Source organism: Trifolium pratense, linkage group LG5 (genome assembly GCF_020283565.1).
Source record: "Trifolium pratense cultivar HEN17-A07 linkage group LG5, ARS_RC_1.1, whole genome shotgun sequence".
Taxonomy (NCBI): Eukaryota; Viridiplantae; Streptophyta; class Magnoliopsida; order Fabales; family Fabaceae; genus Trifolium; species Trifolium pratense.
In genome coordinates, this window is record NC_060063.1 from 7,068,636 (window position 1) to 7,140,724 (window position 72,089).

General features: G+C 32.1%; 6 protein-coding genes and 3 non-coding genes across 12 annotated transcripts in view; 3 read left to right on the plus strand and 6 right to left on the minus strand.

The window, feature by feature from the left end:
* The first annotated feature begins 805 nt into the window (after positions 1-805).
* LOC123885253 (5'-adenylylsulfate reductase-like 5) lies at positions 806-7,859 on the plus strand. Of its 4 annotated transcripts, XR_006801113.1 has the most exons (5): positions 806-1,289; positions 6,107-6,288; positions 6,839-6,966; positions 7,111-7,612; positions 7,669-7,859. XR_006801113.1 is itself a non-coding variant. In XM_045934526.1 (4 exons), exons 1-4 carry the CDS (start codon positions 1,146-1,148, stop codon positions 7,524-7,526), a joined length of 870 nt encoding a protein of 289 aa, XP_045790482.1. In that variant the 5' UTR covers positions 807-1,145; the 3' UTR covers positions 7,527-7,859. The 4 variants fall into 4 exon arrangements, 3 of the variants coding, with proteins under 3 accessions (XP_045790482.1, XP_045790484.1, XP_045790483.1); XM_045934526.1 differs by having other exon boundaries at positions 807-1,289; positions 7,111-7,859; XM_045934528.1 differs by having other exon boundaries at positions 814-1,289; positions 6,842-6,966; positions 7,111-7,859.
* A 2,611-nt stretch (positions 7,860-10,470) lies between these two features.
* LOC123885772 lies at positions 10,471-12,584 on the plus strand. The gene is made up of 2 exons (XM_045935091.1): positions 10,471-11,297; positions 12,139-12,584. Exons 1-2 carry the CDS (start codon positions 10,707-10,709, stop codon positions 12,256-12,258), a joined length of 711 nt encoding a protein of 236 aa, XP_045791047.1. The 5' UTR covers positions 10,471-10,706; the 3' UTR covers positions 12,259-12,584.
* A 4,439-nt stretch (positions 12,585-17,023) lies between these two features.
* Positions 17,024-17,107, minus strand: LOC123887878. The gene has a single exon (XR_006801867.1). It is a non-coding gene; the product is annotated as a small nucleolar RNA snoR138 (small nucleolar RNA).
* Positions 17,108-17,161: 54 nt separating this feature from the next.
* Positions 17,162-17,293, minus strand: LOC123887839. The gene has a single exon (XR_006801830.1). It is a non-coding gene; the product is annotated as a small nucleolar RNA U19 (small nucleolar RNA).
* A 157-nt stretch (positions 17,294-17,450) lies between these two features.
* On the minus strand, positions 17,451-17,525 carry LOC123887764. Its single transcript, XR_006801762.1, has one exon. It is a non-coding gene; the product is annotated as a small nucleolar RNA SNORD18 (small nucleolar RNA).
* Positions 17,526-26,396: 8,871 nt separating this feature from the next.
* On the minus strand, positions 26,397-26,884 carry LOC123885621 (arabinogalactan protein 13-like). The gene has a single exon (XM_045934912.1). It carries the CDS (start codon positions 26,806-26,808, stop codon positions 26,626-26,628), a length of 183 nt encoding a protein of 60 aa, XP_045790868.1. The 5' UTR covers positions 26,809-26,884; the 3' UTR covers positions 26,397-26,625.
* Positions 26,885-31,698: 4,814 nt separating this feature from the next.
* On the minus strand, positions 31,699-32,155 carry LOC123885472 (arabinogalactan protein 13-like). Its single transcript, XM_045934756.1, has one exon. It carries the CDS (start codon positions 32,037-32,039, stop codon positions 31,857-31,859), a length of 183 nt encoding a protein of 60 aa, XP_045790712.1. The 5' UTR covers positions 32,040-32,155; the 3' UTR covers positions 31,699-31,856.
* Positions 32,156-46,704: 14,549 nt separating this feature from the next.
* On the minus strand, positions 46,705-47,951 carry LOC123884737. Its single transcript, XM_045933911.1, has 2 exons — positions 47,474-47,951; positions 46,705-47,012 (listed from the first exon to the last, which is right to left on the minus strand). The coding sequence occupies exons 1-2, from the start codon at positions 47,633-47,635 to the stop codon at positions 46,908-46,910; spliced, it is 267 nt and encodes an 88-aa protein (XP_045789867.1). The 5' UTR covers positions 47,636-47,951; the 3' UTR covers positions 46,705-46,907.
* Positions 47,952-69,364: 21,413 nt separating this feature from the next.
* The window catches only part of LOC123885959, a 5,399-nt gene continuing 2,674 nt past the window's right edge, over positions 69,365-72,089 (plus strand). The window contains exon 1 of the mRNA XM_045935297.1: positions 69,365-72,089. This exon is cut by the window's right edge and continues 2,674 nt beyond it. Within this exon, the coding sequence (XP_045791253.1) occupies positions 69,544-72,089 (2,546 nt within the window). The 5' untranslated portion in view covers positions 69,365-69,543.

The following is a 72,089-nucleotide window of genomic DNA, read 5'->3' on the forward strand; positions in this document are numbered from 1 at the left end:
ATTAGAATTTGCTACACATTTATATCTTCTCATCATAAGGACAACTGCGTCTGGGATGAGGAAAACCAATTAATCTTCTATATAGTTGATCTGAAGCTTTACTTGACGATGATTTTGTAGAAATATCTGTTTTATTTCCTTTAATATACTCTGCTTTACATTAGCCGTGAATGTCATACTATTTCCTTCAAATTTAGAATCACAAACCTCAATAAAATCACATTCTCAATTTTTTTTATGTAATGCTAAAATTTTCACATGATTTGAGGATATAGTTGTATCTCTAAAATATAAATTATATATTTGACATTGTTCTAATATCTTTGAGTTTATTGATATATATTGACAAAATACCACAACATGCATAATTGACAAAATGCAATAATATCCTCAATTGAACTAAAATATAACAGTGTCCTCAATTTTTAACTTCCTTAAGGTCTGTTTGGTTCGAAGTAGATGGAGGGGAAAAAAAATGAGAAAATATTTTTAATAAAAGATAATTTTGGTCTCAAATATCTCATATATTATATTTTTTAGAAACTCTCAAATAATTTTTTTTAGACCCTTAGAGTTTGAGAAAGTTTCTACAAAAAAAAATAAATAAATAATATTTGAGATATTTGAGAGTTTGTACCAAAATTACCCTTTATTAAAAATATATCCTCACCTCTCTTTCTTCTCATCTACTTCGAAACAAATGGACCCTTAATGTTCCGGAATACTACTCCGGTTGGCAAGAAAAAAGAAACCAAAGAAAAATAAAAATAAAAAAATCCAACCTCCACACAAGACACAGTCTTTGAGAGAGAAAGAGATATTTAAGTATTTGAATGTAAGAGAGAGATTCATACATAAACATAACAATATAACCACATAAACACAACACATACATGCATACATTACATACCATAGATTTTGTTTTTGTGTATTATCATTGTTTTTGACATAACTCCCCCAATTCCAAAATCTGGCTGGAAACTCCTTTTTCTTTATCACCAAATCAAAATTTCACCAACCAACTCACCGCCACCGCCACAACACACACAAAAAAAAAACATTTCCCCTTTATTTCCCGTTTTACCCTTCCCCTTCTTCTCCTATTTACCTTCCTTACCCTTCTTCTTCTTCTCAATCTATCATCTATGGCTGTTTCGCTTCTTCTTCTCTCCATAACCGTTTTCTCTATTCTTCAATCCGCTTCCTCATGCATCCCCGAACCTCCTTCCTTTCTCTTTAATCTTCAATCTCAATGTCCAATCTTCGTCCAATCCAATCCACCTCTTCAGGTTCCAAATCCTTTCCCTAATTTTTCTTAATTTTTCTATTATTTTATATGTAATTTTCATGATTTCGATCAATTTGTGTGATTACTTTTTACTTAATTTATTATTTCTCTTACTAGATTAATTTCTGGATATTTAGAATTTTTGTTTTGATTGCGGCTTGATTTTTTAGATTTTGTTCCAATTTTTATTATTTTTCTTATATTATATGAAAATGGATAATAGTTAGCCTAGTAATAGAATTATATGTTAGGATGATGTCCCGTGAGAGCTTAGCTAAGTTGGCAGGGCATCACAATTTATTTGCAGGGGCTGGGGCACCAAGGTGGAATTTCTAGTTACTAGGCTATCTGACAAAAATAAAATAAAATTATAGGTTAGGATGCCGAATGAGTATTATGTAGGGGGAGATTTAGAGTTTGATCTATGCTATGGACAAAATTAACCACTAATATTTGCCTACGAAGAAATAGATTAAGTTAATGTGTTTGATTCTGCGGTGACAAAAATTGATTTTAGTTTAAATTGAGTTGAACATAAAGCGGTTTATGTTAGGATTCATATATGTAAAAGTGAGTTGGAAATAAACATATACTTCACTTTTCCTTTTTGAAAATTTTATGATTTTGTAGAATTGGAAATAACATAAGTATTGAAGGAAAGGTGTGTTGCGGGTAGTTTCATGTAATTTTTTAGTTTTGATTTTTTTAGGACTGTTTTTCTATTTAATAGCAAACAATTGAATTCATTGTAGTGTCCTTTCTTTGAGACTTTGTAGATTTTTTGTTTCCACTTTAAAGGAGGGTAGCCATTACTATGATTTATTGCTTGGATTGGACTCAATTATTGTACTGTTTTACTGTTTGTGCTTTTTGTCTGAATTGGTATATCATCAGGATCAGTTTTGTTGGAACAACAGAACTTGGGTGGTTCTAAAATATCGACCTTTTTAGAGATGTAATTTTTTGAGTTTATGATTGAGGATTTAATTAAATTCTTACGTGGAGCCATTTTGTGGTAAATAAAATGATGTTAAACTTCTATTATCTTCTGAATCATGTGACAAGTAACAGCTGTTGGATTGCTATCTCCCAAAAATAAATACTCCTTGATTATATTTTTGTCAAGAAAATAGGTAAGATTTTGATTATTTCAACCAAGTCATTCACATACTACAACTCTAGTCCCATTTCCTATAAGTTTTGTTTTGGTGTGGCTCCCATGCGTGCAACCTGAGTTGATAGTTGACAGCTTTGTTTAAATGGGAAGAAGGGACAAAAAAATGTGAAGTGAAAATCTGATAGAAGGGGAGATTTCTTGAGGAAGAAAGAGAGACATGAGGGCAGCTTAGTCAATTTGGGTGTGCTTGAAGCGTAGTTGAAGAGGGTAACTAGTAAATGAAGTAGGTGAACAACTGAAATTAAGAAGAGGAATCAATGCAAAATTTATCATAGTCAAGCCAACAATGAATCATGAACCATAGACAAGAGGGATTTCATTACGAATAATATCAACTACTCAAATTACTATCCCAATACACCCTATGCCTGACTAACATAACCAGAATTCATAGACTTACAAATTCCTTTTTATGTTAGTCAGGCTTAGGTTGCGCTGTCAATTTATTGGGTTAGGCTGCGTGTCTTGTCAAGCTCAAAACAGGTCTCCTTTTTATATGATGATTAGCATGGAACCGTAGTTGTGGGTTTGACATTACAGCTTGATCTAAAACATTAAGATATTAGGTTTATTTGCAATTTCACATATAGTTCTTAATTAATCCATTCCATCCAATGTGGGATTTCATAACTTGTTATTCAATTTTCCGAAAGCCGTTTTTAGTGATGGGAAAATTGTTTGTCTGTTTTTGTTTTAATGGTAGTTTCCCAAGAAGTAAATCGAAAAAGGAGATTGTTGTCTTAAATGATTTATGGGGGTTGGAGACTTCAGTTCTTAAATGCCCTTGATTCTTTGTTGCAAAAGGATTTAGCTGGATTTAAAAAGTATATTTGACTGTATTGAAAATGACAATAACTTTTCCTTTGAATAGTAGCTATATTTGAAATCTGAATTTTCAATTGATTGGTTTTCTATCAAATTCTAGAGAACGGTCTGTTTTTATGGATTGGAGTGACCATATTAATTCAGAGAAAGGGATAGATTTATAGGACCAAAACATGCCCACTTTTTTTTTACATGGACCAAACAATTTTATCTAATTTTATAGGGACCAAAAATATATTTAACCCTTTGTATTTTGATAAAAAAGCACACAACTCAGAAAAAGAGAATAAGTAAAAAAATCCAACTCCACACGAGACACACTCCTCGTGAGAGAGAAAGCGATATTTAAGTATTTGAATGTAAGAGAGAGAGAGAGAGAGAGAGAGAGAGAGAGAGAGATTCGTACATAATAATCATATAACCACATACGTACATGCCATATATTTTTTGTGTATTATTATTATTATTATTATTATTAATTATTATGTTTTTTACATAACTTCCCTATTCCAATAGCTTCCTGGAAACTCCTTTTTCTTTATCATCAAATCAAAATTCACCAACCAACTCATTGCCGCCGCAACATAAACACAACGCCGAACAAACGAAACCCCCTTTTCTCTTCATCATCTTCTCCTCAATCTATCAATGGCTGTTTCACTTCTTCTTCTCTCCATGACCGCTTTCTCCATTCTTCAATCCTCCTCCTCCTGCATCCCCAAACCTCCTTCCTTTCTCTTTCATCTTCAATCTCAGTGCCCATTCTTCATCCAATCCAATCCACTTCTTCAGGTTCCTCATAATTTCCCCAATTTCTTCATCTCTATCTTTTTATTTTTTGTAATTTTCATGATTTGGATCAATTTTCTGGTTACATTTTTATTTATTTTGTTATTTCTCTTGTGAAATTAATTTCTGGATATCGAGATTCGTTCTGTTTTGATTGTCCCTTGATTTTTTAGATTATGTTTGAATTTTGATTATTTTTCTTATATGTGAAAATGGATAATCTTTAGCTTAGTATTATATAGGTTGGAATGATGAAGGAGTATTATGTAGGAGATTCAAAGTTTGATCTATGCTATAGACAAATTTAACCATATGGAAAAATAGATTACGCTAGTGTGCTTAGTTCTGCAGTGACAAAAATTTATTTTGAATGAATTGATTTTGTAAAGTTGATTTTAGTTTAAATTTGGTTGAATACAAAGTGATTTATGTTAGGATTCATATATGTAAAAGTGAGTTGAATGATAAATAAATTTAAATGTAAAAATCGTGTTTGGAGTCAAAAGCTAAAATCGTAGTTTCAACACAGAGAGATCTTCTTTTTGAAATGGAATTGATTTTTTTAGAACTGCTTTTCTATTTTATAGCAAACAATTGAATTCATTGCAGTGTCCTTCTTTGCGACTTTGTAGATTTTTTGTTTCCACTTTAAAGGAGGGTAGCCATTACTATGATTTATTGCTTAGAGTGGACTCAATTATTGTACTGTTTCACTGTTTGTGCTTTTTGTCTGAATTGGTATATCAGTGTCAGCTTTGTTGGAAAAGCAGAAGTTGGGTAGTTCTATAAAATGCTGTTAAACTTCTATTATCTTTGGAATCATGTGACAAGTAACAAACTGTTGGACTGCTCTCAGCAAAACTAAATACTCCTTGATTATTTTTATGTTGAGAAAGTAGGTAAGATTTTGATTATTTCTAGTCCCTTCTTAGGCTGCACTTCCAATTTATTGGGTTAGGCCGCTTGTCTTGTCAAGCCCAGAGTAGGTCTCCTTTTTATATTTTTAGCATGGAACTACAGTTGTGTGGGTTTGACATTACACCTTGATCTAAAACCTTAAGCTATTAGGTTTGTTTGCAATTTCACGTATCGTTCTCAATTAATCCATAATCCATTCCAATATGAGATTTCTGAAAGCCCTTTTTCGTGATAGGAAAATTGTTTGTCTGTTTTTGTTTTAGTGGTATTTTCCCAAGAAGTAAATCTAAAAAGGAGATTAATTGAGAACGATACGTGAGTTCTTAAATGTCCTTGATTCTTCATTGCAAAATGATTTGGCTGGATTTAAAAAGTAAATTGGACTGTATTGAAAACGACAATAACTTTTCCTTTGAATAGTATTGACTTAATTTGAAATCTGAATTTTGAATTGATTGGCTATCTATCGAGTTCAAGAAAACGGTCTGTTTTTATGGACTGGAGTGGCCATATTAAAACAGAGAAATGGATAGATTTGTGCTGGAATTGTATATTTTTTGTTTCATTTTATTGGTAGAAACTAGAAATTAAAGATGACTAGGTGAGCAATTTTTGTTTTCTTTCCACGCGACATGCTTTGTTTTTCTCTCATTTAGTTAGGGAAGTTATTATTAGTTAGGACTATTATGTATAAATAGGGAGGTTTTGAAGTTAGAGGGATCATTATTGAATATTGTAAAAATTTGTGGATAGAGTAGTGACTCCATTGTGAGTTGAAAACCCTTGGAGGAGAGATTTCTCTCCTATTCTCTTTTATCCTTTCTCAATCTTTCAATAAACTGTTCATTCTTTCCATATCGATTCTCGGGTTCCTAACAATTAACATACCATACTATGTCTAACATTTATTTATGTATTTATTTTAATTTATCGAATGCGATTCACTGTTTGCCATTACAGATTTTGTTATTTAGTTTAACCTCAACCTCATAATTAGAATAAATCGTTACATCGATTTATTGATTTAATTATGCTTTGCTGAACAATACCAGTTTTCATATTCTGCTTTCCGACGGCAAAATATTTAACTTTTCATTTGATTTATTCAGGTGGATGGAAATTTCATAGAAGAACTTCTATCTGGCAGAAAGAAGACCGAGTCTGTCTCTATACTCTTCTATGCTTCCTGGTGCCCATTTTCACGTAGGATGCTTCCTAAATTTGAAACTCTTAGTTCCATGTTTCCTCAAATAGAGCATTTGGTTATTGAGCAATCATCAGCTTTGCCAAGGTTTTTAAGCTATCCCTGCTATTTTTAATTTCCTGGATAATAATTATTATGAACTCAATTTCTTCCGCTATACTGGATGCTATATTTGCTTGGTTTTGGAGATATAGCATGCTTGTTCTGTAATCTTTGAGCTTCCTATTTTGTTAGGCTAAAGCTAAATGATGTCATTGAGTAGTTTTTAATCAATGTTTTATAATTTGGACCAAATTGAACCAATGAAACTTCTGGGCCATGGTTCAATCGGTTCAATCACATTTGAAACGGTTGAACCAGATGACAAAGAAATAAATAAGTGAAATAGTATTAAAAATAGCTGGTTGAACCAACCACTGTTTAATCCTGGTTCAATTGGATTGCTGTACAACCGGGATCAAATCAACTTGCAAAGTGGCTGGTTCTCGGTTTGGTTTTTAAAACGTTGTTTAACTATACTATTGTTTCCTTTTCTACTTTGTATTTTGTAAATGAATTTTAATTTTGTTGAAACTATGGCACTATTCAGTTAGCTACGGTTATAAAATCTGTCAATATCTAAATTTGCTTTATTCAGCAGCTTATATTCAAAATATGGAATCAATAGCTTGCCTTCAATATTATTGGTGAACCAGACCTCAAGGTTGAGATATCGTGGTCCAAATGATTTTCTCTCTCTATTGGAATTTTACGAAAGAAACACAAGTAAGCATATCCTGATCCTTGTTTGTAAATTTACAGTGCATTATTTAAGACGATCATTTTTTGGAGTAACAACTCGCGTGAACTCTAACAGTGACTGATATAGCCTTATCATGTAAGCTTATTACCTGCATTTACCTGTCTCAGGATTTGAAGCAAGCAGTAATGTTGCTATCGCTCAACCAAGCAGCATGACGAGTGATGAGGACTCTAGCCTGAAGTCATTGATGGGTCTGCCGCTTAAAGAAACATTAAAAAGGGAACCGTGCTTAGTGTTCTCTGTGATGTTTATCTGTTTGAGGATACTTCTTTTCGTATTTCCCAAGATCATATTGCGTCTCCGAGCATTCTGGGTTTCCTGTATTCCTCATCTGAACATGCAAATATTCGGCGAGACAAGCCAAGCGATGGGACGTGTGCTTCAAGTGATTGATGTGAGGAGGATTTGGACTAAGCTAGGACTTTGCAAGACGAGGATTTTTCACGAGAGGGCAAGGAGTGCGCGGGTTTGGGCTTCGTCTTTGGCTTCTGTTTCTCTGGGCGAGTCATCGTCGGCTAGATGAAATCATTCCAAGGTTTGAACTAACAACCTTACAATGTCGTTGTGAGGGTAGTTATGAGTTTGTTTTTATCAGATAATATCCTCATGCTGCAGGTGAAGCTTGACAGCATATAGTCTCTCTCTCTCTCTCTCTCTCTCTCTCTCTCTCTCTCTCTCTCTCTCTCTCTCTCTCTCCTGCTTAATTTACTGGTAGAGCTTATAGCAAAATGTTGATTTGTGTTTGAGTTGGGTTTTGGGAGGAAGGAACAGACTTGTAAATTTGAGAACTGTTTTCCTTTTTTTTGTGTAAATTAGTTGTTTCTGAATGGAGTTATTTATACACATGTTGTAATATATGAACATCCTTCGCAACCCCCATTCCCTTCCTCTCTCGTGCACAAGCGATTTGAAACAAAACCAACTCCAATGTTTCTATAGTCTTGAAAAAGAAAGCATTATGATGGAGAAACCAGCAAGACTTTTGAGTTATGATTCAATTGGCTTAGACTGTTCCGATCGAGATGAGACTGTTCCAATCAGGTAATGTGGTGTAAAATTTCTTTGTGAATATTAATGGCGTAAAAATTTATATACTACCGAACTCCAGATTATCATACAATTTCTTTTAGAAACTGAAGAATTTAAGACCAAAAAAAGATAATATGTACGTCTTTCAATAGTTTTGATGATTATTCTTTAAATAAATATTTGTTCAAAAGACTAAGTTGCTATTTGTCTTCCCAAAACACTCTTGATTGGATCGTACAATTTTGAGCACCAAAATAATAATTATTTACTCAATTTTTTATTTTTTTTTTTGCTAAGCGAAGGACAACTAATATTAGGAGATAAAACAGGCTTCGCCCCCATCATCTGTCTATATCTCATTATACTAATTAAAAAAGAAAAAAAAAAGTACATAAACTGGGGGACATAGATCTAACCCAGTGAAACTTGCGTAGGACGATTGAAATAAATTCAACCTCTAATTAATCATAACAGACAAACTAGAAGTCCTAAAAATTCACGACAAATGAACTAATCGTTAACACGAAGACAATCCACGTACCATCAACTTCCTACAACAAACGAAATCAAGCAATATATGACCCTTTCGAGTCCATCAATTCCTTTAATATTGAGAAAGATCTGATTAAGACCCAAGACCGTTGAACAACTGGAGATGAGCCTAAAACGATCCAATCTCTCGAGGTATGATGATCTACACCTACTGTCAACACAGAGCATCCACGCATCTAGCCCGTTCGAGCAACCTCTGGCGAATCAAGTTTTGTTGAAAGTAAACCCAAAACCATTCAAATCAACGAAAATGAGCACCACAAACACATGAATCACCAAACCAGCAAGCCCATTAGTACGATAAACAACTACTACCGTCATCACGGAGTATCTACGCACAAGTCCTTTGATCGTGGATGCTTCCAACAAAACAACACGAAGATATTCAATATTGTCGATGGTGATTTGAATCACAACATAAAACCAGATTTGACCAATCCAATCCCACATATTCGAAAGAACAAACAACCACCCACCATTGAAAACGACCACCAGTCGGAGAAAGTCAGTGGTGAGCTTCAACAACCAGAAAACGACGGGAACAGGACAGCCGAAATCTGGACAGAAGGTGGTGCGGGTGGTTAGCACCGACCGTTGCACAACATTTTTTTGTAATTATTTTCTCGAGCTTTAGGGCCCGTTTGGTGCGCAGGATAGCATAGTGACAGGATATGATATAAAACAGGATAAGAATAGGATATGATAACAGCAGGATAACAGTTATACTCAGTTATCATATCCTGTGTTTGGTGCACACAGGATACACAAACATGATAACTATTATATTTTATTTTTAATAGCTCATAATAATATGATAAGATATATAACATATTTAAATGATAATGACAAAATTACTATTGTAAAACAATTGTTATTTTTTTAAAATTATTTTGTAATACTTTTAATTTTATAAATAAAAAATATGAATAGGTAATCAAATAACTTTATATAATTTCAAATAAAAATTATGAGAAAATAATCAAGTTTAATTTTTTATATGAATCATGATCAAATAAATAACTCAATAATATATACATGTTAGATAAGCCAAATAAATATATGATATATCTCATACGTAAATAATCAAACTACTATTGCAAAATAATTATATTTAATTTTTTATAAAATTTAAATTAATATTCCTATTTGTCAATTTTTTAATAATCATTTTACTTTAAAATATTGTAATTTTAGTAAAATTTTGTTTTTTTAGAATATATAAATTACAAAATTACCCGTGTGAGAAAATCACATATATATTTAAAAATTAATTATTTTATTATTTATATTTTATTAATTTTATTTTATGTATTTTAAAATATATTTTATAAAATAAATTAGTGTTTTTTTTTCTTATCCTATCCTGCTGGTAACCCAGCTCAAATTCAGGATAAGAATTATAACTAGAGAGACAGGATAGGATAAGCTTCAGGATTAACTTATCATATCCTGCTGTATCACCAAACACTGGATTGCGGCAGGATATGATACAGTTATCCTAACCTGTCTCTTATCCTGTGCACCAAACGGGCCCTTAGAGATTTTTCCTACTCTAGTGAACTCTAAGATCTAATTCACCTAATATTTTTCATTAAAATAAAAAAAACCCAAACTTTACACACATAATAGCTTTAGTTTTATTTAAAATTAACCATCACAAACCATCCATAATAAAATAAAATTATCAATATTTGTATCCATTGCCACCAAGAAATCAAAACCAACTTGTCCCTTTACAATCTATTGGATATTAGAAAAATAAATAACCCAACAGAAAATTGATTAGTAGTAAATATCTTTGAATCATATCATAAGAGGCAATTTTCCTTGGTGGGACCACATGGACCATTTCTAATTTTGTCATATTCAATTTAGATAAGCACTCAAAACTATATGTCATGTAGCTCATGTCCTTAATGGTAGCTTACTCTTTGAAGTCACCATAACAAAATTCCTAGAAAACCACTTCCATATTTAATTAATTCAATAAAACCTCACCTATAATATTTGAAAGTCCAACTTTTATTTATTTACTAATTTATCTTTGTTCCATTTATTATAATTTATACTACTCATTCTAGCTTCAAATCACTCTTCTAAATCCAAATTCACCCTCTTGGAGATGGATCTTGATGAATGGGAATCCATCTCTAATGATGGCTACTTTGATTTCAATGAAGATGGTGAGAAAAAAAATTTCCTAGGAGAAGGATCAGAAAGTGCTTTTGAAATGGAATATTTATATCCAACATCACCAAGAAAACAAAACCAACTTGTCCCTTTACAAATTCCATTAGACCTCAAAATTGGTAACACATCAAATGATGTTTTTTTGAAAGACATAACAAAGAATCAATCTTTTGAAGGTGATCAAGAAGAGAATGTGTCACAAGTTTTTTTTAAGATTAAGGAAAATGAATTTGTTGACATGAAAATTGAGTCACCAAAGTCAAGTAGTAGCAAAGAGATTATTACTTCTCCAAGAATGATTGTTGAGAAAGATGTGTTTGGTCATAATGAAGAAGATTCAAATTGGGAAGAAGAAAACAATAGTGGTTTTAATTTATGGAAATGGAGTCTTAGTGGTGTTGGTGCTATTTGTACTTTTGGTGTTGTTGCTGCTTCTATTTGTGTTTTGTTCTTTGGAAGTCAACAAAGGAAGAAAAATCAACATGACAAGAAGATGAGGTTCCAAATATATAATGATGACAAGGTTAGTAAATTTCTTAGTTTTTCAAATGTTTTTATGTTTGTTTATATAAAAAAAAAATTGTAGCCATATTATTATTGTGAAATATTTATCCGTTTTGAGAACGATTAATTTCGGTCGAAGAATCTGATTTAATATAGAATTTTGTCATGGTTTTAATTGATCGTGAGGTTATACCAATATCTTTGAAAATATGAAAAGTTATAAACAAATAAGATTTTTGTAGCTATAATTTTGGTCACTATGTGGTTAAGGTTTCAATTAGATTGTAGTATTGGAGACTTATGAAACATGGTTGAATGATCTGGGTTATTTAGGTTTGTGGAGTTGTAGTCAGTTTGTCAGGACTATTCGATCAAAATCAATGATGTAGAACTATTAAGATTTATCGAGATTTATAAAATTTAGCTGTTTAATTCTGATCAGACAATTTTGAACTGCATAGATTCTTTGACTATTCTCCCTCTGATCTCATATATAAACAAAGATTCATTTTTCAGATTCATTGAATAATTAATGTATATGGTTCATATATGGTTCAGATACATTAATTATTCAATAAATCTCAAAAATAAATCTTTACTTATATATGAGACCAGAAGGAGTATAAAATTTGTTTGATACTCCAATTCTTATTAATGTACGAATCAAAACGTCAAGAGTTGAATCTTAATGAATCGTAATAGCAAAGTCACTCTATTACTTAAATTTGACTTTGTGGATCACAATTTTACTATTTCTTCAAAATCTACATGAAATACTAATATTTGACTAAATTTGGTCTAAATATTCAATTTGATTATGAGTTAGTGTATATTGAACTAACCCTTGGTTTTAATTACAGAGGATTAAGCAAGTGGTGCAGCATGCAACAAAATTGAATGAAGCAATTGCTGTAGTAAGAGGGGTTCCTATAACAAAAGCACACATAACAGTTGGTGGCAACTATGATCTCTTTGATTGAAGCATCAATTAAGTGCTTAATTCATGAATCATTTGGAGTATATAATGGGAAACAGTGGCATAAAATCTATCAGTATTTATTAATGTAAATAACATGATGCACTATGATGTTCCCTTATTGCTCATCCTTGTAAATATGATATTGATACATTTTCTATGGTCTTTGTAAAATTAAGTCACAAATTATTCACCAAAAAAAATAAAAATTAAGTCACAAATTATAGCGGATTTTTCACTATTATTTGGTCTATAGTTTTGAAGTATCAAAGTCGGAGAAACTGTATAATTTTGCCAATACAAGTATATATGTGTAAATTTTTCCCATAGACAAACGTTACTCCTTTATTTATTTATTTGCAGATAAAATGATAAAATGACAATTACCACTTGTAATTCAAACACAACTGGGAAAATCCATATTTAAATTTAGGTAAAAGAAACGTTCAACTTGACAATATTGATATTTGTCGATTGAGTTGAACCTTAATGTATTAAGATAATCAATATATTTTTTACTTATGATCATTGGCAGAAGAATTTCTTTTGACGCTCCCTAAATTTTCTCTCACGCCTTGCTAATTTTTACTTTTACCTTTTCGCTACTTAAGTAGCATACGTTATAAAAATGAATAATTTGGCGCTCCCTAAATTTTCTCTCGCGCCTTGCTAATTTTTACTTTTACCTTTTCGCTACTTAAGTAGCATACGTTATAAAAATGAATAATTTGACACCTCCTGCAGTTCTCTACTTAAGTAGTGAACGTGTAAAATCTTAAAATTTTTAGGATTTTACAATGTTCTTACTTAAATAGTGAACTCAATTCAATAAATACAATGACTTTATTATAGAGCATATTTAAAACTTAACCATCAATGATCATCAATATGTATCATTATATTTCATTTTAACTAATGATAAAAATATGTGTCTCAAGTTCCTGTTTAGTTCAGTTGGTGTAGAGACATTTATACATGTAGGAGTCGAGATTTGAATCCAAACATCCTATTTATTCATGTGAAATTTTTAGCCATTAAAATACTTGGAAAAAAAATATGTCTCATCACTCTCAAGTAGGATATTTCAATCTTCTTTTCTATTTCTATATGAGGGAACTTCCCTATTTTTGAGTTCCATATATCTACCACTAAAGTTGCCAATGTCAAGGGAAGGGTTATTGTCAATTGGTTACTTCTCTCTTTTCCCAATCAGCTAACTGCTAAGAATTATCCATCACATCAAGATATTTCTGATTTTTTTTCTTGATAATTATGATATTTTTATCAGCAAATTTTAATGGTTAATTTGTTGGTGAGAATGACATGGATGAAAAAAATCTAGTTTATTTTATAGATGAAAGATATTTTTGTTAAATTTTATTTATTTGCTATTTTAGAATTTAAAATACTGAATTTTTAATTTGGAATTGTAAGTGCAAAATTCAACATAAAAATTTATCCATCCTACCAAAAGAGAAAAAATAAAATTGAACACATCTAACAATGACTTGCCCATATGGACGGATAACAATAGCACATGGTGTTGATGTAGTGTGGTGGTGAGTTTTAATAAGAATGAAAATGATGTTCCTAGCTAATTCAAATACTTGAAATTGGGATCCACCATATCAAGGATGTGGATTCAGCTCAGAGTTAGTGTATCTGAACCATTTGATTAAGATTAGATGGTTCATATTTTATAATTGAATTTTATTTTTTGGTATAAAATTTATAATTGAATTTTAATTATTTATAAATAGAAAATTCGAGCTTAAATTTTGGATCGTTGAATCTTAATTTGATGGTAATTATTGGGCTGACTGCACACAACCCTAATCCCCATATCAATTGTTTCACAATCTTTATGATGCAGATGTCCCTTGCAAGAAAGATCGAGTGCTTTTGAAATTTTAAAGAAATTTGTTGAAAAAGAGTTAAGTTGTCAAATTAAGTGTCTTAGAACTAATAGAGGCAGTGAATTCACATCGAGTTTATTCAATTATTTTTGTAGTTAAAATATTATAAAAAGATGACTGACAGATTCTTATAGACCACACCAAAATGGAGCATTTGGGTGCATTTAATTTGCTAAAACTAATTGTCCAGTGTTTGATCTAAAAAAAGAAGGAAGTACAACACAAAATAAATGTTGATGGACAGGACAACTAATCGATTTTTACTAAAGTTAGGGACAACTTTTTGTCCAGCGTACAACAGTTAAAAAAAAATACTCTTTATCCTTTGTTTCTGTTTTATTTCTCGCATCTTCTTCCTCCTTTTGCTACAACTCTGCTACTACATCCCTCTTCCCTCATCTCTTTCAAGTAGCATCTCTGATGTTCGATGTCGCCGTCAACTGCTTTCCTTCTCGGCGGTTAACCCACAGTGTCTATCTCGACCACTACGTCATGTGGCGACTTGTTCCACTACTCATGCCCTTGTTCTCCCTCTCACGCAGCCACTCTCTTCCACCTTGGCCGCCACTCACCACATACCTGTGCCGTGAACCAAGATGACATAGAGAGAAGAACTAGGGCTGCAGAGACATCAATTAAAATTATTCAAAGTTTTTCACAGCATAAAAATAGAGAAACTTTGTAGTGGTAGCTATGAGAGTAGAAAGAGTCGCGTGATGAGGAGTAGAACTGGGGCCGCGGAGAGAGAATTTGGGAATATTTTTTTAAGCAAAAGAGTAAAATAATATTTTGTTTTATAGTTAAAATAATAATATTATTTATTTAAAATGTGTCAACGATGTTGTTCAACTTTTGTTGTTAGAATATCACTGCATATCCATATGTATATGTTATTCTCTTTTTGACTTCTCTTAGATTATTACAAAATTTTATATGTAGTTTTTATAATTTTAATTGTTTCAATAATTGTTATTTTTACTGAAATAATAAATAAAATATTTTTACATATTTAAAATTTTGTTATGCGTCTTTATACAATGCAAAATCAAACATTGTACATCACAATGGACATTACGGTACATTAACATATTGATTCTATTTTGTTATGCGTCTTGAGTTTCACTTCGTGATTTTTCATTCATCTACTATTGATTCTTGATGGTGACGATCACAAATTTGTGTTATATGTTACTTCTGAACGTTTCAGAGAATCATCGATGATTTAGCTGTGTAATTTGGTGCTAAACAATATTGCAATTAATCCTACCTTCATCCCAAAATATATGAACTCTTGCATTTATACAAACAAGACATATGAATAGTGCATTTGATCAACGAAAGTCCCGTGTTTCTTAACACTTGCTTAAACAATATATTGCAATCAATCTTTGTAGAATACAATGAGAATCAATATTGCATTTAAGTTTAACACCTTCCACTAAAAAAATTTAGGAGAATGTTAACTTATTAACTAAAAAAATAAATGAGGAGATGAAATTCATATCGACCGGTCAGCATATGCAAGTAAGATGTTGTGCACATATTTTAATTCATCATTGACTACAAAATGATCTAAAATGTATGCACAGCACCTACGTGTATATGGTGTATATGATCCACATAAGATTCTCGAGTTTTTAGAACTGAATAATTGATAAATATTTTACCATGAAAGTTAATCAAAGGGGTGAATTGTGAAAATATATACAAATTTGAAATGTATGCAAAACACATACCAAAGTTGATGATATATCATTGACTGAGAAACTAGACTCAAGCTTTTTGCAACATAAAACTAATCAGCTTATTAGTAATACTGCAAATTTTACTAGTAATACTAAAAGTATTTATATTCATGAAAATAATAAACAAAAGCAATGTCCGAAACTAAATGAGAAAAGAACAAAGATAATAATATTTTGTTCTTTTCATTCAAAAAGATTGAGAATTCAGAGGGTAAAACCCTATCAATTTTAGCCACCGTGCGAACCAAAAAATCTATAAAACAAGATCATTCAGCTGTTTGGTGGAGGCTGTATATAAAATCATGTTGAATATTATTTAGCTTTAAAATGAAGAATCAAACAAAACATCCACAACATAGTCACTATATGATATAATGATTAATAACAAAAATCATAGATGCATAAACAAGTGAAATATATAAATATACTGCGACCAGAACAGCAATACAGTCACATATATCACCTGTTTATAAATACTATGAATTTAACTTATCAAAATACCAGAACAGCAACACAGTCACATATATCACCTGTTTATAAATACTATGAACTTATCAAAATACCAGAACAGCAACACAGTTGCATATATCACCTATTTATAAATACTATGAATTTTCTATACTGGGACCAGAACAGCAACACAGTCACATATATCACCTGTTTATAAATACTATGAATTTAACTTATCAAAATACCAGAACAGCAACACAGTCACATATATCACCTGTTTATAAATACTATGAACTTATCAAAATACCAGAACAGCAACACAGTTGCATATATCACCTATTTATAAATACTATGAATTTTCTATACTGGGACCAGAACAGCAACACAGTCACATATATCACCTGTTTATAAATACTATGAATTTAACTTATCAAAATACCAGAACAGCAACACAGTCACATATATCACCTGTTTATAAATACTATGAATTTTCTATACATAACTATGAGTGAACCAAAAAAAAAAACTATGCTAAAATCAACCACCAAATTTAGAATTTCAAAGTGTATTAATTCAAAAACAAATTTGAAATATGAATATCCAAATATAACTGGTATAGAACAGAATGAAATATAGTTCCCTACCATCAAACAAACTCAGATATTTAATATTTGATATGTGCCTCTGTCTGAACTAAACAACATTTATATTATATATAGTCATTTAGTTATTCGAAGGCAAATGAAAAAAAAAATACAAAATATCAATTAAAAATCACAGTAAAAAAATTACATAAAAATGTGAGAGGCTGCTTGAAGAACAACTGATATGAGAGAAAAAGATTGCTCCTTCAATATACCTATCTATGAATAAAATCTAATAAACATTAGATTTCTATATTAATTTTTGCCCCCTAACTAAGTCACATATGAAATTGATGATTTTCATAGGACTACTCAAAGGGACATAGGAATACATAAATACAGAAAATCACAGCCATAACAACTAAATCATAGTAATAAACAACTAATAATCAAAAAATACAAAATAAAATATATAAAAAATTATTAAAATTGTTTATAAAAGAGATCAGAAATTGGAAAAGGTTGTCTGTCACAGTAATTCAGAAACACGGACCAATGTAAACATCATCATGTCTCTTTTGTTTCAATTCAAACAAATATTTATTGTATGAAAATAAAATAAAATAAAAAATTGAAATAAACATGAAAAACATGAAGATGAAGAAACAAATTGAATAATAATCATCAGAGAACAAGAACACAAGAATGAAATACTAAACTAAATAAACATAGAAGTGAGAGGCTTGGGACAGAGAGAGAGACAGTGTGAATTTATAAGCTAGAAAATGGAAACCCTAATTTGAGGGGAAGATTTGGTATGACCCGGGTTAAGTTAAATGGGCCTCTGAATCTGTCTCTCGTTGGAGAATTTGCTAATAGCACCGTAAGTTTCTTCTAATACACCATAATATGTTGGTTACTTCTTTTTTATAATCTTTTCCTTTTTTGGGCTAAATGTTTGTTTTGAAAGTTTTATGAAGTTTTCTCTCCCGACCCCCCCTCATTTCTTTTCTACCCCTAAAAATTTCATTTTGCCCCTTGTGGTATGAAAATTTTTTGCCAACAAACTTCGGTTTATATAAACCGAAGTTTTTAAACATGGAAAAAAAATTCGGTTTATATAAACCGAAATAACATATACCTCCCAAAAAGAAGGAAAATTTATGTGAAAATTCGTGTAGAGCTACCTGTGGTAAATTTATCATATCTCTCTGAATATAGGTCGTATGCTAATGATTTTTAATCCAGTGTAAAGAAGACAAAATTTACTACAAGATTGACACCGGAATTATTAAATTTCATTAAGTATAGTATGAGAAAATCTACCTACAAGTTTGAGAAAAGTTTCTGCAAAATGTTGTAGAGATACCTGTGGTAAATTTATCATAGCTCTCTGAATATAAGTCGTATGCTAATAATTTTTTATCCAGTGTAAATAAGACAAAATTTACTACAAGATTGACACCGTAATTGTTAAATTTCATTAAGTATAGTATGAGAAAATCTATCTACAAGTTTGAGAAAAGTTTATGCTATGTTTCTGTACCAGTACCCATTATTTCGTCAAACTGAACCAATTGGATAGTTAACCCTCAAAACAAAAATTATATTTGTATTCTTGACACCCTAAGCTTTCCAACGAGTGGTTATTTACTCAAATCGGACATCGTTTAGTATTTCAAATAAATTGTAGAAGTTGAGGGTCTCATGCAGAATTTATGCAGGAAAGCTGGAAAAAAAATTGGAACACAATATTTCGGTTTATATAAACCGAAATTTTTTAGCATGACAAAAAAATTCGGTTCGTATAAACCGAAGTACCCCCAAGGGCAAAAACGGAAATTCAGGGGGTAGAAAAGAAATGAGGGGGGTCGGGAGAGAAACCATCAAGTTTTATTTATGTTGGTGCTATGGTTGCCCAAATCCAAACTAATTTAAAATTAAACCGTAAATTGATCCAAAAAATTGAAAATTGTTGAAATTCGATTTTATTTATTTGTATTTGGATGTCCTTATCGGGAAAACCGCCAGATCGGATCAGATTTTGAATTGATTTTTCAAAATCGATTCAAATTAAATTGCATAAAATTGGATTGGGTCTGATCGGGTTTTTTTAATATGTCATTCAAAACCGAACCGCAAGTAATTTGATCTTTGGATCGAATGAATTTTTGCCTCAAAATTGTTCCAAACCAAACTGCAAGCCCCCCTATTTGGTACGGCGCATAAAGGTTAAAATTAGGGTTTCTAGTTTCTTCGAGAACTTCTTTTGGTGTTCTTTGAGCTTCTTGTGTGCCCTTCTAGTCTTCTGCTACTTAAGTAGCGGACGTTATAAAATTAAGTAGCATTTCCACTCTATGATTAGGTGCGTTGATATAAATGGTGGGTGAGCCGATAACGAGTGACTCAACAGATCTTGGAGAGACTTTGATACCATCTTCGAATTCAGAAATAGGTCTAACTCAAACCTACAAAATCGGCTTGTACTGTGAGAATTATCTCTTACTTATAAACTCATATTAAGGTCATCTCACATCCGATATAAGTCTTCTTAACACTCTCCCACGTCAAACACTTTTAGGTTTCGTGTGTGGATATAAAAAAATTGATATCTCATTAAAACACACTAAACAAAAACCTTAACATTTACCATTAAAAAAACGCCATAATAAAACAACTTCAAATGATACAAGTCCATAATAACATACACAACAAAGATTGACATAAAAACATGAGATCTAAATGAAAAAAAAAAATAAAAAAAAATAAAACACAAACAAAAAATTATTTAAAAAAATGAATTCTAAAATTCGATTTTTTTTAAAAAAATTCTTTTACTTCAATAAATAAATTTCGAATAATTCCAATGAAATAACAAAAAAAAACTTTGGAGAGCGTGAAAGAAACATGTGTGTAAACAGAAATTTTCATATATCACTGAATATAATAAAATTCTACGTTAAATATCTTTCTTCTCTGTATTTTTTTCTTACACAATCTTTTAAAAATTCTATTTTACCCTTTTTAATTTAAAATAATTTTAAATATTGAGCGAATAAGTTGGTCGGTGTTTGCGCTCAAATTGGTTCTCATTTTTTTTAAATAGTTGGATAGTTTCTATTTTCTTAACTCATGTTTCTTATCGAACGAGTCATTCAAATCTCTTGCAACTGTGATCGAAATTGGATTAAAATCACTTGTTATCATAATTGACACCCAAACCAGATTAAACTGACCGTAGAAACCAAAAAATTAGTCCTTCAAGCTTTCTTAACTTATCAAATATTATCAAATATTCTTTCGATAAAATTTGACCATTAGACACATTGATGTGTGACATTAAACGGTAGTATATCTTTCGTATAATTTTCTACATATTTAGAGATATTTTCATTAAAAAAAATCAAGGGATTACTCTTATAAATAAATAAATAAAATATTGTAACAAAAATGAAGAAAAGGTTATCAAATTTAAAAAAAAAAAAATCAAACTCAAATTCTTTAATGCTCATGTCTTCTTTCCCTCAAAATTCATTACTTGTGCCATGGAACTCATTCCCTCTCCACTAGAATCACCAAAAGTACCACAACCGTCACCACATCATTATTCTCAAACCATTTATACAGACAACAACCTAACCAAAATTAAAATTAATCACCATTTTTTTAAAGCATTATTTCATATTTTCCTTTTTAAGCGTAGTTTGAGAATCATGCATACTATTTATATAAATCTACTTTGATCGTAACTTTCTACTAATATATAAAAATATACTAGTATAACTGACCCGTGCATGCGCACGGATTAATTTTCATTGAAAAATATGGATTATTAAAATTTTAATATTTTGTGATTTATTAACTAACAAAATTTACTTTATATAGTTAATGTAATTTATCTAAATATGAAAAAGGATACATATATTATAGATTTTAAAGGGAAGGGCGAATTGGCCTCACGAAGAGTGAAACTCATCCACTCCCCATTTCCGACCGACGTGTTATTTTCTCCCCCGTAGCCATCTAACCCGGTCTGGACTACAATGCAATGATCTCATGAACATAGCAAAATTGAATAAATAAATTTTATATTATTTTTTAGATGAAGATCAACCTCCCCCGTGACCATATTTTTAAATGATTCTCTTGGTTAGAAAATAAAATTGAGAAGAGTGTTAATAACATTTTCTTAATATATTCTAGAGTGGTGAGACTCACATGAGCGTCACTCACTTAGAGAGCGAGTAATTGAAAGTATTAAAAAAATATTGTTTCCGGCTTTCTTGATTCTAAAACATGTTCATGGTTTTTTTTTGTCAAGTAACATAGGTGGAAACTTTGTACTCTATAATAGTAAACACTAAAAATAATATGGATCTACACATATTTTTTTGAACATCAAAAGAAAGAATTCTATAAATTGCGGAGAAAAACACTGAATTATTTCTTTTCTTTTTTTACCACCAGTTTAATATAGTTCGTGGGTCAGTTCTGACATCAGGTGGTTTTAGCCCCTTACAAATCGCAGTTGATATTATTTCTGATAATGATAGATCTCCATGTCATCTTTTAATTTATTCAATGCATATGATTATGAGGCTAAAAGTCAATTATTGTTTTCAAATTATTTCTATTTTTAAATATCGAATTTCATAATTATTATATTCAATGTTATCGAATAATTATTTTGTTTTTTTAGTTTGATCTTTTATTTTTGTTAAGTTGCCTAATGATTCAAAATTACAAACTTAAAGTGAAAAAGTAGGTATGCGAGGTTCAAACTTCGGCCCCTCATCATATAATTGCGTATTGTGTATAAATGTTGTATAATTTAGATTGCACTTTGTCTGGTCTAATATAAAGAGTTTTTTTTTTTTTGACTTAAATAGTCTAATATAAAGAGTTAGAGAGCTCATCTTCTTGTAACAATTTTTCCAATTAATATCTACCTAAAGAATGTGCAACTCATGTTGCAAACTAAAATCATCACTATATAACTTTCATTGTCGACTTTGTGACACTGTAATAGACATGTCTCAAAGTGTTTTGAAGATTTTTAAAACAATTATTAACCATCTGTCTTAACTTTCTTTACAATTACATTAAAGGCTCGAAAAAATTAAAAAATAGTAAAAAGTAAAGATAAAAAATATAGACATTCAAACACTCAATCTGATGTGTAGTTTTTTTTTTTTTTTTTAGAAATGTGATGTATAGTTATATATGTTACATGGATATATAATATGAAAGACTATATTAGTTTTTAGTATTAAATGTTTATCCCTGTGTATAAGATTTATAATAAACATTCATTTATTTATTTGTAAAATATTCATCCCCGTATATTAACAAATATTGCGAAATATTCTTCCTTGTGTATTAAATATTCATCCCCGTGTATTATTTATATTAAACATTCATTTATTTACTTGTAAAATATTCAACCCCGTGTATAGTTTTTTTTTTAAAAAAAAGTATAAGATTTCATATTAATTGGATACTTCTACTGAAATATTAATTCACAATAGTTAAAATACTAAATACGTCTAAAAGTATTTGAGACTTTTGGTAGACTCTAGTAATTTATAACGTAAGCAATTCAACTTTGAATTTCAAGGTGCATTTAGATTTTTCATATGTTTTTTTTGGGCCCCGATAATCTAAAGTTCGGCCACGAGGTAAATAAAGTCTGACAAAAAATGGTTCTCACATAAATATATATTATTTCAAGGTGCACGGGTTAGTTTTTACTTGTAAAAATATATATTATTTTTTATTATGAATGAATTTTTAAAAATTATTTTAATAATAATTATATTTTGTTATAAGAATATAATGATATTTGAATTTTTTATATATAAAATATTTTTACCCCGTGTGATATCTTACATGTGATTATATATTTTCATAGTAATTATATTTTGTTATAAAAATATAATGATATTTGAATTTATTCCGATGTAAAATATTTGTACTCCGTGTGATAACATATTTTATATCTTATATGTAGTGTATATAAATATAATCTCATGTAAAATGTTTCTACCCCGTGTGTTATCATATTAATTTTAGATTATTATTTGGGTTAAATATATTTTTGTGTAATTAATAAAATTTATCTCAATTGATAAGAACTTGATTCATTTTCTACAAATGCATGATTGAACACCAGCTAGCAGTGTAAGTTTCTCTGTTGGCATTCCCTGATCATGAAATTTGAAATTGACCAACGTGACACTAATGACTATTTTTTTTTGTGAAGTAACCTAGCGGCTAGAAATTTCATCATTATAATAAACAAAGACCGAGATAAAAGTTACTTAAGTCATGACTCATAGAGTAATGTATTGTTTTATCGATAACATTATTGCTACAATGTTCTATTTAAAATATAATGTTATTCAAAAATGAAATCATGTGATGTTTTTGCATATAAAATTCAATAAAATACATCAATAGTTAATTGGTTCAGTAATGATTGACGCTAGACATGGTAGGAAGGACCACAGTTCAATCCCCGTGATCGGAAGAGGACTGAAACTACTTGATACCAAAACTCATTCCCGAACCAGATTATACGGTCCAGTTGACCAGATATCGATGATGAAAACAAAAAAAAAACATTAAATTAAATAACTTTATTTTGTTACCATTTTGCATTTATTGTTTTTTATGAATGTAATATGATGATAAATTACTTTTATTGTGTTTCCTATTTTGCATTACCGTTTACTGTGTTATTAAATTATTTTCATTTTTTGACTCATTTAAAATATTTTCATTGGTGACTATATTTGCTATTTTTAGTATGCATTCAAATTTATGTTGACCTTCTTAATGGTCTCTTAATTATTTTGTGTGACAATTTTAATATTAATATTATTTCCTTCTTTATTTTTTTATCATATGAATTAATATTTGCTTTGAGTAATATTTTTATTTACATAATATAGATTAACGAAATTTTTCACTAATATTAATATTAACAAAAAATAAATAGTAAGGTAGTAAATTGCAATAATTATAATAATAAAACAAATAAACTGAAACATTTATTTAAAATAATTATATTTTTAAAAAAAAATTGGAATTTCTTTCAAACCAATGTTTTTAATATACTTTGGACAAACCAATTTCAGGTGTGTTCTTTAGGATTCCTTGCCTTTAAATTTTATTTTTTCAAATGAGACTGTACTCACTAAAACTATATTAACAGGGTAAATAATTACAATAAAAGAGGAGGATAAAACCTAATCCTCTCAAAACGAAGATAACATATAACTTGAAAACCAAACTTGTTCTTAGAAAAACTATTACATGAAAAGAAAAGAACTAAAAAGTCTTATGAGAGCTCGACCGCAAGGTAATTAAAGGTTGTACAAAAATTATTTCCACCAAGAATTAAACTTGACTTCCTCCAAGCGAACCATCCTAACATATGCAAGCAAAATGAAAATCTAGAAGTATGTGATAGTTGAAGAAACAAAGACACAAATAACAATATTATACTCCAAAAATAAAGGTAAATAAAATAATACTAAACATGAAATTGATATATAAAAAGTTAAAGAATTATATTGAACATATATCAGTCAAATCAATATATACAAAGCTTCTTTAAATGTTGTGTATTTTTTCATATCGTAAACCAAAGCCATCAAAATAGTTTGGAAAACAAAAAAATATATTCAAATATGCATGGTGGAAAACAATATTGTGTTGATCAAATGAAAAATGAGAGTCATATATATAGACCAAATTAATCAATATCATTCAATTAGATACTAATTCTTTCCCTTTCTTTCTTATTCTCCAAAGGAATATGCTATATTTTTCCTTTTATGGCGTGCAACTATTTCCTTTGTTATATCATAAGGCATTCATATTGTTAATTTTTTTTTAGTTATTTTAGTTTATTGAATTTAAGATTTCCAAATATTTCCTAAACTATTTATAGAAAAGGTCATTGGTGACTATATTTGCTTCTAGCTAGCTAGCAAAGGTCATTTTGGTGACTATATTTGCTAATTATTTGAATGGATTCAAATTTTCATTGACCTTTCTAATAGTTTCTAAATTATTTCGTGTGACAATATCAATAATATTATTTCATTCTTTTTTTTTTCTTTTATGACTTTAGAATAAAAGTTGACCAATATTAATTGCTATTCAATTTTATTGCATGAAATCTTCTAATATTAATTAAGATTGATTTGCTATTAAGATTGTTATATAGAAATGACCCTAATACTTGACAAAAAAAGAAAAGAAAAGAAATGACCCTAATAGGTTGCCACATAGGCCTCAAGTGAATGATAGAATGCCACCTAATTAAAGGAAGAATGATAGAATGACACATAAGAAAATAATCAAGAGAGAGAAACTTGTAAATATATAAATAATAGATATTAACATGTAAGACGTTGTTTAATTTATATCGACGAATATTTTTAAAATATAAAATTTTCATAATTTTTTATAAAAGATAATTAAATATATTAGTGATCAAAGTTGTGCATTGACATATGTACAAAAATCTAAAACGAAACTTTAAAAGAAACAGATGGAGTATATGATATTTTTGCCTTGGAAATATATTTCCTCGGTCCAAAATTATAAGGGAAAAAACAAAAATCACACTTATTAAGAAAAAATAAAACATGATAATTTGAAATATGTTTTTGTGGGTTTTCCTTGGAATAAGTTGCATGGGAAGATGTAAAAATAATTTTGAGGAGTGCTAGCAACACACTCTTTAACAAACACACTCTAACACACTCTTTTCTATTAGTCAAAATTTATATGGGTCCCATAAAAGTTATATGGGTCCACATTTTTTTATGGGATCCATGTGAATTTCAACCAATAAAAGAGAGTGTGTTGGAGTGTGTTTGTTAAGAGAGTGTGCTGCTAGCATTATTCAATAATTTTTATTGGTTGTTGTTTATTGAAAAAATGGGAGAGAGAAAATTAAATGCAATTTTCATTTAATTTTATGATATTAATGAAAATTCCTAAATGAGATTTTTCCCTTATAATTTGGGGAAAAAAAAAAGAAGAAATTTTTTCCCTTATATAATTTGGGACGGATGAAATACTTCTTTAAAATAAGGCAAATGCTAAATAGTGCCCCCGGGGCACTCTTTAAGCCCTTAAATAGTAAGTTTTTTTATAGAATTTTTATGGAAATGCGTAAAGTCAACGCATTGGAAATTGGAGTGTTTAATTTTTTGAATAAAAAGTTTCTTTTAATGGAATGCTTAAAGAGTGCCCCGGGGGCACTCGTTAGCAAGACCCTTAAAATAATGCACACAAGTAGTATTGCCTAAATTACATTTTGCCATTAAGATTTCCTTGGATTGTACATGTTGATTAGATTTCTTGGTTGGGATTGGGAAATTGAAATAAGCCTCTTAATTAACATCATATAAACAAGAACAAGAATATGAGAATAGATTATGTAACCAAATAAAAGGGCATGGATGAATTCCAAACAAATCACAATAATATGTATTACATAAGTTGGACATTAAAAAGTGAGGAATCAATGTGTTAATACATAAAAAATAAAATAAAAATACATAATAATAATAATAATATTAGTGATATGATTCATAATTTAAGAAGAAATAAAACAACAATTTAAACTAATCCTCTAAATCCATTGTTCATAAGTTTAGAAAAGAAGTCCATACACAAGAGCAACAAAGGAAGCAATAATTGTTGGCACAAAAAGGGTGGTAGCATCAGATGTAGGACTTGGAGCTGGTGATGAATCTGCAGCTGAAACACTTGATGCTGCCATCATCATGGCCACAACCATCATAGCAAAAAATTGCTTAATCTTCATTGCCTCCATTTCTAATAATTTCTTGAAAAAATTCTTAAATTTTTTGTACTTTCTTTGAGGAAAGAAATTGAGTATGCAGAGAAGGGAGAGGTAGTGGGTGAATATTAAGTGTGTGTCTATGTGACTTTATATAGTTGTTGCAAAGAGAGGAAGAAAATAAAATAAAATAAATGTTTTTGAATTATTTAATTTTTAATGGTCATGCTAGGCTGCCCAAACTTTTTGTTTTCGGGGATTTCAAGGATGACAACAATTGGCTTCTTGTTGGGAGAGGAAACAAGTTTTGATGTTTTATTTTCCTAAATAAAAATACTACTATATCGTAATTGAGATCGATTTATAACTCTCTAATTCACCGAGAACCAAAAATTGAAATATATATGAATTTATCTTAGTTGGTAGGAATATCGCATATATTATGCAGGAGTCGAAGTTCGAACTCAGATACTCCACTTATTCATCTTTAAGGTGAAATTTCTAGTCACTAGTTTACTAGAAAGAAAAAAAAATTGTAGACAAGATTTTTCATCCCTATAAAAAATCATATGTTTTCATCTCTACAAAAAAAAATTGTTTTACTTTTTGTCCCTAATGACTAATTTATTTTCATTTTAATGTCAATGTTATAATTTTTTATGTTCAAGATACCAAAAAACTTATATAAGTTCATATTATATTAAAAAAATGACAAAAAATTGTTAACTATAGTGATACCAAAAAATAAAAAGTGGTTAGAGTTTCAATAGAATTACAATAACATTGCTTAACTTCTGAAAATAAGAGTTACAATGAGAATATATAACAAACCTAATAAGCGTTACAAAACAAAAATAATTAGAAACATGAAGGCACAATCAGGGACGGATCCAGAAACTTATTGCACGGGGGGCCGAAAATAAGAACAATTATTTTGAGCCTTAAACATATTTTTTGTTAGTCATTTTGATTTTCAAATTTATCTTTCCTTTGTTAGTTTGGTCCTCAAATATGTTTCATGTTAGTTTGGTCCTCAAATATGTTTTATGTTAGTTTGAGAATATTTTGTAATTTCAATACACTTTATTTGACAATTAATATTTCATATATTTAAGGAGCGATATATTTTATGTTAGTCATTTATTTTTACCATAGTATAATTCATAATATTAAACTAAAGTGTTATAGATAGATAATTGAGATATAATAATATATATATTATATACATGAGGGAGAGGGGGGGTGGGGGGAGTGGGGGGGGCTTGGTCAGTGCATTTTCCCCCTTTGAATCCGTTCCTGGGCACAATGATATAAGCTCAAACTAATATCTAACAAAAATAATGTCAAAATCTGTCTATTAGGGGCTTAAAACAAAACACAAATTTTTGTAGAGATCGGTAACACGGAAGTTTTTTTATAAGGACAAAAACATATTTTACCTTTTTAATTGACCAAAAAAATACTATGGTATGTCAGACTTTGAGTTGAGATCCTCTTCATTTCTTATGTTTTCCATTTCTTCCATTACCAAAATTTTTAAATATTTCGGGGTGTATAAATGACATTTGGACTCACTTGATGTCACATTTTTGCATTTATATTCCCAAAACTATATAATAATGGAGGAAATGGAAAGAATTGGAAATGGAGAGGATCCTAACTCTCAGACTTTGAGCTTATAGCTTATAAGTTCATGTGACAAAAAAAAAAAAACATGTTTGGTAAACTTTTTAAAACAAAGCTTATAATTTATTTTTATAGTTTATAGCTTATTTTTTAAATACTATCAATTTTTCTTCTAATTTTATCTCTGTCATTTTACTTGAAAAAAATTAAATATTAATTAAACCTATCTTTTTATGTCATTTCATACTTATAAGTTAGTTCAACTGCTAACTTTATCAAACACTATAAATTTAATCAACTAGCTTATTCACTATAAATTTAATCAACTATAAATTTAAGCCTATGAGCATGAACTCTGTTTCGAGCAAATGTGCTTCGAATGGACTGAATGAATTTCAAATGAGGAAGGAATGAATACTCTAGATTGTTAATGAAGAGAAAAGAAAATTTTTATTCTTCCACATAGGGCCACTGAATCTTTTTTACAAAGTGTTGTTTTCAAAGAGTACAAATGATCACTATTTATACTATCCAAGTAACTAACTTGTGAACTAAGTCACTTACACATAAAGTAACTAATTTTCACAATTGGTTGTAACTAGCTAATGGGTTGTTGTAACCAACTTATGAACAAACTAAAACTAACTTCCAACTAACTAAATATCAAAACAGTTGAGAATTATATCGCATTCTAACCATTTCTTTTGAAATAATTCTTTTTGAAATAATTGAACACCGTAAAATTGAAGAGAATAAGATATGACATTAAAATCCTTCAAAAAAAATAAAGATATGACATTAATTGAAAAGTTTTTTTTGACGGTATTAATTGAAAAGTTTATAAAACTAATTTTTTTTATTTATTATATTTTAGTTTATGGAAAAAGAATCTCTATAATGATACTTGTTGAACGTTTTGCCAACAAAAATATTCTGGAACTATTCAATCATCACGAACCACATGGCTAACAAGGTGGAATTAAGTTAATGGGATAAGTTTGTTGACATTAAAATTATCGAATCTATTGAATACTTAAATAGATTTAGATATATGCAATTGGAAGAATCGGTGGTAACAAAAGTCTCAAAACTGGATTTGGGTTCAGTACCGTCAGAAATTTAGTGACTGCAGTGCAGTTGGTCACGTTCAGTCTGTCTGATCAAGATTAGACAGTCCAAAATTTAAGATCAGATTTTATAATTAATCCCTCAAAACCAGCTCATTACTCCACAGTCATCATTCATATTCCATTCATCCTCGATAATATTTTGTGTTAACGATCCACTTTATATAGTTATTCACGCATTAGAAATATCTAAGTAACAAATAATAATATTACATTTTCACGAAACAAGTAATATTATTGATATCGTTATAACGAATACGAATTTTACAAAATCTACCGTTGGATTGAAAGTTTGTATCATATAGATCATTCCTGTCAAATTTTTAAAAAATGAAAAATCATTTGATATGTCAGACCCATCAAGATTAACGGTTTATGAGTTTTATTAAATAGTGTTAATCTTGATGGGTCTCAAAGACATAACAAATGATTTTCAAATTTTTTAAAATTTGACATGAATGATCTATATACGAACTTTTAATCCAACAGTAAATTTTGTAAAATTCGTATTCGTTATAGCGATATCACTAACTTATGCACCACTTAATGTGGTGGTACATGTTAGACAAAGCCCGTCAATAATGTACATAATTATTTGTTTTCCCGAATTAGACCTAGACCCAATACAAACAACTCAACTACCACAAATTCAATCCAACATAAGATCGCTCTTAACGGAAAATCTAAAGTCACTTATGTAGTATATCAGAGGTTCTATGCTCTTGTCATAAGCAATTCATCTATTCAGGACCGTTATATTGATCTCAATAGCTCCCCGCGTTCCTCGCAGGATATCATAGGGTAGTTACAATTGTCTCTTCTATTTAAGCTCGAACGCGGTTCGCATCAAGGTGTGATTCAACCACTTTCTACTTTAACTCCACATTGATCTCATTTTGACATGATTGTCAGAGTGTGATATGTTTTGCAGGCACATTCGCCAACAAAAACCACCGCTCTAAGAACCTAGTCACGGTAACCGTCTCAAGCCACACCATTGAGTCATTTAGTTTTTTCAGTTTAAAGCATTGTCTCTCTCTGTACACCTAGAACATCGTCTCGGTACACCCAATAATCTCACATCGCTTTAGAATCAAAACTAAGGGTAATTTATATACATCACTCACATAAGAGTTTTTTGTCAATTCGTTTAATAATTCGAATGTTTTATTTTCTATTTCTTTTCTCTTTTATACAAAACAATATACTCAGAATCTATATTTCTCGATATTTTTAAATGTCCTTGTCAAAAAAAAAAAATGAAACTGTACTACTTTTTGCTCTTTTCAATGACGCGTCCATAATGGGCGATTTGTTTTATTAGAACAAACATTTTTAAGACTTAAAATTTCTTTTAGATCGCTAAAGGCAACCGTTTTTAAAGTGTTATCTAAAAGTGTTCCATAAAACTGTTCTCAATTTTAATTTTAAAGAAATTTTTTAAATAATAGGAATTTATGTGAAGAATTTAAATAGTCTAAAGTTTTATTCTTTTTTAGAGTTTTCGATTACCTCATCCAAATACAACACTAAAGACTAGAATGAATATATTCACCTTTATTTACCTTATTTATATAATAATTCGTCTTAAATTCTTTCATATTCCATATTTTGTTTTAAGAAGATTTAACTTTTGCATTGAGCAAACATCAATTATGAAACCTAATTTGTAAATAAAATGCCAAAACGAACATCATTCCATAAAAAACGATGTACCATTGAACTCACTCCGTCCGTCCATTTAGAAACCACGCGCACAAAACTACCACCACCGCCGACCACCGTCACCACAATTCCACACACACCCCCCCCCCCCCCCCCCCCTTTCAACCTCAAACACAAAACAATCTTTTCCCACCATCATTCCCACACACCAATCCAAATAAAAACTAAAATCAAAATCAATCACCATTTTTCCCAAACTAACAACATGAAAGTATTATATAATATTTCTGTCTTTAACCATTAACATTTCCATAAGGAACAAGTTTTCCCTTTTCATTAATTTTTATTATTCTACCTTCAAATTTTCCCTTGATTCATGTTGATTATTATTGTACTTTACATATGTTCAATACATGTTCAGGATTAGATTTCGTGATTGGGAAATTGAAATAAGCCTTTTTTTTTTTAAAAAAAAAGCCTCTTAATTAACATAATAGAAACAAGAAAAAGAAAAGGATATATGTAACCAAACAAATCACATTAATATTATTACAAAAGTGAGGAATCAATGTGTTAATACATAATAATATTAGTAATATGATTCATAATTTAAGAAGTAAAACAACAATTTAAACCAATCTTCTAAATCCATTGTTCATAAATTTAGAAAAAAAGTCCAAATGCAAGAGCAACAAAGGAAGCAATAATTGTTGGCACAAAAAGGGTGGTAGCATCAGATGTAGGACTTGGAGCTGGTGATGAATCTGCAGCTGAAACACTTGATGTGGCAATCATCATGGCCAAAACCATCATAGCAAAAAATTGATTCATCTTCATTGCCTCCATTTTTGATAATTTTTTTGAAAATTAATTTCTTTTTTGTTCTTTCTTTTGATGAAAGAAATTGAGTATGTAGAGATAGGGAGAGATTGAGGATGATTATTAGTGTATGTCTATGTGTCTTTATATAGTTGTTGCAAGAGAATAGGAGGATATAATAAAACAAATGTTTGGCTTATTGATGAGACATGAAACAATTTTTGTGGTTTATAGTTAAACTAATAAGTGGATATTATTAAGCTGTATATTTTTATTTAGATTCAAAGAGATGAAATATCGTAATTATAGTGTGTCCCATTAGAAATTGAATTTGAGTTCTTATGAAAAATTTGTCGTAAGAGGACCTCATTAATAATTTAAGTCCAATGTTTTGATTAATTTTAATCGTATTTTATTACTTTGTTTATAGACAAAAAAAGTATATTGGAATTGATACATTTAACTTTCTAATTCACTAAAATGATATGAGAAGGTCTATAACTCTCCGTTGCACTGCTGCTTACAGAATAACGAGGAAAGAAGTAGCGTTAATGAGTGGTGGTGCCTTCGCCCTCTTGGCTTCACCACCCACCTAGTCGTCGGCATGCCACCGCGACTTGTTACGTGGAATTGTCGCCGGAAATTATTTTGATTTCTGGGTTTCTGTGGATTGTTTTCTAATTTCTCTACAATGTCTTCATCGTCGGGATTGTGATCAGAGTTAAATGTGTCTTCGTTGCGGTCTCATTGTTGTCATTGCATTTAGCTAGTTGGTGTATCCAGTTCTTGTTCCCGCTCTCTGACTCTCTGATTATTTTTTAGATCTGTTGAGATTTACATGTTTCAATGTTGCAGGTTCCGTGTCGGTGCCATCTTATTATTCGTCTCAGTTTCTTGTGACTGATTCAGACTGTGGTGATATTCTTGTCATCTATTATGTTTTGACTCTGGATTGCTTGACTCGAAAGAGTCGTTAATGCTTGCTGTCATTCATTGCAGAGAGTTGATGGTACATGGACTTCTTTCCGTGCTAACGTTAGGTTCATTCGCTAGCTTATGAAATTCTAGTTGGTACTCACAAATGATCACATTAGTGCTCATTTGTTAGGATTGACTAGGGTTTGATGTTTCCTCTATTTTCAATTTTTATTTGTCTTCTTTTTTCTTTCTCCTTAGTTTTAATTAATCATGATTGTAATTTTTTGCATGCTCCTATAGTTTTGGATTGTGAGGGTGCTACAATCTATGATTTAGTTCGTTAATTTAACTCTATTTTCTTTCCTTTTCTGGGTTACATGATATTGGTACGAAGTTTTCATCGACGTTAACGATGATTAATCTTTGTCGGGGAACCTGTGGGGCACACAAGGCGGGTTCTTCCCTCCTAACTAAATTTTCTCCGTACGCATGAGTCAGAGATCGAACCCCTGACCACATGCTTAAAAGGACGAAGACCCTTACCACTCGGACGAACTCATTTACTCCCTCAGGTCATTTTTTATACTCCCTCCGTTCATTTTTAATTGTCGTTTTAGATTTTTGCACACATGTCAATGCATAACTTTAATCGCTAATATTTTTAATTATCTATTATAAAAAATTGTGAAAGTTTTATATTTTGAAAATACTTGTCGAGACAAATTAAACAACATCTTATATGCTAATATTTATTTTTATATATTAATAAAAAAATTACAATCAAAGTAGATTATATGAATAGTGTTACACGGTTCTCAAACGACACTTAGAACGGAGAAAGTAAGAAACAAAACACATAAATCACAAAGACCAATGAAGCACATTGTAAATAATTATTTTTATTTAAAATCTTATAAATTTTAATTAATTTCATGAACACTCCTATTTAATTACTCTTAATTTTATTGACTTACTTATTTTTAACGTTCTCTTTCATAATAAATAGGAGTATTATAAAAAAAATTAATTTCTTTTGTTAAACATAAATTATATTTTTTTTGTAAATTTTGTAAACCATGTATTTTTTTTTATTATTTTTTTGTAAATTTTGTAAACATATATATTTTTATTATTTATTTTTTTAATTATGTTTTTTGGTTTAGTAGCATAATGGCTAGAAATTTCACCTTAAAATGATGAATAAGTGGAGTGTCAGGGTTCAAACCCCAACTCTTACATAATATATGTGATGTTCATACTAACTGAGTTAACCTTATGAAAATAACCAGGTATCTTTTTAAATATTTTTGAAAGCTTGCCCATCAGTATTTTATTCATAAATTTAATTTTTTTTATTTAAATATATTTTATTGATAAACATTAAAAAAGTTTGAGTCTGGTTTCCGGTCAGCTACAGCTGCCAGGTTGGTGGTTGGACAGAGTGTGTGTCTTGGGCTTTTGGTTTATATACAGTTGTCACTTCTCTTGTTTCAATTTTATTAAAATGTAACTTTTCCTTTTACTAGGTTTTTTTTTAAACAATATTTCTTTAGAGCAATTCAGAGTAATTTTTTTGTGTGTTCATTGCATAAGTTAATTTTTTAAAAATGAATATGGAATATAAAAGAAAATAAATCAAAGCAAAATGTTAATTTTTTAAAAATGAATATGGAATATAAAAGAAACTAAATCAACGCAGATTATATGAATGGACATATAAGCGAAGGAATTTAGCCCGTAATTCGTCTAAAGTATTAAAGATTTTGAAATTTGAAAAATACTAATAAATAGGTTTATATCTATTTTTCTTCAAAAATATTAGTGGAATTTAAACTCGGAAGGAATTGGATCATCTCCAATATTTTATGTCCAGCTCTCTCTCCTTTTGTAATTCAATAGTTGTTGATTAACAAAGGGAAAAAAGTATAATGCAGAAGAGAGAGAAAGAGATGAGTGAATGACCGAAATGAGAGTACCAAGAAAAACATGATTGAAAAACATGAGAGAAAGAGCTAGAGAGGATCAAGATTTAACTTATAATCTCTAATTCAAAAATAACGAAGAATAAAATTGACGTGTGTTGTTCTTGCCATCACATTCTTAACTTTTTTGTACAAGTATTATTATTTTTTGATCGATTTTGTACAACTACTATCTGTTTGTTACATTTTTGTACAACTGTTATGCATAAGATAGAATAGATATATACATAATTATGCACTAATGACAATAATATTATTTGTTCCGTCAAAAAGTAATATTATTATTTGTTACTTTAGGTATTTCCAATGTGTGGATAATTTAACAAAATACTGTTGAGGATGATGACTGTTGTGCTGGTTTTGAGACTTTTGTTACCTGGACTCACTGATTCTTCCAATTGAATGTATATGAATTTGTATCATTAATTAGTAGTATATATTAAGAACTTCGATAACTTTAATGTCAATAAACTAATTCCATCTTGTTTGCCATGTGGTTAGTGATGATTGAATAGAATATTTTTGTTGGCAAAGTTCACTAAATATAAATATAGAGATAGTTTCCAGGCTTTAGTTCTGTTAGTAAAAAATAGCGGATAGTTGATAAGTTAACTTATAATGAATGAACTTATAGCAAATAGTTTACAAGCTAGCTTTTAGCTTATAGTGAATAAATTAACTAATTGAATTTATAGTGTTTTGTAAAATTAGCGGTTGAATTATCTTATAAGTATGAAATAACATAAAAAAGATATGTTTAACTATTTTTTTTTCCTCCTTCAGAAAAAATAAAACTATTTTTTTTATCTAAGTAAGATGACAAATGTAAAACTGAAAGAAAAAATGAGTTATAAGTTAGTAAAATAAATATAAGCTCTTTTTAAAAGACATTTACCAAACAAAGATCTTTTTTATTCATGTGAGCTTATAAGCTATAAGCCCAAAATCTATATTTACCAAACAGAACCTTTGTATATCAATTTCGACATTGATGGGTAACAAAATCTTGATCATGATTGACATTCATGTTCAATCATTCTGATGTCGGTTCTCACAAAGGGACTCCGTTGTGGTCGTTGAGCTGAAATGCGTTGTTTGAGCCATCGTGTTCATCGGGTTGAGTATGACGTTTTGGGCCTTGATCCAATCCAAAATAAAAAATATGTATGACATACAAAGTGGCTGAATTCTATCCTACCAATCGAGTTTATTCTATAATCAAGAGTTAGAGATCAAACTTGTATGATCACTTATTTAAAGGTATTATATGGTTAAAATCAAATATCTTTAGTGATAATCAATTGTTGGTTGATTCAGCGGTGATTGACGTTAAACTTAGTAGGGAGGACCGCAGTTCGATCCGCCGCAACTACGATCGGAAAGGGATTGAAAACATTTGATGTCATAACTGACCTCGAACCATTTTAAATTGATGGTAAAAAAATAAAATATCTTAAAGAGATATGATAATTACGATTAACTGATCAAATAATTTTTTACAGTCATTATATCAATATTTTACACGTACATACTTTGTTTTTGGTCATTTTACACATACATTTAATCGTGTGCATAATATATATGTAGATACTTTTTTTTTAAGACATATTGTAAATATATTTTAATAATGTCATTTGATTTAATGCATTCGTAACAAATTTCATTGTACATTTTGAAACATTGAATATTTTTTATGCCAACTAACTAATCATTTACTTATTCTCTAGTAGCTGCCATGTGATTCATGATGATTGAGCATATGCAGAATATACTTTTGTTGAGAATTTTTTACATTGAAACTTTACAGAACAATAATGTTGCTTAAATTGAACTTGTAGTTTATGAATATAATAATATTTTTTTAGTATTTTTTCTGTACTTTTAAAGCCTTAGAGAATGCAATAAAATTATTTATTGAAACTACTATGGGTGATCATATCTGAACTAATTCAAAAGTAAAATCGCAAACCAAACCAAACCGAAAATCGCAAAAACCGCATTTGGTTTGGATGTATTTGGATGACTTTCTTACTGAATCGCAAACCGCAAAAACCGCAAACCATAAAAACCACAAAAATTGCGGATACAGCAAAAACTGCATTAAGTTACTATTATATATTTATATTCCAATATACATAGCTCAATTACCAAGTCAATCGACCAAATTAATGGAACTTCAAGTTGTTTTTATTTTTCGTACTGTAATGTTATTTTAGATAAACAACTTTTATCGGTAGTGTGATGTTATTTTGAAAATTCAAGTTCTTTTTTTGATATTTAAAATTGTAAGATACTAATGTTATTTTAGATAAACAATTTTTATTGTTACTATAATGTTATTTTGTAACTTCAAGTTTTTTTTTTTATGTTTAAAATTGTTCGGCACTGAAACGCTATGCTGTAAACTGCACCTATCGAACCAATCCAAACCGCATTGGTTTGGTTTGGATGACTTTTTAAAAATCAGTCGAACCAAACCGAACCACATGCATTTTTATCTCGCGGTTAGGATGACTTTTATGCCCAAAATCGAACCAAATCGCACCGCGATCACCCCTAATTGAAACACCGTTGGGTTTCAAGTGTGAGTTGTTAAATTTTTTATCAACTATGTATGAGAAGAATATTGAATTTATAAGAGAGATGACCCATTAAACTAATATTCTAAGATTTTGGGTGGAAATATGACGTCTACCTCTTTTATTGATACAACCAAATTCGAGTTGGGATCACCCTCGAGAGTTTATAGAGAAAAACTAGAACTAAAAGAGAGAAACTTCATTAGTTCAAATCATGAGACAATACAATGCTTGTATAAGCTGCTGCATATCCATAGTAAGATAGCAATAGAAACTACACAATAGCATTACTCAAAAACTAACTAATAGAATATGTCTAAAAGACCCCTTCTAGAATGAACTAGAAAATTCATTATTTTCTTATCCTCAAGATCCTATCATTTATAGTCATGAAACATTGATCTTATTATTTCTTCCGAGTTCTCCGGACTCCTCAAGAGAGAGTATCCGTACATATGATGAGAGAAAACATATTAGGACAATGATGCCATAATAGAGAAATAAAATGAGTAGAGAATTATAGGTGCATTTTTTTTTCGATAAAAAAACTAAAAAAGTGTAAATTTAAAACAAAAATCATATGTAATTATTTGTCATCTAAAATATATTGGACCAAGAGCTTGCTATGATAAATTTAAAACAGAAGAACAGAGATATGACGATGATGCAACATTGAGGAGAGCTAAGTCGAATTTTTCTTAGCAAAATCACAATGAGAAAAGAAAAAAAAAAGATAATAAGAATATTCAGCATTATATTCAAACCACATATAAGCAATATAGTATCCCCGATTTGGAAGTTGATCATTAGCTAGTAGGAAACTTGTTGTGAATGACTCCAAACCAAAAAAGATTTGGTGGGATTTCATTTGATAGTCTTGCAGCTGCACGCTAGTAAGTACCGACACTCATCAGATTAGGCGTTTCCGTGTTGGACACGTGTCAGTGTCCGTGTCCGACACAGACACCGACACTTATGATTACACTAAATTATGTCATTTTTCCAAATTTTTATCGGTGTCGACGTGTCAGTTTCCGTGTCGTGTCCGGTGTCTGTGTCTGTGTCAGTGCTTCATAGGCTGCACGGTTCTATCGTCCTAATAAAAGTATCGATCTACATATATTATAGTGAAGAAAAGAATTGCTTCAAAAAAAAAATAGTGAAGAAAAGAAATATATTTTTCTATATTTATAAGTTTTTTTTTTTTACAAATTCTATATTTATAAGTTAAGTTAGATAAAGTAGTAATTTTGTAGGAAATATATGCTTTGGTTTTGAAAAGATACAATAAAGCATCCTAGAATTATGACTTTCACCACAAAAATATAATTTCAAATCCAATCTTTTTTATTTTCTATGGAAAATCAATTTTAAGAACAATCTCAAGATGATGCAAATAAATACCTATATTATCTCAAGCACATGGTACTTGGCCAAATCATATAGTTCGGAACATCGACGACTTTATCACTCGGTCCTTCGGTTTGATGATCTAAGATTTATGTATCATGGCTTCATAGTTATAAATCTTAATTTTCAAATTGTGTCTCACGTCCCAATGGCTAAGATTTGTAACTATGATTCCACTTTAGGTTTTTAATTTTCCAATTCTAATTGTCACTATCAATTTCTCCTCTCATTTCTAATTGAATAATTCTAAACCTATGCTATATAGTGAAGCATGATACAAATATGAATAGGATTGTTTAGAAATTCCATTAATTAACAGAACCATAAAAGAATGAATTATGGAAAATATATTCTTGGATTACTTTCAATAATCCTTAGATGATGAGAACCACTCACACATGAACTTGCGAGCACCTACAAACATAAAACTAAAGAACAAGAAAGTAAAGAAGACTAGAATACAATTACTAGAATTTTGGAATAGTGAGTGAGGAATATTTTTTCCTTAGGCTCAGAGCCCTATTTATATCCTAGAGGATCATCAATTTTGTGTTATTCACTAACAACTAAGGTATTATTACCTGACTTTGGCTAACATGGAAGACTTCAATAAGTCTTTCATGCTGCACAAGTTGGCAAAATTATTATAACGAATACGAATTTTACAAAATTCACGTTGTATTGAAAGTTTATTATATCATAGAGATTGTCCATAATTTATTTTTTTAAAGAAATCAAAAATCATTTGATATGTTATTACTTATTGAGACCTATTAAGATTAACGGTATTCAATTAAAATTCATAAACCGTTAATTTTGATGAGTCTTAATAACATATCAAATGATTTTCGATTTCTTTAGAAAAAAATTATGGATAATCTATATGATATAAACTTTCAATCCAACCGTACGTAAATTTTGTAAAATTCATATTCGTTATAATAATATTTGTTAGTGGTTCATGGTGCAAGACTTAAATCACTTGTGCATACAAGCATGAAAATAAGAAACGAAAACCAACAAATTATGATTTTTGGCCTACCACAGTCGAATGATGACAATGGCAGTGGCAGGTCGTCCTATAAAATCCTTTGGCTATTGACCTGCTCCCACGGTTGTGGAGACCCCGTTGTATGATAAAACTTGACAATTATCAATTACATTTGATACATATCAAAAAGTAAAAAATAGATTAAATTAACAAATACTATTAACAAAATTTAGCTATTTATAGTTTTTCAGCTGGATTTGGACTTTTTCTGCGCACTCATCATGTCCATCGTGGCCACGATAGCATGTAATTTTGCCTCATCGTGGCCACGATGGATCATATCGTGGTACGATGGAAGATTTGATCAGGATTTTTTGTTTTTCTTCAACCGCCTTCATCGTGCCACACTAGTATATCATCGTGGTACGATGGAAAAATTTGTTGCAGATTTTCTTCAATTTAAACCACATTCTCATCGTGTCACGCTGGATCGCATCGTAGGTACGATGTGTGCGCTGTTTATTACGTTTTTGCCCTTTTTTATGCTTTTTCCACTTTTCTTGTTTCTGGGCCAAGTAACTTCACTTTTCCAGGTATTTGCTTGCTTTTGGGCTTCAATTGCTATTAAAAATGCCCTAAATTACTACTAAAAACATCATATAATTAACTGTCATCAGGACAGATAGTATGTTATTCATGCTCGCCTTGTTGGATAAAATATGATATTCATATATATGTTTCATATTCATGCGGGTATCCGCTAAGCGGGTAATCCACATATGTTGAGGTATCCGTGAATATTTACATATATCCATGGATAATAATTATTTTTTTCAAAAAATAATGATATTTGTAAAGAATTTTGTTTAATTAACTGGAATTTATCCAACTTCATTTAAAGACACAAAAGAAAATATTAACATATAATAATATTTATCCATTTACTCTCAACTTAACAACAAAAGTCATACATTTCTCTTCAAAAATAATAATAATATTCTTACATTTCATTTTTATTCAAAATAAAGTTTATCACAAAGTTCTACTTTTTTGAACAAGCAAGTTCTACTGAATTTAAAAAGTTCTTTTATATTTAATAACTAAAAATATTTAAGTAATTTTTTTAACAGATACAAATATCTACGGTACAGATATCATTAAATCTACATCCGTATCGATTAAATACCGGATAGTCAAAATATCCATTTATTTTATTAGCAGATATTCATTAAACTATCAGCAAATATCCAGGTATTTTTGTCATCCCTATTCTAACTCGGTTGAGCAATAAGAATAAAAGAATCTTTGAAGCTAAAGATTGTCACCTTGAGAGTCAGCCCAAACAATTTAATCATTGGGATGAAGAGGAAGAATCACTAACAAGAGCAGCAAGTTGACTATGTATCACATAGCCAAGTTGACTTAACCTTGGATTGGAGCCATCGCCAATGATGCTTGAGACCATGTTTAAAACAATGAGCCTTGACAAAATAAACCCAATCATAAGAAGAGAAGTAGCATAACCAACAAAGTCTTAACATATTTGCCTTATTAATAAGCGAGATAGGCATCAAACCCAAGACACCTTCATTTATGGGACACTTTCTAAGGCTCTGTTTGGTGAGGTTATTGAGCTTATAACTTATAAGTTCATATGACCAAAAAAGTTTTGTTTGGTAAACATTTTTCAAAACGAACTTATTATTTATTTTATTAGCTTATAGCTTATTTTTCAAATGTTATTTCAAGTAGTTTATGAGCTTATAGCTTATCATGTTTTCTTCAATTTTTACCTTTGTCATTTTACTTGAAAAAATTAAATATTAATTAAAATATATTTTTTATGTCATTTCATACTTATAACCAATGTTTTAAGAACCGGACCGGAGGTCGAACCGTTGTGACAACTGGTTCAAGGGTCAACCGGTCGGATCGGTTCAACCGTTATTGAACCGTTCATATAATTTTTCTATGATAATAAAATATAATAGAATTTTTTTTAAGGTATAGAATTAGAATTTTTATGATAGTTTTTTTATTATTATGTTACTAAATTTGGTTGAGCCCAAGCCCACTTATAATGTTATGTGTTATATAACCCTAATTTTAAAAGTTCCTCTCTCATATTACACACACAGCCGCCACCCTCATCTTCTTGCTTTCTTTCCCCTTTTTTTTTTTGATAATTTTTCTCTATTATGTTCTTCATATTTCTCTCTTCTTCTCAATTTAATGCTAGTTTGATTTTTCATTCAACACAAAACATAACTTCAAAAAAACAAAGAAAATATTCTAGATTGTAAAACAATGTTCTTCCTCTTTTATTCAAAAAGTTTCTTTCATGAATTTCCTTCCTTTCTTGGCCCCAAGGATGAATACTAACAACAAATCATCAATACAGTAGTACACATCATGGAAGGTGGAAGGATCTGCTTCAAAAAAAATGGATTCACAAAGAAGAGAGAAATGAATTTCATTTTGTTTCACAAAAAAAAAAAAAAAAAAAACTGAAAAACTGAAGAAACAAAATTGAATTTTCCTTTCTTTTTTCTTTTTTCCCCAACTGGATTCCGAACCGGCCGGTTTTCCAAAACCGTCCCCGGTTCAACGGTTTCAACGGTTCAGGGCGGTTCAATCCGGTTCAGAGCGGTTTTTATCCGATTTTACTGACTTCTGGTTTTTGACCTCCATCCGGGCGCTGATGTTCCCGGTTCACGGTTGAACCGGTTGAACCGGCCGGTCCGGTCCGGTTCTTAAAACACTGCTTATACCTAGTTCAACCACTAATTTTATCAAACATTACAAATTCAACCAGCTAACTTATTCGCTATAAGCTAAAAGCCAGTTTATAAGTTATTCGCTATAAGCTCATCCATTATAAGTTATCTCATCAGCTATCCGCTATTTTTTCCTAAACAAGCCTAAGTCGGAATCACCAATTTCCTAGTATGGATGTCTTCGGACCAAACAATTTTTTAATCGAAGTATCAAGCTTCTTTTGCAAAGAGGTAGGACAAACTTAAACTTAAATTGTAGAGGATCATACCATTAATAGTAGACTTATCCATTATAAACAAGAGAAATCCCACCCAACTTGATAATTTGCATCTAATCTTGTCTCTCTTTTTTTTTGGTAGAGTAATCTTGTCTTTAATTGGATGGAGATGGTACATACGAGGTTTTCCTTGAAAAACAGGAACACCAAGATAGACAAAAGGAATCTGACGTTAATTCCTAAACGAAATTAATTACTGTTCTGGTAAAGAATAAAGGCGGTTTATATTATTATTATTCAACAATGTGCTTGATACAATTTGGACCGAAAAGAATCCATCATCTTTACGGAAATAATGCAATGCTATTTATAGATAGAGTTTTTCTCCTTACCTTGCTCCTCGTCCACGTTTTCTGCTTTTAACCGCCGCCACTAGCTCCTCCACCGTGAGTTCGTGGGTTAATGGCGACTTCTTCTTCTCATCATGTGATCGTGGAGGATAGTGGAGGTGAGGTGAGTGTTTCTTTTCTAGTTCGTGTTATCATGGGGGTAACAAAGTGGTATCCTCCCTCTGATATTGTCATCGTGGAGAAGATGAAATCTTTCCTTCCGTTTGTCCTATTCAAATTCTTCTCGGGGTTGCACTTAGTGGGTCGAATATTATTGGGCCTAAGCAAACATTAATAATTAGTTTGTTATAAATTTATTATTCGACGATAAACTGATACGATGCACTTGTCAGGGGTCAGTCAGGAATCTGACACTAATTAAAGTCAAATATCTCATTAATAATTGTAACTCTACTGTACTATGCAAAATGTCAGAGAGGAATACTTGCACTTAGGAAAGACTAAGCCCACCAGAAGTTTCACCATAGCAATGAAATAATTTCATAAGGTTTTCAAGAGAGAACTTGATACCTTTAAAAAAAAAATCATAATATCATATGCATAAAAGGAGTATGAGTTTTTTTAGTGATATGTTGAGGTAGATCCAAAATTTGTTCCTAAATATTGGAGAGAGTTAAGAAGGTTTTGGCATATTTTGGACATCAGAGAGTACAACGAGGGGGGACCAAACCAAACCCGCAAACAACATTAACATATTCTAAAAAATGGGAGGCCGAGCCTATTTCTATCAAGATCCTCTCTAATGATGATAGGAGAAATATTCCACCAAGCATAATCGTTCAAAGCAAGACTAAAAGAGGCAAGTTTATCAGCACAGTGGTTCCCTTCCCTGTAAATATGAGAGATACAAAAACTCATATTTTTTATCTTTGTGATGCAATTCAGCCAACGATTCTTCAACTGCCAAGGAATTACATGAGGAGATTTGAAGGCTAAAACAACTAACTTAGAATCACATTCTAACCAAAGCTGCTTCCAATTTTTCTCAAAAGCACATTCAATAGCTATAATAATTCCCATTATTTCAGCAAATAAAGCATTAGCTATTCCAAAAATTTTTGCAAAACAACCTAGAAACTCACCCTTGTAATTTCGAAAAACTCCAGCACAAGCGGCTGGCCCGGATTTCCCATTGAAGTTTCATCAGTATTGCATTTGTACCATCCATTCAGTGGAGGAGACCACAAAACTTCAACAATTTTAGCAGGTCTAGATTGATGAATTTCAATCTTAAAGAACTTCAAAATTTCAAAATCAGTAATAGAAGAACCAGCAGTCAATCTAGTGCAATTACCAACTAATGAAACATTGGCAATTATCAAAGAGGTAATTGAATTGAAATTTGGCTTGATATTTTTGAATCTCAAATTGTTTCTACTAAGCCAAATGGAGTTCAATATATAAATAACAACAGCAGTAATTGTGATTTTGCATTGAGGGTTCCAATTACCACTTGTGACCTGCCATAGGGTTCCAATAACAAGAAGAATTATACAAGGAAGAAAACAAAATTAGGATACCAATGGAATGATGTTTGTACCAGAAACAATTTTTTCTCAGGAATTATTGTTCGCTTTAAATTTTGTAACCTATATAGCCTCTGTTTGGTTCTGCGTTGAGAACCCATTAACGTGCGTCTATCCTTTTTAAACGTGATTTTCTAATATTTTAAGATGTTTGGCAGTTAGTTAAAAACGTGATTCTTCCGTTTAAAATCGATTCCAGTTGAAGCTGCTCCTTGTAGCTTTTGCGTAGGCTGAAATCACGTTTAGGGACGTCACATGATAGTTTCCTACTTTACCCTTTTCTTCCTTGCTGCGTTTTGCACTTATCCAGAGGTTAGGGAAGAGAACAAGAATTGGGCAATTTCATTTTTTTAGATTAAAAAAGAGATACATCTGAAGGCCATTTTATTGAGTCGGTTTATTTTTTTATCAAATAATTAGTATATTTGACAATATTTTATTTAATAAAGTCACGTATATTCAACCCATTATGTACTCCGTCCGACTTTATTTATAAGCAAAAGTCAACAAAAAATTTTGGCCTTAAATATAAGTAAAAGTTACAAAAACCAAGTTTATTTAATGTTATTCTTCCAAAATTACCCTCATTAATTGTTCTACTTTTTAAAATGATTGTAGAGTGCCGATGCAAATTTAAGGTCATTTTAGTAATTATATATTTAAAATCAATTTTGATTCAAATTATCCAAACGACATAAACCGAAGAAAAAAAAAAATCACTTTTGAGATCAAGAACAATTTTCTTCGTCTTTACATCGGATTAATTTAGAGATACAATAGTCTTCTTCATCTTTATATGGGGAGATCTGGAGAATTCTTTTTATATTTTTGATTAATGGTTACAGAGAATTCTTGTTTCTTTTTTAAATTGATTTTAATTAATTAGATAAACTCAAAGTGGTTGTCACATTTAATCAAGTTTAAAATTGATAGTCTTTATATTAATTAGATAAACTCAAAGTGGTTGTCACATTTTAAATTGATAGTCTTTATATTTATCTTGATATTGTATATTATACCTTTTTGGTAATTTCCAAGTTTAAAGACAATTTTAATTTCAAATTACCAAACAACATTAAAAGTTGAGAATCACTTTTAGATAATGTATCCAAACATAAATCAATTCTGACCAACTCACTTTTAATTAAAATCAATTCTATCAAACTCAATTCTACCAAACTCAATTTTAGCCGCCGCTAAACCAAACACACACATAGATGTCATCTTTTTCAAATTCCAATGTAATTTACAAAATTTCTAAATTTGCCACTAATATTAAATCATCCAACTTGATATCTTAAGAATTTCTTATATATATCTTACAAATAATTGCGTTTTGTTTATTAAATAGGTTTTTTAAATAATTCTATTGACTAATTTTAATGAATTTTCAATGTAATTGACAATTTATTTTTCCCTATTATTTAAGTTTCAACTTAAAATCAAGAAATTAAGCCTACGACTTAAATAAAAGAGTATGCATAAAAGAATATGAGTTTTGAACAAGCAATCTTAGAGACAGAGGAAATTTTTTTCCAACATTAATAAGGAAGGTTATGGCTCTGTTAAGGACATCCTCTACATTATTAAGGAAGGTTATGGCTCTGGCTGAATATTTTGTCTACCGTAAACATTACACTTTAATCGTAAACATGACACTTTAATCATTTATGATGATCTATCCAAATAAGCACAAATTTATCAGCAAATGTCTCTTACTCACGTACACTTGACATATCTCACAAATATCTTCCTCAAGTGTTAGTCCATTTGTTCATCGGAGCATGCTCCCCCTCAACTTGTATGACTTGATCATGGAATCGATAAAGATTTCGGCCGCCCTTAACTTGTTGAGGTTTATCACATTAATAGAATGGGATAAAAAAAAGGGTACTACAATTTATTTTAAAAATTGTCACTAGGTCATAAATGCAGAATGATTAGAATTATACAACAAGTTCTTTCACTCATTTATCTACCAAACATTATTCTTGAACCCACAATCAAGGAAGAATATAAAAGTGGTAATACAAGAAATTACATTGCATAATTGTATAACACAATCACAGAGTTCCTAATTATTTTTAAGAGCTCTTCAATTCTACATCTTTGTTTGTTTGCCTCAAATTTCTCCATAGATATCTTCCACTAGCCATGTCAACAAAAACCCAAAATCCATTTTGAATCATCTGAAAAACCAATCAACATTATGGTTAGTTCAAAACAAAAACACAACCAAACACACAAAAAAGAAACCTAAATTGAAAATAAAAAACCCAATCAAGAAAAAGAAAGATAAAAACATAACATCATATAAAAACACAAAATCAAAAAGAAACCCTCCAACATTTAACATAAAAACATCATTTAAATAGCGCGGCTTATTGTCTGTTTGTCTTTATATTTATTAATGAATGGAAACCCTTGATCATTAAAACACAAAACACAAAGAACAAGCAAATCCCAAAATTTAACATTAAAACATAATCTAAAAACAAAAAACACATTAATCTAAAAATGAAAAAGATTAAAAAAAAAATCCAGGATTTGAATTCTTTTGTATCAATCACAAATTTAAACATTGCTTAAAAAAGGAAATTGTAAAAAATTATGGGCCATCTAGAAAGAAAAAAAAAATTGAAGGGTATACCTTTTTGAAATCAAAATCTGCCTTCTTGAAAGATGATTTTTCTTCCTTAATTGAATCATCAGAATCCAAATCAATCTTTGGTGAAGAACTAACCGTTCTCCATGCAAAGTAACCAGCCAGAAGAGCAGAGAAAAACACCAAGATAAACCTTAAAGGACACATCTTTCTCAAAAACAACAACAAAAACTGAAGTCAAAGGTATGGTTTTTATGCGATTGAAGATGAAACAAGAAAAAATAATGACAACCCACGAATTAAAAAGTGTACGAGAATGTTGGGTTGGATTGGTTTTTGATTTTTGATTTTTTTTTACAAAGAGAAGAAAGGTGTATAAGAAAGAAAAAAAACAGAAACCAGAATGAGTAAACGCGCGTTGAGTTGTTCTTGTTCCTTGTTTGGAAAAAAAAGCCAAAATTCTCAACAACCGTGGTTATGACATATTAGATTAATTGGTTTTGATGATGAGATTTGAAGATTTTTGTTTACAATGTCAAAAGGTTGTTTTCACGGGGCAATTAATTGAAGATTAATTGCATATTGAGTCAGCATTTGTGGCTTGTTTTCACGATAAAGGTTGTTATTATTAGTGACTATAATTAAAAATATTCTTCTACCAAAAAAAAAAAAATTCTACAATTTATTTTCTTTTAGGTTTATAATGATAAAATTGAATAACAGACAATTAATGGGTGGTTTAAGTAAGTGTCAGAACTGGGTTTTTTTCCTCTCTTATACGAAAAAAAAAATAAGTAAGTGTCAAATTGATCCTCGATCCTCTGTAATCAGTGTTTTAAAAATCGGACCGGATATCGAACCGGTGAAGGTACTGGTTCATTGGTTGAACCACCAGATCACTGGTCGAATTGTATGATAAACCGGATTAAATCGATGGAATGAACCGGTATCTATAATAAAACTATATAGTTTTCCTTATATTTGTTAATAAAGTACTCCTCTTAAATGTACCAAAAAAAAAATCTCTCTTAATGTTTTTTCCTTTTATCTTTAACAATAATAAAGGGAAAACATTTTTTTTGATGTAGCCTTTTTTTATTCCAAATATACCCTTTTCAGTTTTTTTGTATTTTATTTAAAATTTAACTTCCTTTCAACTTACTATTTCATTGGTAGTTTTTTTTCATATCTTTAACCCTTTCATTGTATATCTTCAACACAAACTTCAAAATAACTGATACATTATCAATTATGTTTCTCTTCATATCTTTTCCACGTTTCTCTAAAATCTATTTTGCTTCACAACGAGGGTACATGCATTGCAATGTATAGGCACTTGGTACGTGCTCTTTTATTTTCCTTTCTTTTCATCGAAAAAAATTTAATTAACTTCTTTGTCAAAGGAAACCATAAAATTTCACTTACTTGCAAGCAATCATTTTTATTTCAAAGTTTTTCTTTTTCCTTTTGTTTGGATGTCATGTCATTGTGTATGCGTTTAACATTTCCTTTAATTGTTATGTAGGCATATTCTATGGACATGTTTCAAATCAAAGATAAAGATCGAAGTAAAGAACTATGTTAAATTTGTTATTTCTTTTAGGCTTTGTCTAACATGCATCACTTAATCAAGTGGTGTATGGTGCACAAGTCTTCGATATTTTTATAACGAATACGAATTTTACAAAATTCACCGTTGGATGGAAAATTTATAACGTTTAGATCATCCATAAATTTTTTAAAATTTTTTTGAAAATCATTTGATATGTTATTGAGACTCATCAAAATTAACGGTTTATGGATTTTTATTGAATACCGTTAATCTTAATGGGTCTCAATAACATATCAAATGATTTTCAATTTTTTTTTAAAAAAATTATGGATGATCTATACGATATAAACTTTCAATCCAACGGTGGATTTTGTAAAATTCGTATTCATTATAGTGTTTTCGATGACTTGTGCATGGTGCACAATTTGATAGACTTATGCACATTAGACTTTGCCTTTCTTTTAACTATTTATGTGAATTTGTTCATGGTGCACTTATGTGACTTTGTTTTGTTAACTTCTTCTTCTTTCTTTTTTTTGACAGAATTTCTAGAAGAAAACTTAATAAACATGGATATGGTTATCCTCCTCCAAACTAACTCTCATGCATTGCTAATTTGCCAAAAGAAATTGACTGAATAAAATAGCATGTAACCGTATCAAAAGAAATTGCTTTGTTACTTTTTTGATTGATATGTTTCATTGATTTTGCATTTTTTCTATGTTATTCTTCTATGCATATTCACTTCAATTTCATTGTTTTTGCATTTTTTATTTCTTTGCAATTTTTGTTCAAATGCTTTGAAGAATATTTATAGGTAAAAATTTATTCAAATTGTTTTTTTTTTTACCAAAAGTTTATTCATAGAATACATGGACACGCACTATATCATCTATTCATCTCTATCTTTCCCAAAACTTTATTCAAAATGTTTCTTTTACCAAAAATTTATTTTGAGAGAAAAGTCAGAAAAAGAAAGAAATAAGATGATGAGAGTGTGAAATTAATGGAAAATTAGAGCAGTCTTTGCTTGCTACCGGAGAATCCCAACCCAATTTGCTATTGAGTTTTAACATTTACCTTTACCATCAAGTGTGGATGAATGTGTTACTTTGCACAAGATCTTTGATAACAAAAATTGATGATACAAAAGGTTACTACACACGTACCGAAAGGGATGTACACACCCTTTACTACAATATAACTCATTGAAAGATCCCCCTTAATTGAAAAGGAAATTGTATATTCATAGTAGAGAGGAGATCCTCTCATGTCCAAATTCCCTCATATTGGATCTCAGCCTTCCATTTCTTTTTTGTTGTTTACTGTTCATTCAAATAAAAAAAATGGATGGTGGAGGATTAAACTGCACTCCCTGCAGTCCAATTTGGACATGAGAGGATCTGCTCTCATTCATAGTAAACACCAAGTATGTGTTTCTCTTATTTATTTTTCATCAAAACAAATTCAATTAAATTTGTCAAAGAAAAGTTTAAAATTCTAATATTTTGCAAGCAATAAAGTATGAACCACTTAATTTTTGTACTTATTTTTTATTTTTGTCAAGAAACCACTCGATTTCTTAAGGCATATTACATTATTGTGAACATCGACTAATTGATTAAATCATATTCTTTCTTGCCTTTTTTTAAATAAAAAAAATTATTTTTGTATAGATGTCATTAATTTGTGTTTACATTTATCATTCCTTCAATTTTTGTTAACATCTTCTCTAAATATGGTTCAATGGAACGTGGCCGTTTGACCACTAGTTTCAATAATAATAATAATAATAATAATAATAATAATAATAATAATAATAATAATAATAATAATAATAATAATAATAATAATAGAGTTCTCATCTCTTAATATATATGTATACGGGCTTTGCTTGAAAACTAATATATGGGCTTAAAAAAGTAACAACCCAAGGTCAATGCCCATATCTTAAAATAAGATCACCAATTGAAACAAACAACCCTATTATTTTGTTGTCAGCCGCACCTCTTCTTCTTCATCTACTTCAAAATTTTCTCACTTCTCCCTTCTTTGTTGCTACTTCTTCTATTCCCACAAACATACATCATTATAATATGACTTAACTACACATTTGGTCCCTTACGTTTATTTTAGGTTTCAATTTGATCCCTTACGTTTAAAAAGTATCAATTTGATCCCTTACGTTTATTTTAGGTTTCAAGTTAGTCCTTTCTGTTAGTTTTGTCACTAACACCGTTTGAACAGTACACGTGTCAGCGTGTCCAAGTGTCACGTGTCAGTCCACGTATGCAAATTGACTGCCACATGTGACAAAATTGATGGAAAGGACTAACTTGAAACCTAAAATAAACGTAAGGGACCAAATTGACACTTTTTAAACGTAAGGGACCAAATTGAAACCTAAAATAAACGTAAGGAACCAAATGTTTCTATTTAATCTCTTCTAAATCTATGTTACAGTTCCTGCTTCTACTGTTTTCGTTTCCAGTATTTTATTTCTGATTTTTTTTTAATTTAAATCATGCATTTAGACCGGCTGGTTTTTTCAAAACCGCTGCTGGTTTTTTGGTTTTGACCGGTTTTTGACCGGTTCGATTGCATGTCTGGTTCATCAGCGAACCAACTCGGATACCCCTCCGGTTCACGGTCGAACCGGTCGGACCGTCCGGTCTGGTTTTTAAAACACTGTCTGTAATAACGATTGGAAGAAAACTGAAATCACTTAATGTAAGAACTGACCCTCGAATTAAATAGACGGTCAGTGGACTGGATACTAGCGGTGAAAAAAAAATTTGCTCCTGTGTATAGATAAAATTATATTGAGAGAAAATAATTCATCTTGTATCCTTTATCGATAAATATTACTAATCGTTAACGGTGATAAAACATTTGTATCTATATAATGGTAAAAAAAAAATAAGAAAAAAAAATACACAAATGGTGTAAATAATTTTTTTTTCTTAACTACACATTTGGCCCCTTACGTTTACTTTAGGTTTCAATTTGATCGTTTAAAAAATATCAATTTGGTCTCTTGCGTTTATTATAGATTTCAAGTTAGTCATTTCGGTTAATTTTGCCACTAACACCGTTTGAACAGTACACGTGTCAGTGTGTACAAGTGCCACATGTCAGTCCACATATGCAAATTGGCTGCCACATGTGACAAAATTGACGGAAATGACTAACTTGAAACCTAAAATAAACGTAAGAGACAAAATTGATATTTTTTAAACGTAATGGATCAAATTAAAACCTAAAATAAATGTAAGGGACGAAATGTGCGGTTAAGTTTTTTTTTTTTTTTTTTTTACATATCTAAATAATTGGACTTTGGCCTCAAATTGAAGGAATATTTAAATCAACGAACGGGTTTGTTTCTTTCTTTTTCCATTTATTAGAGTTGCTATCACAAGATGAAGTTATATTGTTTGTAGTTGCCCTTTGGAGTATATGGAAGAGACGGAATAAAAAAAAATGGGAGAACATTGATGCACATCTAGCGTTATCTTTCCAATTGGCAAGAGATGTTATACACAATTTGCAAACAGTCTGTAATGCTCGAACAGCAGCAAACTAGAGCGAATTTTGGACACGAAAGGTGGATACCACCGAAGCAAGGAACATACAAGTGTAACGTTGATGAAGCAATATTTAAGGAGTAAAACTGTTTTGAAGCAAGTATGTGCATACGAGATCATAGAGGAAATTTCATTCGTGCTCAAACGATGTGGACTTATGGGAATCCTCTACCACACGAAGCTGAGGCGCGGAGCTTGAAAGCGGCAATATCTTGGTTACGTGACTTGGGTTTTTCTATTATTGCCATAGAACTAGATCGCAAGCTAGTGGTTGATGGCATTACGACAAATTTAATTTCCGAACCAAATTTGGCGCTATGTTACATGCCTATAAAGCTTTGTTATTATTATTTGTTGGAACAATTTTGAGAGAGATGAATTTTGGAGTGAAGAAGAGAATAAGGGAAAAGGTAGAAATTGCATTCATCCACAAAGGGGCAAAGATAGTTATATACAAATTCTAATCATAATTGCATTAACTACCTAGGACTAAAACAAACTAACTACCCTGTAACTGACTTTAACTATCAGAACTGAAAAACAAAAACTGCTAAGCTCTCTCAGCCAGCATCTTCTCACTGAGCTAGTAATGCTGCAACTTCAAAATTCCAACTCAGTCACTTAACTTCTACTTTAAGCATGCTAAAACACCTTAAAACATGTATTACTTTCATCACACCTCCTAATGCATGTTTTCCAAGGAGTCCATTCCAATGAGTTTCTTCAAATCATCAAATCTTTATTTCTTCATTGGTTTTGTTAGAATATCTGCTAGCTGAATTTCAGTGTTGCAGTAATCTAACTCAAGTCTCTCCTTGTTCACTTGATCCCTCAGAAAGTGGAATCTTCTCTCAATATGTTTGCTTCTATCATGACTAACTGGATTGTTAGCCAAGTCAATTGCTGACTTGTTATCAACAAGCAGCTTCATTTTTGTTACTTCTACTGCCTTCAACTTAGATAGTAACATCTCAATCCAGTTTGCTTGACATGCTGCAAAGGATGCTGCCACATACTCAGCTTCACACGATGAAAGTGCAACAATCCCTTGCTTTTTGGAATACCAAGAAATAGGTGAGTTGCCTAACATGAATAAACCTGCAGTGCTCTTTCTATCATCTTGGTCACCACCCCAATCAGAGTCCGAGTAACAATAAGCCTTCATTTTCACACTACTATTCCTTGAATTTGGTAACAAAATACCATGACTGCTTGTTCCTTTTACATATCTAAGCACTCTTTTAGCTGCAGTCAAGTGACTTGTCCTTGGTTGATTCATAAATCTGCTCAATAGGCCAACACTATGACATATATCAACTCTGGTATTGCACAAGTACCTCAAGGAGCCAATTATCTGCTTGTACAACGTTGAATCAACTAATTCCTCATTTGTGTCTTTGCTCAGTTTCAACCAGTTTCCATAGGAGTAATTGCTGGGTTGCAATTGTTCATATGAAACCTCTTTAAGATATCTTCCACATACTTCTTCTGATGCAAGAAAAAACCTTTGCTTATTTTCACAAATTCCATGCCTAGGAAATAGGACAGATCACCCAAATCTGACATTTCAAACTCTCTCATAATGTCAATTTTGAATTTTTTCAGCACATCCTTATTTGATCCAGTGATCAATAAGTCATCAACATATAGACACAGTATGATAAAATCATTACGGTTTGAACCATTCACATATACTCCATGTTCTGATGTGCATTTGGTGAAGTTTAATTTCATTAAGAAGCTATCAATTCTCTTGTTCCAAGCTCTTGGAGCTTGTTCCAAACCATAAAGAGCCTTCGTAAGTTTGTAAACCTTCTCTTCTTGACCTTTAATTTCAAAACCTGGTGGCTGCTTCACATAAACCTCCTCTTCAAGTGGTCCATTCAAAAAAGCAGATTTGACATCTAATTGATGCATAGCCCATCCTTTGTAAGATGCTATTGCAACAACTAGTCTTATAGTCTCAAGCCTTGCCACAGGTGCAAACACTTCATTGAAATCAAGTCCATGTTTTTGAAGGAAGCCTTTAGCCACTAATCTTGCCTTGTACTATGCAATTTCACCATTAGGCTTCATTTTTACTTTAAAAACCCATTTCACATCAATATGTCTTTTACTAACTGCTTTGTGCATCAGCTCCCAAGTGTTGTTCTTTTCTATAGATTTCAATTCTTCTTTCATTGCAGCCATCCAGTTTGAATCACTCAAAGCTTGATCTAAAGTAACTGGTTCCAACTTTGCAATCATTGCTTCATTGACCAGTTCACCATCTTCTGTTATAGCTTGATCTGGGAATACATCAAAATTATTCAACCTTTTTGAAGGCAATCTCTCTCTTGTTGATCTTCTCAACACTTGATTGGGTTCATTTTTAGGAAAATCATCTTGATTTTCTTCTGGTTCAAATGTAGGCTCATCAATTGTTTCTTCCAGAACAAGTTTTGTGTTAGGCATTGAACTAGTACCCTGATTCCAATCCCAACCCTTTGATTCATCAAACTTGATATCTCTACTGATTACTACTTTGTTTTCATTATGTGCATAAAGCTTGTAGGCACCAGTAACTAAGTGAGCCAAAAACTAAGTGAGCCAAAAACTCCGAAATGACTAACACTTGGTTTTAAACTTGTCCATGCTTCATGAGGAGTCTTTTCTTTTAACTTTTTTGTAGGACTTCTGTTGATTATATGCACTGCAGTTGAGACAGCTTCACCCCAAAACTTATGAGGCATATTCTTTCCTTTGAGCATGCTTCTGGCCATGTTCATAATACTTCTATTTTTCCTTTCAGCAACACCATTGTGTTGAGGTGTATAGGGTGCAGTAATTTCATGCTCTATTCCTTCATTTTCACAGAATTTTGCAAATTCTAGTGAAGTGTATTCACCACCTCCATCAGTTCTCAATTTCTTCACACTATATCCACTTTGCTTTTCAACTAGTGATTTAAATTTCTTGAACTTGGTGAAAACTTCACTCTTCTTTTCAATCAAATAGAGCCATACATGCCTAGTGTAGTCATCTATGAAAGTCAAAAAATAGCTATTACCACCAATTGATTTCACTTCAAATGGTCCACACACATCTGAATAAATCATTTCCAGTTTTTGAGTTGACTTCATAGGTAATTCATTCTTAAATGAATTTCTGGTCTGCTTAGCTGCACAACACTCTTCACATACTTCATTTGGTGCTTTAATTTGAGGCAAACCATGTACCATTTCTTTTGAATTCAGCATGCCCAAACTTTTGAAATTTAAATGACCAAATCTATGATGCCATATCCAATTCTCCTCTGAATTTGTGATTGAAGCAAGACAGTGATGATCAATCACAGTAATTTCAGCCTTGAAAGTTCTATTGTTTGACAGTGGAGCTTGAAGGTGTGAAAACACAAGAAGGGGGGGTTGAATTGTGTTTTAGTCAAGTTTAAAACTTTTTCAAGTTCTTAACTTAACTGCAACGGCAGCGGATAAATAACACAATAAACACGTTAAGAGAGAGAGAGAGAGAGATCACACAAGCAATTTATACTGGTTCCTCTCACAAAACGAGAGTAGTCCAGTCCCCTTGCACTTCCAAGGGATTTCACTATAATCACACAAGATTACACTTGCTCAAGCACACAAGCAAGAGACTTCTCAAAACTTTCTTAAGCACACAAGCTTAAGACAACTTACTCAAGCACACAAGCTTAAGTTTCTCAAGTAACAGAAAAGTATATAACAATATACAAATGCTCTTAACAGAACCTAATGAGTGCCAATACAAAGAGTACAGAGTATTAGACTAAAGTGCAAAAACACTTAACAGAGGTTCAGAGCTTGTATATAACTGAGTTCAGAGTTTTGTTCAGCACGAGTTCAAATCTGATAATTGTATTTATGTTGTAGCTGATTCTTCTAGTATATATACCACCAGAAAAGAGTCGTTGCAAAAAAGAACCGTTGGAGTTGATAATCTTTTGTCTTCAAGCAGTCTGTCTTGATGCAGTTTGTTTGTATCTAAACTGAGTAAGAGTTTCAGATACTTTGACTACTGCAGAGTGGACTTTCCTTATTCAGCTAACAATTCTGAAGACCCACGTTCTCAAGAGAGTACAGACAAAAACAAGAGTAGCTGAACTGATCAGGCTTGAAAGGTCATTTTCTTCATTGGTAGAAGAGTTGACTTGCAAAGAGAATCTTCACAGATATCAAAAAGATCTTCAGAGGTTGATGAGGCTTTAGTCACTCAAGAAGTTCTGAAGACTTCATCCTCTGAAGGTTGTAACTTCTGAAGTCCAACATCTTCTGAGAGCTTGTGAACTTCTGAATTCACATCCTCTGAGCTTCACTCAGAGCTTACCTGATGCTTATATCTGCGCACTTAAAATAAATTTTTAGTCCTTCCAATTGTTTATTAATACTTTGTTATTATCAAAACCTTTATAGATTTAGGGGCAAACATTTTTAAATCAATTTTGTTCCAACAATCTCCCCCTTTTTGATGATGACAAACATAAGTATTAATTGACAATTGTTGTTAAATTAACTTATCATGTTTCTCTTAGGTTTATGAGGTTTGCAAGCTCCCCCTAAGATTGATACTCCTTAAAGCCAAAACTTTAGGTTATATCCATGATATTTTAATTTAGTATAAGATTAAGATAATCTGAAATAAAACAAGTTTCATATCTTTCTTCAGAGTGAGAGGTTTGCAAGCTCTCCCCCTAAGTCTCATAAGGCTAAGTTAAAATTGCACTTTTAACTTATCCTTACTTATGAAATTTATTTTAGTTTCAACTAACTTAGTCTCCGCATTGAGATACGTAAAACAACTTAAAAGTAACAAACTTTTAACTTAACGGATAAAAGCGAGATAAAAGGCGTGGTTTCAGTTTTGAAACTTATCACTTATCAATTAATGCGTAACTACTCCCCCTTTTGTCATTATCAAAAAGTAAAAAAATTTATATAATCAAGACAGTCAAAGAAGAAGAGTGGTTGTTACAAAGGTGAATTTATTTCAAAGACAGAAAACAACACGCTTAAAAGTTTATAAAAAGGTGAACGAGTAAACATGCCTTCTTCAAGTAAAAACAAGAATAAACGAGTAAAACAAGAGAGATTAGGAATAATGAGAAGATTTAGTTCACGCATTGCAGAGTTTAGGAGAAAGAAAGAAGACGAAGAACGCGAAAAAGATGGGAACGATAAAGAAGACAACAAGAAACCACAAGAAGCGGAGATTATAGTCATCTCATCAGATTCTGAAGCTGAAGAGAATGAAGATGATGCTGACTATGTTGAGTTCTTGGCTAGCTATATTCCAGAAGAAGAACAAGAAGAAGAAGAAGAACAGAACCCAGATCCCATAGAAATTTCATCAGAGGATGCTGAGGAGAAATCTGAGATTTCTTCTGAGTATTATCCATCTGATTAGGATTAGGTTGTCTTTTTCTTTTTCTTTCTACCAATGTACTCAACATGGTTAGATCAATAATAAAAATTCGTTTTAAAAGCATCTGGTGTTCTTATGATCTTATTTATCAAAGAAAATTTGCACAAACAGAAAAAAATAACAAACCACATAACTAAGTGAAAATCCAAAAGGAAATTGTTGAGACAAAATATGAAAAACAAGTTAAAAAAAATAATCAGGTAAAGCATAAACAAAAACATAGAGAAAATGTGCATAGAATCCTAGGGTTTCTTAAGGAAAGCTAAGAGTTGGTCAAATTTGTCATTCAGCGATCCCACATTGGAAACTAAACCATCCACCTTGGTTTCCAATGTTTGGTGAGCAGCTCTTTGTCTTTCCAAACCTTCCTGCTGTTCCCTCAGGGCTTCTTGAAAGATCTGCAACTGATTAACCACCACAGGAGCTTGATCTTGAACCAAAGGCGCTTGTTCTTCAACCAAAGGTGCCTTGCCTTTATCAGAGGGTTCACCTTCCTCTGGATAGTCAATCATCAGCACATCCTCTTGATTCTGAAAAGCAAGCACATCATCCTCTGAAATGTCCTCTGGTTGCAACTCATTTGCCAACTGGGCAACTCTTGCAGCAACTTCTTCTAACCTTTCAGACTCAGACCTCTGAGCTTCAAGACTCTGAAACAGCTTGGAGTCTATCCAGATGACTTTGAAAGCGTTCAGACGTTGTTCAGCAGCAGCAAGAGCTTCCAGCTTAGCACGTTCAGACTCAGCATGATTGAAAGTTGTGATCCTCTTCAACTCAGCCCTAGCCAGACTTTTCCTCATGAAGCTTATCACATCCAGATCTCTTCTTCCAACCACAGCCTTAATCTCTTCAGCAGCATCATCCAAAGCATTGCAAATCCTTGCCTTAATTCTTGACACTTCTAGGTCCACATCAGAAGGACAAACTAAGAACCTGTCCTTTATCTTAGATAATCTAAGTAAGTCATCATGAAGCTGAGTGAATAGATTACTAAAAGGGTTAGATGATGAGGGTGAAGGATTGGGAATGGTAGAGAGGTTTGGTGTTTCAGTAGCAGGGTTGTCAATAATAACAACTTCTGCCTCTGAAGGCTTAGGAGCACAAGTGTGAATACGCTCAGGAGAAACGTGTTCAGCATTTGGGTTAGGATTTGGTTCAGGGGTTGATTCAGATGATGAGATGTCAGAGGTTGATTCAGGATAAATGTGTTTAGGGGATGGTTCAGGAGATTTATGTGCAGTTGTTGGTTCAGGAGATTTATGTGGAGAGGGTTGTTTTGTGGGAGAGATTGGTTCAGTGATTGGAATATTTGATTGTGGTTCAGATGATGGAATGGTAGGAGTTTCTTTTTGTGATTGGGTTTGAGGTGATTGTGGTTTAGGGGATGATGAAGATTTCTGGGTGAAGGTTTGATTATTCAGAGGGTCTGGACTAAGATGTTTTTCTAGTTCAGACAGAGGGTTATCAGAGGTTGGAATGATAGTGGGTTCAGGAAGTATAGTCCTAAGAGGTTTGGTATAACCTATCCCAATTTCAGCTTCAGTAAAGACAAACTTAGAAGACTTACCTTTATCTTTAGGAACAGGAACAGGTCTTCTACGAAGTGTTTCAGCCAGTGTTTCTTCATCAGACTCAGTCTCATCTTCAGATGCAGACTCTTCAGATGAGCTGTCAACTTCAACAATTATAGGCTCTTTGGAAGCTCCTTCAGCAGCTTTGGTTGCAGTTTCTTCATGCTTCTTTTTGGTTCTCTTTTCAGCATCAGCTTGCTCTACTTTAATCCTCTTCTGAGCCAAGAGATCTGGCTTAGGTTGATCAGCTTGAGCAACAGCCTTTCTCTTAGGTCTCCTAGTAGGATTGTACAAATTTGCAGGAGCAGGAGGAATCATACTTCTATCAACAACGAATCCTTCTTCTCTGAGCACTTCCAAATAGTCCTGAATGATGTGCTCAACATCAGCTTCTGAAATAACTGGATATCCATCCACATACAGACGATCTTCAAGCTTAGCAGATAGCTCTTGTGGAGGTGCAACAAGCTTAGATGCAATAAGACGCATCTTAGTAAGGAAACTAGCATGTAGAATTTCAGGTGTGAACTTCTTCTCCACAAGTTCTGGGTGAAATTTCTTTAAGTTCTGAACAACATGACCTTGATGCAGAAGGTCTGACAGCAACCTAGGATAAACTATAGTAGTTTTCCTCTGAGATTTACTTGCAAAAACGGCTTCACATATCCTTTCAAAGAAATAATCTCCAAGATTTACCTTCTTTCCTGTCAGAAGGAAGTACAGCAGATGACGATGAGTCCAGGAGATTGTATCAGTCCCACCAACCCTTGGACTGATAGTTGCTAAGATGATTTTGAAGAGAACTCTACATTCATCAGTCAATCCCTTTACTTTCCCTTTCAAAGAGAAGTCTGTGCAGATGAGATGCAGAAGATCATCTCTGTATCTTGTATCCTTTTCAAAAACATCTAACTCTATCCCAGAGTTAGGTAGACCAAGAAGAGCATTGAAATGAATGGGCGAAAGACTCATATTCATTCCACAGATGTTAGACCTAATCTGTACACCTGTAAATTCCAGCAGACCCATTTCCTTCCTAGTTTTACCCTTCAGACTAGGATTCCTTTCTATTGCAGCAAGCTCTTCCTTCTTAGCTTCATGCTTGTCAAACACTTTTGCTTTCATCCAGAATTTCTTCAACAAATCTGGGTAGATAGGACCGTTAAGCATGTCGAAGTACTTATCCCAACCTTGAGTGATAAAGTACGGCTTAACGTCGAAACCATTAGCTTTCAAGCTGTCGAAATCAACTATCTTCTCTGACAGAAACGTGAGTTCAGATTCTGGGAATTCCATCTCGTTCCCAACAATCTGAAGGTTCTTGAACAAAAATGGTGGAATCTTAGTTGACGAAGAAGATGAAGGTCCGGCCATTGTTGGAGATTAGGGTAGGGTTTAGAAACTAACGAGAGAGAGAAAGAAAGTTTGTTGGAGGTTTAGAGAGAAAAAGAAAGTGTAGGTTGTGAGAGTGAGAAGTGTGCAAGTGTATTGTGTAAGTTTTATTTAAATGCACACAGTTAACACGAAAATAGCAAATTTGGGAAGTTACGCTAATTGACAGAAAGTTGAATACCAAAAATCATCATTAACCACCCACTACCTGACACACGTAGACCACGTGCAGAAATTTACTCGGTAACTGCTATTTTAATGGACAACTGTTCAGCAGTGAATACTAAACGTTTCCCACTTAAATAGTTCAGAGCCTCTGAGATATTTAAAATTCTCTATCAGAGTTAGGTACTTCAGAGCTTGTGTTTCAGATGATCTGAATCATAAGTTCTGATATACATAACCTCTTACACTTTAAAAGCCCAAAAGAATTTTCATTCAGAGATTGAAAACATGTTCAGATGTTTCTTTATAAAATCAAATCTTTCAACAGGTAAGGCTTTAGTAAATATGTCAGCCCATTGATTTTCAGTATCAACAAACTTAATATCTATAATGCCTCTCTGAACATAATCTCTGATAAAATGGTGTTTAATTTCAATATGTTTGGCTCTAGAGTGTAGGATAGGATTTTTAGATAAATGAATGGCTGCAGTATTGTCACAATATAAAGGAATATTGTTACTGCTTACCTGATAATCTTCTAACTGATATTTTAACCAGAGTAATTGTGTACAACACTTAGCTGCTGAAATGTATTCTGCTTCTGCTGTAGACAAAGCTATAGTAGTTTGTCTCTTACTAGCCCAGGAGATAAGGTTTTCACCAACAAATTGACAATTGCCACTTGTGGATTTTCTTTCAATTTTATCTCCAGCATAGTCAGCATCACAGAATCCATTTAGCACATAATCATTGGATTTCTTATAGAGAAGTCCAAGATTAGTTGTTCCTTTCAGATACCTAAAGATTCTCTTTACAGCTGTAAGATGAGATTCTCTAGGATCTGACTGGAATCTTACACATAAGCATACACTGAATAAAATATCTGGTCTAGAGGCTGTCAGATAGAGTAAGGAACCAATCATACCTCTGTAGACCTTTTGATCTACTTTTCCTTCATCATCTGACTTGCTCATGTTGGTAGTTGAATGCATAGGAGTGTTCATTATCTTACAGTCATCTAGATTGAATTTCTTCAGAAGTTCCTTGGTTTATTTTGATTGATGAACATAAGTTCCTTCCTTCTTCTGATTGATTTGAATTCCAAGAAAGAATTTCAATTCTCCCATCATGCTCATTTCAAATTCATCCTGCATTATCTTAGAAAAATTCTTGCACAAAGAAGCATTAGTTGAACCAAAGATAATATCATCAACATAAATTTGAATGATTAAAATGTCTTCTTTGGTTGTTTTTCTAAAGAGTGTGCAGTCAACCTTTCCTTTTTCAAAACCCTTTTCAAGAAGGAAATTACTGAGTCTATCATACCAAGCTCTTGGAGCTTGTTTCAGACCATACAGTGATTTCTTCAATTTAAAAACATGTTCTGGGTTTGAGACATCTTCAAAACCAGGAGGTTGCTTAACATACACTTCTTCAGAAATAAAACCATTTAAGAAGGCACTTTTAACATCCATCTGATACAAGGTTATTCCATGATTAACTGCATAAGATAGAAGTAACCTGATTGCTTCAAGCCTAGCAACTGGTGCAAAGGTTTCAGTATAGTCAATCCCCTCTTGTTGACTATAACCTTGTGCAACCAATCTAGCCTTGTTTTCTGAATACCCATTTTGTTCCAATAATGTTCTTGTGTGAAGGTTTAGGCACTAGAGTCCATACATCATTCCTTTGAAATTGATTCAGCTCTTCTTGCATTGCTACTATCCAAGCATCATCTTTCAGAGCTTCATCAATCTTTGAAGGTTCCATCATTGAGATAAGACCAACTAATGATTCCTCATTTCTCATTTGAGATCTTGTCTTCCTTGGACTATCCTTGTTGCCTAATATCAGTTCCTCTGGATGTGATGATTTGTATTTGAAGGTATTTCTTGGGGGCTCATCATCTTCAGACTCATCAACATCAGGTTCAGCAGTTGCTTCAGTTCTTTGTTGTTCAGAGTCTGTAGGAACCGTTGTGTTCAGAGGTTCTTCAGAAAATGGATGTTCTGAGTAGTTTGGAATATCTGAATATTGATCCTCTGATACCTGAAATCTAGACAAACCTTCCACAAGCTCTGACACTTGGTCAGGCTCTTTGTCATCAAATTTGACATGCATACTTTCTTCCACAGTGTGTGTTTCAGAAATATACAGTCTGTATGCTTTTGAGCGTTCAGAGTATCCTATAAAAATACCCTTATAACCTCTAGCATCAAATTTCTTTAGATGGACTTTGTTATTTAAGATGTAACACGTACATCCAAACTGATGAAAATAAGAAATATCAGGTTTTCTTCCTTTGAACAATTCATAAGCAGTTTTGTTCAACTTAGATCTGATATAGATTCTATTTTGAACATAACATGCTGTGTTTACAGCTTCTGCCCATAAAAACTTTGCTACATTTGTTTCATGCATCATGGTTCTGGCCATTTCTTGCAGAGTTCTATTCTTCCTTTCTACAACCCCATTTTGTTGAGGAGTTTTAGGAGAAGAGAATTCATGCAGAATGCCATATTTTTCACAAAAGTTTTCAAAAGGTTCATTTTCAAATTCTCCACCATGATCACTTCTAACTTTTAAAATAGTGTAGCCTTTTTCATTTTGAATTTGTTTGCAGAAGATGCTAAACTCATCATAAGCTTCATCTTTTGTTCTTAGGAATTTTACCCAAGTCCATCTACTAACCAAACATCATTAATAGATAGAGAAGAATTACCTACTGTACTTGTACCTATTATCTTTCCTTTTTGATTGCCTCCAAAGCCAACAGATCCTCCTTCTTTCATAGTCAGCTTGGAAAATAGTTGTTTGTCACCAGTCATATGCCTTGAACATCCACTATCCAGATACCATGAGTGTTTCATGATACTTCTTTGAGTGGCAGGCTGTATGAGAAACAACTTTAATCATTGCGATAGAACTCTTCATCAAGGTTAATGATAAAGTCATCCCAGTATTCTTCCTCTTCATTTATCAAGTTCTGATTGTTAACTTGAGAACTTGTCAGCCATTGGTCTAGGACATAAGCCCTTCTTCCTTTGCATAAGACTTGTTTCCACACTCTAGGTAGGACATATCCTTTCCTAGTTGGTAAATCTGAATGATACATTATTTCAGCTTTTGGTACCCATCTTCTGGGTCCACGCTTGTTAGTCCATACATGCTTACTATGTTGTCTAGTGTTAGAGAAAAATCTTGGTTTGGAATAATGACCTTTTTGAAACTTTCTCTTTTGAAATCTGTTATTATTCCAGGATTTGGATTGTTTATGATTCCAGGGTTTGTATTTATCACCAATCCCATGTTCTGATTGATTATATCTACTGACTCTAGAATCATAAATAATCTGAGTCCTGTACTCCATCTGAGATTTAGAATTTTTTCTTTTAAAAACTTCTGATCTTTTAGATTGACTAGCTTCAGGTACTGAAGTTCCTTTGGATCCAGAATTTGAAGTCTCAGATGTTGAAGCTTTCAGAACTTCTGAACTTATGTTCTCAGGTTCTGAACAACTTCTATCTTCTGAACTTCTTTCTCCAAATCCTGAGGAACTGGGTTCCTCTGAGCTGTCAGCTTCTAAATTACTCAGATCATCTTTGTCATTTTCAACACTACCAAGATTCTTTCCCTCTTCACTTTGTGGAACAACATAATAAACCCAAGATTTTCCAACCTTTTTGGCAAAGGTCTTCAGCTTTGAATATGTTCTACCATATTCATAGCCAAGTCCCTCTCCTCTATGTCTCATGACATTATAAACAAGATTAGCAGCTTTGCTCTTACCAAGGTTGAGATGCACAAACTGTTGAAGAGCTATTTCCTGCTCATCAATAGGTTTGTGACAAACAGCACAACCCTTTTCAAAGTCATTTACTCTATTCAGAGTTTCTTGATATAGACCTTGAAAATGTTCTGCTTGTTCAGTCAGAGTGTTAAGCTTTTCTTGTAAAACTTTTTGTTTACTTAACACTCTGAGATGTTTCTCAATGACCTTGTTAAGTGCAGCTATAAGTTGAGATTTAGAGCAGTCAGAAAATACCTCATCAGTTACTTCTGAATCTGATTCTGATTCATCGTCTGAGTCTGCATCTGAGTCAGTTGAAGCCATCAGGGCTAGATTTGCCTCTTCTTCTTCCTCAACTTCTTCCTCAGATGATAGCTCTTCAAAGGTAGCCATCAGACTCTTTCTCAATTTACTCTTGAATTGTTGCTTCTTTGAGCTGTATCTTTTGCTTTTGTCTTTAGCAGACATTTCTGGACAATCAGCAATAAAGTGTCCTGGCTTCTTACAGTTGAAGCAGTTCTTCTGATCATCCTTTTTGCTGACAAAATTTCTGGAGCTGTTACCTCTGAAATTTCTTTTGTTAAATCTGTTCCATTGCTGAAACTTGGTGAATAAAGCAAACTCATCCTCATTCATCTCATCCTCTTGACCATCAGCAGAAGATTCTTCTTCAATATCAAGAAGCTGAGTCTTAAGAGCCTTAGAAGTAGTCCTAGTTGACTGTAAAGCCACTGACTTGGACTTCTTCTTAGTTTCTGAGTCAGCATCCAGAACCATCTCATGGCTTCTGAGATTGCTTATCAGAGCTTCAAGACTCAGAGTCTTGAGATTTTGAGCTTCCTCTATTGCAGTGACCTTGGGTCTCCAAGCAATAGGAAGACTTCTCAGAATCTTCTGAACATGGTCATAGGTGGAATAACTTCTCTTAAGAGCTTTAAGACCAGATACAAGGATTTGAAACCTTGTAAACATAGTCTCAATGTTTTCATCTTGTTGCATAGTGAATAGTTCATATTGCCTTATCAAAAGACTAGCTTTAGCCTCTTGAACCTTTTCATTACCATCATAGGTAGCACACATAGAATCAAAGATAGATTTAGCAGTAGACTTGTTCTCTATTCTGACATAATCCTCATGTCTAATAGCACCAACAACAATGTCCTTTACTCTATGATGCTTAGTGTAGGTTTTTAAGTTTTCAAAAGTTACTCCCAGCTCAACCAAATCCCACAACTCATGATCAATAGCAGTAATATTGCTATACAATCTTTCCTTCCACCACTCAAATAATGATGCATCACCATTGAATATAGGGGCTTTTCTATTACCACTATGTTCATGTGATTCATTACTTAAGTAGTCAAAACCAAAAGCATTTCTTGGACCACCACCAGCACCACTGGCCTCACCGGCTTCACCAGTTGTTCTAGTACTACTATCGTCTCCTCCAGACATAGTGTTCTCACAAGATCTTTACTGTCTCACTGTTAAGTGAAAGTAACAGACCAGAACTCTGATACCAATTGAAGGTGTGAAAACACAAGAAGGGGGGGTTGAATTGTGTTTTAGTCAAGTTTAAAACTTTTTCAAGTTCTTAACTTAACTGCAACGGCAGCGGATAAATAACACAATAAACACGTTAAGAGAGAGAGAGAGATCACACAAGCAATTTATACTGGTTCCTCTCACAAAACGAGAGTAGTCCAGTCCCCTTGCACTTCCAAGGGATTTCACTATAATCACACAAGATTACACCTGCTCAAGCACACAAGCAAGAGACTTCTCAAAACTTTCTTAAGCACACAAGCTTAAGACAACTTACTCAAGCACACAAGCTTAAGTTTCTCAAGTAACAGAAAAGTATATAACAATATACAAATGCTCTTAACAGAACCTAATGAGTGCCAATACAAAGAGTACATAGTATTAGACTAAAGTGCAAAAACACTTAACAGAGGTTCAGAGCTTGTATATAACTGAGTTCAGAGTTTTGTTCAGCACGAGTTCAAATCTGATAATTGTATTTATGTTGTAGCTGATTCTTCTAGTATATATACCACCAGAAAAGAGTCGTTGCAAAAAAGAACCGTTGGAGTTGATAATCTTTTGTCTTCAAGCAGTCTGTCTTGATGCAGTTTGTTTGTATCTAAACTGAGTAAGAGTTTCAGATACTTTGACTACTGCAGAGTGGACTTTCCTTATTCAGCTAACAATTCTGAAGACCCACGTTCTCAAGAGAGTACAGACAAAAACAAGAGTAGCTGAACTGATCAGGCTTGAAAGGTCCTTTTCTTCATTGGTAGAAGAGTTGACTTGCAAAGAGAATCTTCACAGATATCAAAAAGATCTTCAGAGGTTGATGAGGCTTTAGTCACTCAAGAAGTTCTGAAGACTTCATCCTCTGAAGGTTGTAACTTCTGAAGTCCAACATCTTCTGAGAGCTTGTGAACTTCTGAATTCACATCCTCTGAGCTTCACTCAGAGCTTACCTGATGCTTATATCTGCGCACTTAAAATAAATTTTTAGTCCTTCCAATTGTTTATTAATACTTTGTTATTATCAAAACCTTTATAGATTTAGGGGCAAACATTTTTAAATCAATTTTGTTCCAACAGAGCTTTCAAAATTAATCTACTTTTTGCATCATATATTTTCAATTCTCTGTTGGCCAGCTTCATTGTATAATCTTTTTCAAGTAATTGACCTAGACTTATCAAATTACTTTTCATAGAAGGAACATACAATACCTCATTGATGACTGATTCATGACCATCCTTTCTTTTCACAAGAACAGTTCTCATGCCTGCAGAAGTTACTTGACTATTGTCTGCAAACTTGATGCTTCTCTTCACTGAATTATCAAGCTTTGATCAGTGCATTTTTAATGCACTTTTATTCATCATATGCTATGGCAATTTTATAACTTCTCCTAGTATTTTAATGTTTTTATAATGTTTTCTATTTAGAGTCTAGTTTTGCTATTATTTAACTTTTGCTATTTATTTTCGTAATAAACAGTAATTTGACACTTTTCCTTGCACAGATCATAACTGGAGCTTCGGATATCGGATTGAGGCGCGGAAATATGCGTTGGAAAGATAAGTAAAAATGCCACAACTTTTATGTTGAAGCCGAAGGCCAATTCTGAGCTCAAAGGAGTCATATTTACTCGTCAAGTTTCAGACTTACAAAGATTTAATTATTTTCCAACATGACTTATGTTTTTCGGCCCAATTGTTTTACGGCCCGTTTTACTTGATGTATAAAAACTGAAAAATCAGCCTAGGGCTGATCAATTCTCAATATTCACGAAATAAACAAACCCTAGCAGCCAGCCTCTTTGAATGGAGAACTAAGAACTATAGATCAATCCGTTGGTTAAGACACTTTGGTTCATTATCTTGAGGTTTGAATTCTAATGCAATTTCAATTCATGTTTCTAATTCTTTCTCTGTAAATTTCGCTGCCTTTCTCTTGCTTTATGACTTGCAATTCGTTTATCATTTGATGCTTAATTGTATGTAATTCGGTTGCAAGTTTCTACGAGGTTATTCGAATTAAGTTATCGCTTGTTTAATTTAATTCGGTTAGGAATTTACAGAGTCTATACGCTTGTTGTAGGATTGATTGAATTCGCGGTTTGCATAGTATTGATTGTGATTCTGTAACGCTTGTTTGCTCTGTCATAATTAATCATACGCACTGTTATAAGCTTTTTAAACAGTCCGAATTCATATAAAACCAATTGGCGCTTGATTAGTTAGTTTTATGATCAGTCAAGGATAGAAACTGAAAAGAAATATTTCTTCCGTGAACCTATGATAGATAATGAACGAAGTTTGACGTAACCAATGGATTGATTGCTTTGTTATTATTAAATTTCACACTTTTGCTCTCTGTTTTCACAAACCGAAACCCCCTAATTTACAATTTTTGCTTGAATCTGATACTGCTAATTATTGATAAAGAGTCCTCGTGATACGATACTCGAGTGTCGCTTCCCTACACTACCTTTTTCTTAAACTCGTTTTTGACCCGTGCGCGACAGCGGATCAAATTGGCGCCGTTGCCGGGGACTCATAATTGTGTTATTTAGTATTAGAATTGCTAGAATTGCTTGTTTCTTTTGTTATTGCGTGTCTGCTGTATAAAAAAATTAATAGACGAATTAGGGCTGATTTTGCGTCTGTTCTGCTTTTTGACCATCCCATTCCCTGTTTTTCTATTTTATTTTAATTTTTTACTGATTTCGTATTTTCGAAAAAATCCAAAAAAATTTGTGTCATCTTTATTTTAGTTAATTAGAATTTTCGTGGTATTTTTGGATTTTTTCTCATTCAGTTTGACCTGTTTTCTATTTTACTCACCTATTTTCGTTGTAGGGACATAGTTGGAATTACCGTAATTGTTGTTTATCACTTCTTGCATGACCAGGTCTGCTGGACAGTTCCAATTAGTGCTTCCTGACCCTGAGATAGAAAGAACACTCCACGCACGCAAAAGGCTCAACCGAGCTAACAGCGTGCATTCCGGTAACATTGATTCTAACCCTATATCTGATTCTGAGCCTGACTACTTGCATAACTTGTTTGCTTCGGATTCTGAACTTGATTTTGAAATGGCTGATAATAGAACCTTAAGGCAATTAGCTGCTCCTGATGTGAATTATAATGGCTTGTGTATTGAATATGATGCTGCTGCTGTTCCTTTTGAATTAAAATCAGGTTTAATACACTTGTTGCCCAAGTTTAGTGGTCTTGCAGGTGAGGATCCGCACAAACATCTGAAAGAATTCCAAGTGGTGTGTTCTACACCACTTAAGCCTGAAGGGATCACAGAAGACCACATCAAACTTCGAGCTTTTCCTTTTTCTTTGCAGGGTGCAGCGAAGGACTGGATATATTATCTCGAGCCAAACTCAATTGCAAGCTGGACTGCCCTGAAAAAAGTGTTCTTGGAAAGATATTTTCCTGCTTCCAGAGCTGCCTCAATAAGAAAGGAGATTTGTGGCGTTAGACAAGGTAATGAGTCGCTGACCGAGTATTGGGAGAGGTTCAAACACTTGGTATCTAGCTGCCCTCAACACCAGATTACCGAGCAACTCCTCATCCAATACTTTTATGAGGGGTTGTTACCAATGGACAGGAACATTCTTGATGCTGCTAGTGGTGGAGCGCTAGTCGATAAAACTCCAGCCGCTGCCAAAGCCCTCATTGAAAACATGTCTCTTAATTCTCAACAGTTTACCACTAGAGACAATTCTGTTCAAAGCGTGAATCAAATGCAGGTTTCTTCCAACAAAGCTCTAGAGACCAGACTTGACGATCTCACCACCTTAGTCAAACAGTTGGCATTAGTAAAACCTCAAACAACAACTTTGTGCGGTATTTGTACCTCTCCTGAGCACCCGACCGACACCTGTCCCATTCTGAGAGACGAGTCCATTACTGAGCTGCCACAAGCTTATGCAGCCAACCTTTACAACCAAAACAGGTACAACAACACGCCTGACCTATCCACCAACAAATATCATCCCAGTTGGAGGAACCATCCCAACCTTCGATATGGAAACCCACAAACCAGCCAACAACAGAATCCACCTCAAGCTGTTGCCTCTACACCTTCCGGACCATCCTTAGAGGATCTTGTTAAACAAATGTCCGTGAACAACCTCCAGTTCCAACAAAGGACCGATGCTAGCATTCAGACCTTGACAACACAGATGGGACAAATGGCCAATGCAATAGGCCAATTACAAGCTCAAGGTTCCGGTAACCTCCCTGCACAATCAGTTCCGAACCCAAATGGGAATGTGAGTGCAATTACTTTGCGATCCGGAAGAGTGACCGAACCAGCTCCAGCTCCAGAGAAAAGAAAAAAAACCAGTGCACCATCATCTGTTCCTGAACCTTCTGCGACCGCTGAGACTGCTGAGACTGAAAAAGCATATGTGCCACCAATCCCTTTTCCTCAAAGGGTGCAGAAAAATAAAAAGAATAAGGCGGAAGAAGACAAGGAGATTCTTGATGTATTCAGCAAAGTAGTAGTCAATATTCCTCTCCTCGATGTGATCAAGCAGATTCCGAAATATGCAAAATTCTTGAAGGATTTGTGCACAAACAAGAGGAAAGTAAAGGGAAATGAGAGAGTTAATCTGGGCCGAAATGTTTCAGCCCTTATTGAGTCTAATGCTGCACTCGAACCTGAGCCTGAAAAAGCTAATGTCTCAGCCCTCAATCAGGCCATGCCACAGAAATGCAAGGATCCAGGAACTTTTTCTATTCCGTGTACCATTGGGGATAGAAAATTCGAAAATTGCATGTTAGATTTAGGAGCTTCTATTAATGTCATGCCTACTTCTATTTTTAACAATCTTGATCTTGGTCCTTTGCAGCATACAGGTCTTACTATTCAGCTAGCAAACAGGAGCAATGCTCGCCCTGTTGGAGTGGTGGAGGATGTGCTAGTTCAAGTTAATGACTTGATTTTCCCTGCAGATTTTTACATCCTTGACATGGCTGGAGAAACAGAGTCAAGCAGATCGCCGATCATCTTGGGCAGACCATTCATGAAGACGGCAAAGACAAAAATCGACGTTGATGATGGGACCATGTCCATGGAATTTGGTGACATTGTGGCGAAATTTAATATTTTCGATGCTATGAAATACCCTCTGGAAGAGCACTCTGTTTTTCAATTAGAACTACTTTCTGAAATTGTTGATGAATTTCATTCTGATTTGTGTTCAGCTGATGATTACTCATGTGATGTTTGTACTGATACTGACCTTTGTGTTGCTTGTGCCGAGTTTAATTTGCAGGGCGAAGGTGAAGTTGTCAATGAGGTTGTTTACGCAGTTGAAACTCTTGACATCCCGGCTGTTCCAACAAAACCATCCATAGAACAACCACCATCCTTGGAGCTTAAACCACTTCCTAAAAATTTGAAATATGCTTACTTAGAGGAAAATGAAAAACTACCCGTGATTATTTCTTCTAACCTTGATTGTGAACAGGAGGAAAAGCTTTTGGAGGTTTTGAGGCAGCATAAGAAGGCAATCGGATGGACCTTAGCTGACATACCAGGCATTAGCCCCACAATGTGCATGCATCGTATTCACCTTGAGGAGGGAGCTAAGGTGGTGAGACAACCCCAAAGGAGACT

Coding starts and splice junctions, on each gene's coding strand:
- LOC123885253 (XM_045934526.1), top strand. CDS start 1,146: ATGGCTGTTTCGCTTCTTCTTCTCTCCATAACCGTTTTCTCTATTCTT. Junction 1,290..6,106: donor AATCCAATCCACCTCTTCAG/GTTCCAAATCCT, acceptor TGATTTATTCAG/GTGGATGGAAATTTCATAGA. Junction 6,289..6,838: donor CAATCATCAGCTTTGCCAAG/GTTTTTAAGCTA, acceptor TGCTTTATTCAG/CAGCTTATATTCAAAATATG.
- LOC123884737 (XM_045933911.1), bottom strand. CDS start 47,635: ATGTGTCCTTTAAGGTTTATCTTGGTGTTTTTCTCTGCTCTTCTGGCT. Junction 47,013..47,473: donor CAGATTTTGATTTCAAAAAG/GTATACCCTTCA, acceptor TTGGTTTTTCAG/ATGATTCAAAATGGATTTTG.
- LOC123885772 (XM_045935091.1), top strand. CDS start 10,707: ATGGATCTTGATGAATGGGAATCCATCTCTAATGATGGCTACTTTGAT. Junction 11,298..12,138: donor AAATATATAATGATGACAAG/GTTAGTAAATTT, acceptor TTTTAATTACAG/AGGATTAAGCAAGTGGTGCA.
- LOC123885621 (XM_045934912.1), bottom strand. CDS start 26,808: ATGGAGGCAATGAAGATTAAGCAATTTTTTGCTATGATGGTTGTGGCC.
- LOC123885472 (XM_045934756.1), bottom strand. CDS start 32,039: ATGGAGGCAATGAAGATGAATCAATTTTTTGCTATGATGGTTTTGGCC.